The sequence below is a fragment of the Loxodonta africana genome, chromosome 21, assembly GCF_030014295.1.
Source record: "Loxodonta africana isolate mLoxAfr1 chromosome 21, mLoxAfr1.hap2, whole genome shotgun sequence".
Classification (NCBI taxonomy): Eukaryota; Metazoa; Chordata; class Mammalia; order Proboscidea; family Elephantidae; genus Loxodonta; species Loxodonta africana.
The window spans coordinates 23,389,338-23,461,426 of NC_087362.1; the positions used below are offsets into that span (position 1 = coordinate 23,389,338).

Consider the following 72,089-nt stretch of genomic DNA (forward strand, 5'->3'; position numbering starts at 1 on the left):
TGCTTCTTCCTTGGTGGTATCAGGACCGAACTCTCTGTTTGCTTCCCCTTCCTTTTATATCTTGAGAGATAAAAAGTGGTACAGGCCACACCCCAGGGAAACTCCCTTTACATTGGATCAGGGATGCCACCTGGTAAAGGTGTTATAATCCCACCCTAATCCTTTTAACATAAAATTACAATCACAAAATGGAGGACCACCACAGAATACTAACCAAGTTGATACACACGTTTTTGGGGGGGATGCAATTCAATTCATAACATAGGCTTTACTGGTTTTGCTTGTTTTACTCCAGTGTTTGCTATTTCAAGGACTCTGAGTCAGAATCGACTCGACGGCACTGGGTTTTGTACTAAGGAGAAACTTACTGGAGAGCCTACAACAGGCACCAATGCCTTGTTGCAGCCACCAAGCATTCTCCCCGAATTTATTGTTACTCAGTCAGGGAGAAATACTGGAAAACAGAGAAATACCAAATAGGGGGCATATCACACTTTATCCCATCACCTAGATGTAAACATGATTTACATTGCCAATATTATACTTTTAGGTATTTGGGTATCTCTAGGCATTCTTTTCTTTTCTGTCTTTTCAATGACCTCTTGCTTTCTTCATGTATGATGTCCTTGATGTCATTCCACAACTTGTCTGGTTTTCGGTCATTAGCATTCAACGTGCCAAATCTATTCTTGAGATGGTCTCTAAATTCAGGTGGCATACACTCAATGTCGTATTTTGGCTCTTGTGGACTTGCTCTGATTTTCTTCAGTTTCAACTTGAACTTGCATATGAGCAATTGATGGTCTGTTCCACAGTCAGCCCCAGGCCTTGTACTGACTGATGATATTGAGCTTTTCCATTGTCTCTTTCCACAGATGTAGTCGATTTCCTTCCTGCATATTCCATCTGGCCAGGTCCATGTGTATAGTCACTGTTTATGTTGGTGAAAGAAGGTATTTGCAATGAAGAAGTCATTGGTCTTGCAAAATTCTATCATTCAATCTCCTTGAACACTAAGGTGTGACTGATCCAAGCCACGGTATTTTCAATCACATCATATGCATGTGGAACCTGGACAGTGAATAGGGAAGACCGAAGAAGAATTGATGCCTTTGAATTGTGGTGCTGGTGAAGAATATTGGATAGACAATGGAATGCCAAAAGAATGAACAAATCTGTCTTGGACGATGTACAACCAGAATGCTCTTTAGAAGCAAGAATGGGGAGAATGTGTCTTACATAATTTGGACATGTCGTCAGGAGGAATCAGCCCCTGGAGAAGGACATCATGCTTGGTAAAGTGCAGCATCAGCAGAAAAGAGGAAGACCCTCAATGAGATGAATTGACACAGTGGCTGCAACAATGGGCTCGAGCATAACACCGATTGTAAGGATGGCGCTGGATGGGGCAGAGTTTCGTTCTGTGGTATATAGAGTCATAACCAACAAAACAGCACCTAACAATAGCAACAACAGGCATTCTTGTTTGAGGTTTTGAGAAATCATTTCACACAAATTGTCTCCTTTCTTTCCTTTAAACTGCTATTGCCCGCAATTAGTAACATATGATGTGTCATTTTTTCATCATAGAAAATATTTTCCAAAAGTGGCAATACCTACCTTTTTATAAACATAGTAATGCATAAGGCTGAACTAAAAACAATATAAATTAAACAAAGGAAGAAATGCACCGTGTGTCATCTCTGATCCATGGTATTTTATTTTTAAATTTTTCTACTGTTATATTGTACACTCACTATTAACATATTTATGTTAAAGACAAATATTTCTAGAGTACTTAGTGCAAGGCACTAAGTATTTATTAAAAGGTAATGAATGATGTAAACAAACAAAAAAGACTAAAGTTGTACTAGGGCATAGAGAGTGACAGAAAGTGCTGAGTTTTCTACAAACTGTTCATGGAAGTTCTCTCCAATGATGTTTGAGCCATTATATTATTTTTTTCCCATAGAATTTATTTTGGAATGAATATATTTATCAATCAACCAGTACATTTATTGCTACATTACCTCTTAAACAGCTGCATGACAGCCCATTGTACACATATATCATAATTTATCCAACCGTACACCTGAATGTAGGCTTTCACTTTGTTTCAAATTTTGGAAATCAAAATGGGATTCGGATGATTTCTAGTAGTATTCATAAGACACAGAATTTATTCTGAGTGGAAGTACTGGTATAATGACAAAATCCAATTTAAGTATGGAAAATTATTGCTTGATTGCTTCCAAAATATTATGCCAGGTCACCTTCAAACCAAGAAGAATGCAGATGGGCCACCACATCTCTAATCCCCCAGCAAGGGATATGCTTGATTTTTAAAAATCTCTTCATGACAACCTCACACTTCCAACCTCCATATTTGTGGTGTTTTTCAATAGAGTTTCAAATATTTATCAGGCAGTACTTTCTGTCTTTGCGTCCATTAATGCTTTTGAGTCATTCATTATTGGTTCCCTTATCTCTGATGGCTAATCTGTATAGAAACACTATAAGTGATAAACCACAATCTGTTACAGAATCCTTTGCAGTATAATGTTTGAAATATTTTGGCACTTCCATTTCTATTCACATTTTCATTGTCAGTATGTGACTTTGAAGAGTAAGGCAATGTATGCAAATGGTCTTCCTCATTCAAAAATGAAATATATGTTTAAACTCTGCCCAAATACTTTCACTGTCTGTGTGTGTATGTGTGTGTGTGTGTGTGTGTTTTAATGCTCCAACTTTCAACCTGGAATTAAACCTTGTGTATGAGAATAATGGAATATTAAGAATCAGAAGTAGACTCATAGTGAGCTCACACAATGACTAAATACTTGAAGCGACAATACTTGGCAGATTAAAAACAATGAAAAAGCCAGGGTAAAAATCACAAATCCATTTTGAAATGTCTCATTTATTGGCCTAAGATATGCTAGTTGTTCAGGGACAAAATGTGCCAGACAGTGTAATTAGGTTTTTGATAAATGATCACAGTTAGATGACTGCAACTGATGGGATTATTTCCATCGTTTCCGGTTTCCCTGCCAGTCTGGGAGCTTTAGTAACCTTCCGTGGGTTCCTAGGATTCTACACGATGGAGTCTTAAATTTTGACTCTGCAGTGGTTCATTCTAAAACCTGTGCACTTTCCTCAATCTATTATGCCCTCAGTTTGGGTGAGTGGGAGGTGAGAAAAAAAGACTGAAGGAGTCTGCAAAGGCTGCAGCAGGAGGTACCGGGGTTCAGCGTGGTTGCCAAATGACATTTAGGGTGGAATCTGGAGTCTTTACTAACATTGAATAGGAAACTTAATAAGAGACATCTAACTTTGATTTCAAAGTTTTTCTTATCTGTGAAATCAAATATTAACCATAAAATACTGCCAGAAAATCTTCTGCAGCAATGTAAATCTGTTTTATCCTGTTAGAAAAAAACTAGTCCACACAATTTTTACCCCCTAATTTAAATCTCAAAGGGCCTCATGGCTGCAGATGTGTGGAGGGCCAGATTATTAGCAGCCAGGCCAGAAATAAATTCATACCTTCTCATCCTCAGTGAATGCAGAAGGCAGTGTTCAATCAACCATGTTAAGATTAACCAGTGGCTGATCTATGTTTCTCCCTCCTCTTCTTATTATAAGCCCCATTGTGCCTACTTTATATGAGTCATTTTCTTTTCCTAGAATCAAAATGTCCTGCTTCTATGCATATAAAGTACTTTCTCAGAATAAACCTTATGTTCAAATTTTGGTGAGTTTTGATTATTTTTTTACAGAGTAACGTCAGAAGTTGGACCCAGAAAAAAGTCACCAAGTGCTCCACCTTGTGATGAGGCATAATAATTGATTCCAGACATGGGCCACATATGCATCCAACTGTTTCCTCATCATGGCTTGGGAACTTGGTATAAATCTCCTGGGTTCAAGTTCTACCCCTTTTGTGTTGAACTCTCTAAGTTTATAACTGAACAGTTAGGAATATCTTTTCCTTGGTAAGTTACCCTTTCACGTTGTCTGTTTGGGAAACTGGATTTCCATCTGCCCTGTCCTTTTCTTTCCACTTTTGGGAATTTTTATGTGGTGCTCAGGGTTTGTAGGGAGTTTTACCATTTGCATTATCTGAATACTTGGACTGGTTTCAAGGGATATCAAAATGAGTTCAATAAAAGATGTTAGGTTTGATCCTGGGAGAGGGCTCAGAAAATACTTGCTGAAGTTTGGACGGAAGGGTTTATTTTTCCCTGGTTTGAGGGCAAGAGTTTACTCTTCCCAAGTTTTGGGGGCATGGGTTACTTGTCCAGGTTTCGGACAAGGGTTCTTGGACTGGATCTCAAGGACAACTCTGGATATCTTAAATGGGTTGGCCTGACTGAAACATCCTGGAATCCTTTAGCTACTAGTTTGTGTGTGTGTTGCCTTGCCTTGGGATGTACTCTTTCAAGAGCTTTATGTTGTTGCTCATCAGCATAAAATGGTGTTGCAGAGAAAAACTGGAATGCTGTTTCAATTTAAAACAGAGAGGTTTACTAAGAATTTTAAACAATTGCAATTGAGGAACCACATAGCACACAGAAAATGGAATGAGGTAGTCCCGGGGCAGTTTCATCCTACAAGTATTCTTATAGGGTAAAAAGAGGAACCAAATCATAGGGAGGGCAATTACAGGAATATCAATTAATATTGTAATAATCACACTCTGGTTACTCATCATTACAGGAGATAAAACAACTTTCTTCATGTGTTGAAGTCATACGAGCACTTAAAAAAGAAAAAATTTTCAGTACCATATTCACTGATAGTTGTATGACATGCTACCATAAATTGCAGGAATAAAATCAAGCAATGTGACAGCCTCCCAGAGAGTTTATCATTCATAATCTCTGACTGCACAGATTGTGAGAGGTTGAGAATCATGTCCAATACAAAAATAAGGCTTCAGGATTTCAGAAAATCTATCAGTGAAAGAATGGATATGAGATCTGTCATTCAAACTGTAAAATGAAATCTCACCCAGTTCATAGTCCAGATAAATGCCAATCCCTCTGGGTTGTTCTGTTATCACCAGAGTGACTGGAAAAGTGCCTTGTGCAACATAGTTACCATTGCACAGGTGAATTGCCCAGCATCTCTCCTGCCCTCCCGGGGGCCTCTTTGCCGTCCTGGAAAGGGAGTCTTTACAAAGCCCCACAGACCATTCAGGCTTCTCACCCACTTCCACCTCCCAGTAATGTCTACCAGAACTGAACTCTTCACAACCCAGGACAACTGGGTCAAACTTGAATCTCTTTGGATTAGGAGGAAGTCTTTGTGTTTTCTTCACAAATGTGACAGACTTTTTATCTGCAGAGACAATCAGATTTGAATGTGCTGTTTCAGGATCCAAGGTTACATCTTCCTTAAATTTCTGTATAATTTTCTGCAGAGCCGAATACTGTGGAGGAAGGCTGCATCCTTCCTTCGTTAGCTGGAAGGAATAGAGCACTGGGGGGTTCAGGCTTTCACATCGATTCTGGATGCTCTGAATATCTGTCAGCAGTTTCACTTCTGACATCACACTCTTCTCTGCCACCTCCTTTAGTAGATTGTTGAGTGTGGAAATGGACTCTGAAAATGCTGTTATATTCGCATTTAGTTTCTGTTGAACGTGCTTCTCTTCATAAGCTAACCTGGAGAGAGCTGCCTCATGTTCACGGTCCAAAAACTTGTTCAGGTGCTCAAATTCAGAGAATAATTCTTTCCTTTGCTTTTCCACCTTCTTTCTCAGCTCTGATGGTTCTCTGTCTTGGGTAGTTATTAGTTTTTGAATGTCTGCCACTTGTTTCTTCAGGGGCTCCATGTAACTTATGAGCCTTTTCCTGTGATGAGAGGCAGCCTCCTCTGTGGACCTCACGAGGTGATCCTGGTGGTTTGGGGGCTGAGTGCACAGGGAACACAGGACTTCCAGGTCTTCCTCACAGAAGTGGGTCAGTACCTGATTGTGCTTCTTGCACAAGCGTGTCTCTTCCTCCCTCTTCCTCTTGCTCCTGGTGATGTGGAGTAGCTTGGCAATTTCAGCTATATTTCCCAGCTGGGTGTTGCTCCTGAGGTGCAACTGTAGGCATGGGTGGCGGCACACAGGGCATCGGAACCAGTCCTGTTGATCCTCCCAGGATTGCTGGATGCAGGAGCGACAGAAATTGTGCCCACATTTGATGGTAACGGGGTCTCTAAAGTAATCCAGACAGATGGGGCAGTTAGCTTCTGCCTGAATTCCTGCCAGGACTTCCATGACCTTCATTAGGCTATGAATGAAGGTTTGGACTGAGAGAGCTTTTCCTCAGGATGTGTGAAAGCTATGAAATACTATGAGGTTGCTGGTTCTCTGTTGCAAAGGTTTGTGTCAGTAGGCGTTCTCGTCACAACCAGCTGTGGATCACAGGTTAGTTGGGCAACTAGGCTTCCAGCCTTTGGCAGCTCAGAGAAGATGAAGCCGACCTAATCACTTCTCTTGATCAGAATCCAGTCATGACCTCAAGGTGCCTATTTGTTCCTGGGGATGAGAAAATATTTCTTTATTAAAAAAAAAGTCTTCGTGGCTCTGCTCAATGCCACTGATTCTTGTCTCCACCCTTCCAGTGCACTTATTCCCAAATCAGGTACACTGAGGCTGGCTGATGGGTCTAACCTTTGGTACTAGATCTCCTGTCTGGGTTAGATACAAGCCTTTGTGTACCTACCATCTGAGGAACCTAGGGAAATTTATTTAACATCCTTGACTCTAAAAGAATCATGTAAATGAGGATAAAAATGCCAACATCAATCATTTCAATCTTGCGGAAGACATAAGAAAGGCATCAGACAGCTTTTGGCTTACATGCCAGATATTTCTGACAGCAATGAATTCATAATAGACCAAAGTTTACTTCTCTTTCATCTAAGCATCTCAATCGCTGGATATATTAAACTGTAAATATCAAACCCTGGATTAAACTAGATATACTTGAAGAACACTGCCAAATTTGAAAACTCACATGGTGCACAGACAGATGTGTGAGATCTGAATTTGAAAATAAAATAAAGATGAGAAACACAAATACAGACACGTACACACACAGAGACACAACTGCCCATTGAAGTTATCAGTAAGCTACGATCTTGTGAGGATTTGTAGGAAAAAGATCCATGGAAGTGATGGGAAGCTCAGACGGTGTAGCTCTCACTGAGAGGCAATAAAATGATTCTGAAATGGAGGTTATGTGGCTTTGGAGAGCTTCAGCCAACTATTAGGACTGAGGGAATAAAGCTTTTTGTTCAGGGTGTCCAATATAAGATGAACCCAGGTAAACACACCAAAATCTTATTTGAGATCACTAGAGGACAAAATTGGCCAGCCTTTAAAAGGTCTGATTGGTTCAATCATTTTAGGCAGAGATTGGATTAAGGCAATATGGGTTTGATTGTGTAAGGACTTCAAGTGAAAGTACAAGTGTTAAAATTTAAAGTGTTGATAACTGTGTTATTATCGAAATAGTCATGCACAACTGGTGAGAACGTATGTTGCTTAAATGACTTCAGAATACTATTTAGTAGAATGGTTCAGTTATGGCCTATTCATAAAATGGACTATATCAGCAAAGAAAAGACACTAACTACTCTACTCAAAAAAAAAGTGGATAAATCTCACAAATACAATGTTGTGTGAAATAAAGACACAGGCAATAATACAGACTGCATGATGCCAATTATGCAGTTGACAGCAAGCAAAACTACCTCATGGTGTATTAGAATAGTGCTTCCACATGGAGAAGAGAAAGGAATTAGTGACTGGGAGGTGCATGAGGCCTTCTGGGGGGTCCTGAAAACACTACATTTCTTAATTTGGGTGGTGCTTGTCACATTATACACTTGCTTTTTGTTTGTTTGTTTGTTTGCATGTCTATTAAAAGCACAAATAAACAAAATAATAAAACCATAGACTATGAGAATAAATTATGGAAGTATATTTTTAATCTGACTGAGGAAGCATTTTCTATGCTTGATGGAAATCTAGAAAATTGGTATTTTCTAAATCGTATAAGCAGATGGTATACCTTGAAGAATTCAAGTAAAACAAGCAAAGAAAAAAAAAATGAACAAAGCTATTTATATTTAAAAAGAGGTGAAGGAAGCAGGTCATAGAAACAAATGGCCAATTATGAAAACAGAGTGCTACTTTTTCATTTTCAGTAAACTTGAAAAGAGAGAGTGTGTGTGTGCTCTTTGTGCCTCATCTGAATGGCAAAGACTTAGAAGACTCCTAATACACAGGCAGAGGATACATGCATCCTGTTACCCTAGACAAAGGAAGCTTGGTGGACGGTAAGAAGAGACTATTAACCAGGCTGTCTGAGCTGAAACCCTCCTTTTGTGTGGATGTGATCTTAGACAAGTCAGAAAGGACTGACTGAGGGAGGAGAAATGTACCTAGCACAGTCCTGGTACATTGAAGGCAGCCACTCAATAGTAACTAATAGTACCCCAGACTTTCCACACTCAGGATCCTGTATTCAAAGGACACACATTGTATAGTCACCACTACACCCTCAGAGCCACCAACACTTTCCTCTGGACACCTGCACTCGCCTCCAACAGCACCCTCCCTCAACTCTACCTACCCTCTACTCACAGGGATGTAATCACAATACTATCCTATTTAAAAGGGTTCCAGGATTGCTGTCCTCATGAGGACCACAGTATTTTCCCTATACCTGCACCTCTCCATTCATGAGAAAGCTGGACAATGAATAAGGAAGACCAAAGAGGAACTGACTCTTTTGAATTGTAGTGTTGGTGATGAATATTGAATATACCATGGACTGAAAAAAAAAAAAAAACTAACAAATGTGTCTTAGAAGAGTTACAACCAGAATACTCCTTAGGAACAAGGATGCTGAGACTTCGTGTCACATACTTTGGACATGTTCTCAGTCACTAGACAACAACATCATTTTTGGTAGAGAGTTCCCTCTCAGGTCTGTTAGTTTGTCGTGCTGTGGGAGCTTTCACGATGCTGTGGTACTGAAAGCCATGCAACTGGTATTGAAATACCAACAGGGTCAGAATACAGCTGAGCTTCCAGACTAAGACAGACTAGGAAGAAGGACCTGGAGGTCTACTTCTGAAAAGAATTAGCCAGTGACAACTTTACGAATAGCAGCGGAACATTGTCTGATATAGTGCTGGAAGATAAGCCCCTCTGGTTGGAAGGCACTCAAAAGACAACTGGGGAAGAGCTGCCTCCTCAAATCTGAGTCAATCTTAATATGTGGATGGAGTTGAGCTTTCAGGAACTTCATTTGCTGATGTGGCAAGGCTCAAAACGTGAAGAAACAGCTGCAAATGTCCATCAATAATCAGAAAGTAGAATGTACAAAGTATGAATCTAGGAAACCTGGAAATTATGAAAAAGGAATGGAATGTATAAACGTCAATGTCCTAGGCAGCAGGAAATGGACTGGTATTGGCCATTTGGAATCAGACAATCATATGGCTGCTAAGCTGGGGATGACAACTTGAAAGGAATGGCATCTTGTTTATCATCAAAAAGAACATTTCAAAATCTATCCTGAATACAGTGTTGTCAGTGATAGGATAATATCCATAGTCCTACAAGAAAGACCAGATAATATGTCAATTATTCAAATTTGCACACCAACCACTAAGGTCAAAGATGCAGAAATTGAAGATCTTTACCAACTTCTGCAGTCTGTAATTGATCCAACATGTGATTAAGATGCATTGATAATTACTGGTGATTGGAATGTGAAACTTGGAAAAAAAAGGATTGCTAGCTGAAAAATATGATACGGGAGATCACATGATAGAATTTTCCAAGACCAATGATTTTTTCATGGAAAATACCTTTCTTCACCAATAGAAATGGTGACTATACATGTGGAGCTCACCAGATGGAATACACAGGAATCATATCAACTGTATCTGTGGAATGAGGTGATGGAAAAGTTCAATATCACCAGTCAGAACAAGGTCAGGGCTGACTGCAGAACAGACCATCAATTGCTCAAATGCAAGTTGAAGTTGAAAGTGAAGAAAATTACAACAAGTACATGAGAGCCAAAGTATAGCTCTGAGTATATCCCACCTGACTTTGGAGACCATATGAAGGATAGATTTGACACATTGAACACTAACAATGGAAGTCCAGACAAGTTGTGGAATGACATCAAAGACATCACAAATGAAGAAACCCAGGTCATTAAAAAGACAGGAAAGAAAGAAAAGACCAAAATGGATGTCAGGAGAGACTCTGAAAATTGCTCTTGAACACTGAGTAGCTAAAGCAAAAGGAAGAAATTGAAATAAAAGAACTGAACAGAGATTCCAAACGGCAGCTGGAGAAGACAAAGCAAAGCATTATAATGACATACATACAGACCTGGAGGTAGAAAACTAAAAGGGAAGATCACATTCCACATTTGTCATGTTGAAAGAACTGAAGAAAAAATTCAAGCCTCGAGGTGCAATACGGAAAGATTCTATGGGGAAAATATTAAACGACACAGGAAGCATCAAAAGAAGATGAAAGGAATATACAGTCACTATATCAGAAGAACTGGTGTATGTTCAACCAATTCAGGAAGTAGCATATGATCAGGAACCCACGGTACTGAAGGAAGAAGTGCAAGCTGCAATAAAGGCATGGGTGAAAAACAAGGCTCCAGGAATGGACAGAATATCAGTTCAGATGTTTCAACAAATGAATGCAGTGTTGGAAGTGCTCACTGGTCTATGCCAAGAAATCTGGAAGACAGCTACCTGGCCAACCCAATGGAAGAGATCCATATTTATGCCTATTCCCAAGAAAATTGATCTCACAAAATGTGGACATTATTGAACAATATCATTAATATCACGAGCAAGTAATATTTTGTTGAAGATCATTCAAAAGAGGTTGTAGCAGTATATCAACAAGAAACTGCCGTAAATTCACACTGTATTCAAAAGAGGACCTGAAACCAGGAATATCATTACTGATGTCAGATTTATCTTGACTGGAAGCAGAGAATACCAGAAAGATGTTTACCTGTGTTTTATCGACTATGCAAAGGCATTTGACTGTATGGAGCATCACAAATTACGATAACACTGTAAAGAATGGGAATTCCATAACACTTAATTTTGCTCACGAGGAACCTGTACAGGGATCAAGAGGCAATCCTTGGAACAGAACAAGGGGATGCTGTGTAGTTTAAAGTCAGGAAAGGTATGCCTCTGGTTACCATACTTTTTCAATCTATATACTGAGCAAATAATCCAAGAAGCTGGACTATATATGAAGAAGAGCGCAGCATCGGGATTGGAGGAAGACTCATTAACAACCTGCCATATGCAGATGACACAACCTTGCTTGGTGAAAGTCAGGGGGACTTGCAATATTTATTGATGGATATCCAAAACCATGGCCTTCAGTATGGATTTCACCTCAACATAAAGGAAATAAAAATCCTCACAAATGGACCTAAACAACATTATGATAAACAGCAAAAAGGTTGAAGTTGTTAAGGATTTCATTTTACTTGGATCCATAATACCCATGGAAACAGCAGTGAAGAAATTAAAAGGCACACTACTTTGGGAAAATCTGCTGCAAAAGAACTCTTTAAGGTGTTAAAAAGCAAAGATGTCACCTTGAGGTATAAGGTGCACATGATCCAAGCCATGATGTTTTTATTCACATGATACTCATTTGAAAGCTGGACGATGAATACAGAACACTGAAGAATAATTGATAGCTTTGGATTATGGTGTTGGAGAAGAATATGCCATGGACTCCCAAAAGACCAAACAAATCTGTCTTGGAAATACAACCAGAATGCTCCTCAGAAGGAGGATTACGTGTCACATACTTTGGACATATTTTCAGGAGGGATCAGCGCCTGAATAAGGACATCCGGCTTGGTAAGGCAGAGAGTCAGCAAAAAAAAAAAGAGGAAGACCCTCAAAGAGATAGATTGACACAGTGGCTGCAACAATGGACTCAAGTATAACAATGACTGTGAGCATGGCACAGACAGGGCAGTGTTTCCTTCTGTTGTACATATGGCCACTATGTGCCAGAACCTACTCCACGGCTAACTCTCTGCAGCTCTCTCCTTGCTTCACTGTCTCCAGTAGGTCGAGCTCCCCCAGATCCCAGCAACTTTGTACAAGATACCTTAGTTATCTCTTGTCCTGCCTTAAACTCTCAAAGCTTTGTCTCTTCCTCCAGATCTGAGCTTCCCCTGACCTCCTTGAATGTTGGTCTCCCCTAATACCATGGCCCGGTAGAGTAGGTACAGCATCATGTACTTCTTCCTTGAATTCTTATGACTCTTGTGATTTTATCCACATTTTGGACGTCTGAAGTCCCCACTAAAGTGGTAAACTCCGTGAAGTTAGGACTTGTCGCTTCCCTGACACCACCAGGATTGCATCTCCCAGCTTCTCCTCAGTTCCCGCCTAAACATCTGTTGAATGAATAAAAACTGGAACTCAGTGACTCTGCGCAAGCTACTAAACCTCTCTGGGCCTCTTCCCTATGTAAGCAGAAAGACCTGGTGTGAGGGCTAAGTAAGATCAAGGCTGTTCAGGGCATCAGGGATATCAGGCCTCATGGGTCTTATCCCTCCACTCACCCCAACTCTACACAAAACTGTCTCTCACTGAGACATTCTGGAAGGTGATTCTACACTCGGCTTCAGGCCAGCCACCTTTGGGCATTTGTCAGACGCTCATACTACTCACGCCTTTTCTAACTCCACAGGATTAGGGTAGGATGTGGGTACCTGTATTTTCAGCAAGGGGTTAGAACCCTAATATATGCAATTTGTTTTAAAATACTGCAAATCTGAGTTTGGATTCACTTTGGAGCGTAATCTCAGCCCTGCACCTAGTAGGTGCTCAGAAGCGAGAGCTTGTCCTATGTCTCAGCCTCCAGCACCCACAAGACTCATCGCCGGCTTACCTGCAGCAGGAGGCACTGCGGAGGGTCTCCGCCGAGGAGGGTCGCCGCTGAGGAGTATCGCCACCGAGGAGTGTCGGCGCCGCGGAGTGTTGCCGCCGAGGAGGGTCGCCGCCAAGGAGGGTCTCCGCCGAGGAGGGTCGCCGCCGAGGAGGGTCGCCGCTGAGGAGGGTCCCTGTAGTGGGTGTCCCAGACTGACTTCCCCAGTCAGCCTTGTATCTGAAGGCTGGTCAGACGTTGGACCAAGACATATATACACCACCTGAAGGGTGGAGCTCTTAGGACTCCTCCCCTGAGAAGAGAAGACTGGGGTGGGCAGTGTGGGAGACAACGTTTGCTTGGTGGTAAGGGATCTCCCCTAAGTCAATCAAGTCCAGTGGGCATGATGTCATTTACACCATTGTAATTCTATTTTATCCCCTCAACCTCCTTTAATCCCATCTTTGCTGACGAGGTAACTGAATATCCGAAAGGCTGAATGAGTCCTATTTCTATTCTCACCCTGGTTTGTTTACCTCTAGAGCTCACCAGTTTAACTGTCATGTTACAATGTGCACTTTTCAGCACCCTGCAGTACAAGGAAAGGCAGAATTTTACATTTCAGCTGCACACATCTGGGTTGAGCCTATCCCTTGCTCCTTGCGCCCTCGCCACAAGCTGCAACACACTCCAATGATTGAAGTATCTTCCACTCCCACTTTTCATAAATCAAAACCAATCAAACCCATTGCCATCGAGTCGATTCCGAGTCACAGCGCCCCTATTGGACTGAGTAGAACTACCCTATCCTGTTTCCAAGGTCTGGCTGGTGAATTCCAACTCCCGACATTTTGGTTGACGGCTTTGGGTATTCCGCCATGATGGCTCCAGCACTCTCCATAGAGTGGCCACTTGCGCAGACCTGGAAGGCAGGCCCAACATGGACATTTCTGACAGGTAGAAAGAGAAATTATAAAACGTGTCAACCCAAGGACACAGTTTTGCAACCGTTCGTTGTTTAGGTTCTCTGACCCACCGCCTCCAAGAAATTAATGAGCTGGGGAGAAGGAAACACTTCGAGGAAAAGAACACTGGAACATGCCAGCATGAAGCAACAAGAACCAGGAACAGGAAGCAGAACTGCCAGGACTGAGGTGGCCTCTGATTATCTTCTGACTTTAGTTCATTTTGTATCTTCATGGGGTTGGTCAGCAGCTATTATAATTGCTCCACTTTTCCAGTACTCCACCCTCACCTTTATCCTCTGGCACATCTCAGGGCCTATGGTAGAACCAATTACGACCATGGCCACCTCCACGGGACTAAACTGCACAGCCTCGTAGGTGATTTGTTGTTGTCGTTAGGTGCCGTGGAGTCGATTCCGACTCACAGCAACCCTATGCACAATAGAGCAAAACGTTCCCTGGTCCTGAGCGATCCTTACAATCATTATGCTTGAGCTCATTGTTGCAGCCACTGTGTTAATCCACCTCGTTGAAGGTCTTCCTCTTTTTCACTGACCCTGTACTATGCCAAGCATGATGTCCTTCTCCAGGGACGGATCCCTCCTGACAACCTGCCCAAAGTGTGTAAGACACAGTCTCACCATCCTTGCCTCTAAGAAGCATTCTGGCTGTACTTCTTCTAAGACAGACTTGTTCGTTCTTTTGGCAGTCCATGGTATATTCAATATTCTTCACCAACACCACTATTCGAAGGCGTCAGTTCTTCTTTAGTCTTCCTTACTAACTGTTCAGCGTTCATACGCATAAGATGCAATTGAAAATACCATGGCTTGGGTCAGTCACACCTTAGTCTTCAAGGTGACATCTTTGCTCTTCAACACTTTAAAGAGGTCCTTTGCAGCAGATATACCCGATGCAGTGTGTCTTTTGATGACTGTTGCTTCCATGGCTGTTAATTGTGGATCCAAGTAAAATGAAACCCTTGACAACTTCAATCCTTTCTCCGTTTATCATGATGTTGCTCATTGGCCCAGTTGTGAGGATTTTTGTTTTCTTTAGGTTGAGGTGCAGTCCATACTGAAGGCTGTGGTCTTTGATCTTCATCAGTAAGTACTTCAAGTCCTCCTCACTTTCAGCCAGCAAGGTTGTGTCATCTGCATAACGCAGGTTGTTAACGAGTCTTCCTCCAATCCTGATGCCCTGTTCTTCTTCATATAGTCCAGCTTCTCGGCTTAATTGCTCAGCATACAGATTGAATAGGTATGGTGAAAGAATACAACCCTGATGCACACCTTTCCTGACTTTAAAGCAATCAGTATCCCCTTGTTCTGTCCAAATAACTGCCTCTTGATCTATGTAAAGGTTCCTCATGTGCACAATTAAGTGTTCCGGATTTCCCATTCTTCTCAACATTATCCATAATTTGTTATGATCCACACAGCCAAATGGCTTTGCCTAGTCAATAAAACACAGGGAAACATCCTTCTGGTATTCTCTGCTTTCAGCCAGGATCCATCTGACATCAGCAATTATATCCCTGGTTCCATGTCCTCTTCTGAAACCGGCCTGAATTTCTGGCAGTTTACTGTCGATATACTGCCTTCGCTGTTTCTGAATGATATCCAGGAAAATTTTGCTTGCGTATGATATTAATGATATCGTTCTACAATTTCCACATTTGGCTAGATCACCCTTCTTGGGAATAGGCATAAATATATGGATCTCTTCCAGTGAGTTGCCCAGGAAGCTGTCTTCCATATTTCTTGGCATAGACGAGTGAGCACCTCCAGTGCTGCATCTGTTTGTTGAAACATCTCAATTGATGTTCCATCAATTCCTGGAGCCTTGCTTTTCGCCAATGCCTTTAGAGCAGCTTGGACTTCTTCCTTCAATACCATTGGTTCCTGATCATATGCCACCTCTTGAAATGAACATCGACTAATTCTTTTTGGTATAATGACTCTGTGTATTCATTCCTTCCATCTTGTTTCGATGCTTCTTGCATAGTTTAATATTTTCTCCATGGAATCCTTCACTATTGCAACTCGAGGCTTGAATTTTTTCCTCAGTTCTTTCAGCTTGAGAAACACCGAGCATGTTTTTCCCTTTTGGTTTTCCATCTCCTGCTCTTTGCACATGTCAATATAATGCATTACTTTGTCTTCTCGAGACGCCCTTCGAAATCTTCAGTTGTTTTACTTCAACAATTCTTCCTTTTGCTTGAGCTGCTCGACCCTCAAGAGCAAGTTTCAGAGTCTCCTCTGACATCCATCTTGGTCTTTTCTTTCTTTCCTGTCTTTTCAATGACCTCTTGCTCTCTTCGTGTATGATGTCCTTGATGTCATTCCACAACTCGTCTGGTCTTCAGTCACTAGTGTTCAGTGCATCAAATCTGTTCTTCAGATGGTCTCTAAATGCAGGTGGGATATACTTAAGGTCATATTTTGGCTCTTGTGGACTTGCTCTGATTTTCTTCAGTTTCAGCTTGAGCTTGCATATGAGCAATTGATGGTCTGTTCCACAGTTGGCCCCTGGCCTTGTTCTGACTGATGATATTGAGTTTTTCCATCGTCTCTTTCCACAGATGTAGCCAATTTGATTTCTGTGTGTTCCATCTGGTGAGGCCCATGTGTACAGTCACCATTTGTGTTGGTGAAAGAAGGTATTTGCAATAAAGAAGTCGGCCATCTGGATCAAAGGAGAATGAAGAACACCAAGTTCACAAGGTAATTATGAGCCCAAGAGACAGGAAGGGCCACGTGGACTAGAGACAACATCATCCTGAGACCAGAAGAACTAGATGGTGCCCTGCCACAACCAATGACTGCCCTGACTGGGTGCACAATAAAGAACCCCTGAGGGAGCAGGAGAACAGTGGGATGCAGACCCCAAATTCTCATAAAAAGACCAGACTTAGTGGTCTGACTAAGACTAGAAGAATCCCGGCGGTCATGGTCCCCAAACCTTCTGTTGCCCCGGGACAGGAACCATTCCCGAAGCCAACTCATCAGACATGGATTGGACTGAACAATGGATTGGAGAGGGATGCTGATGAGGAGTGAGCTCCTTGCATCAGGTGGACACTTGAGACTATATTGACATCTCTCTGGAGGGGAGATGTGAGGGTAGAGGGGGTTAGAAACTGGCAAAATGGTCACGAAAGGAGAGACTGGAAGGAGGGAGCAGGCTGACTCATTAGGGGGAGAGTAAGTGGGAGTATGTAGTAAGGTGTATATAAGTTTATATGTGAGAGACTGACTTGATTTGTAAAGTTCCACTTAAAGCACAATAAAAATTATTAAAAAAAAAAAAAAAAAACAGAAGTTGTTGTTCTTGCAAAGTTCTATCATTCGCTCGCCGGCATTGTTTCTATCACCAAGGCCATATTTTCCAACTACTGATCCTTCTTCTTTCTTTCCAACTTTTGCATTCTAATCACTACTAATTAGTAGGTGCTTTGCGCCCATTAAATTTAGCTCACCTTTACCATTCCCTTCACCTTATCTTTTTCTTTCATTGCAACATAACCAGGCTACTTAAAATAATCGAACAGTTTTCACAGCTCTTGGAAAGGAAAAAAACTTTTCCAGGTGTCAAAAGCCCCCACACTGTCTGATTGCTACCTATTCTGGCTCAATGTACACTGTCCTCTCCTCTGCCCCAACTCAGCCTACTGGAACCTCCTACCTCTGGAGTTCTGCACAGGGACCTTCATCCCATGACAGTTCTCATCCCCCCTACATATAGTTTAATCCCTTATTTATTCCCTATCTTCCTTTAAATCCCAGCCTAATTTCACGCAGTATATATACTAAGAAATTCTTGGAAACATTACAATTTATTTTAAGCAAATTGCTAATTAAGTGAAATCAAATTCTGAATTGATTTTTTAAAATGCACTCATATCATTTTTTAGGCTAATTTTTTGTTCTATTTTACCACCTGTGTTTAAAACACATCCTTATAAAATATAGATTTGTGGAAATTCAGATGGATAAATTACAGAAAGTGACTAAACTAGAACGCCTTGTAGTCTGATACATTAAATGACTGTTACGGATTGAATTGGATTCCTCCCAACTATGTGTTGGCGTAACACCTATACTGTGGATATAATCTAATCAAATCGAATTACTGTCATAATGTGATGTAATCACCTCCTGTAATTCAATCTGACATAATGTTATCAGTCAACAGTTACAATTGTACCAGTGTATGGGGATTCTAAACCTTATTACCACGAGTTACAGAAAGAGCAATGTAGACACAGAGGCCTCCATATGGGGCCCTGACACACACACACACAAACCCATACAGCACTAATGAACACCTGGGACTACCTACGAAGGAGTTGATGTAGCTTAGGCCCTCATTTGTGCTTTTAGAGTTCAGAGATGTGAGAAAAGAAATATCTGTTCTTGAAAGCCACCCAGTTGTGGTATTTCTGTTACAGCATCAAGGCACCTATGTGAGAAAGCCAGGCCTGAGAAGGGCCAGTGAGAAAGAGATGGTAGGGGCCTAAGGTCCTGGGTATTGGAACATCATTTCTACATGGCTTGCATAGTTAGCTTTTGCATACCCTGGTGATTTGTGGTTTGTTTCCTCCCTTCCCTCTCCCTTTCTTTGTGATTGGATGATGTTTAAAATTAACCTGTCTTCGTCTTGGAAGAGCAGAGCAGCAATCAACAAGACCTGGGACGAGACAACTAGTCAATGGGGACCCATCTTGTGACTGAAACCAGAATGACATCAGCGGACCTCTAAGAATACCCACAAAAAGTCAACATGTGCCCCCAAAAAGGGAACTGCCATTCTTCAGATTCTTCAAACCTAAGGTCTAACCGTATAAAACCTTCCAGTCAGTCAGTCTCTGAGAGACAGACAGACTTTGGAGGAGCCCATTCCACTCTGTCTCTTGTATACATGTATACAAGAAAGCCCTCTGGCTGCTTACCTCACCCGTGTCTCAGTATTGGCTTTATGGCAGGTGGCTTGAATCCGTGTTTTGCAGCAACAGGCCCACAGTTTGTTTGTAAATAAGAAGGTTGGCAGAGTCAAATGGCAGGTCGTCGTCAGTAAACCAGGTCCTTCCTTTGCCACATGCTGCCACTCTAAGGCCCAGCACCTTTATTCATCACTCCCCACACCTTAGTCAGTCAGTCCATCTTACAGATTCCTGTGGTGTACAAGGTCACAGATCTTTGATGAGTGGTGGGTGAATGGAGCTGCCATAAATTATGTGGAATCTAAGAAACTCCATGTGCGCAGTAATGATGCGTTCCCGTGGTGGACCTGGAGTGAGATGCAGGGAGCGAAGCTTCACAGGGAATTGAGGATGCTGGAAAGGGTCATCCTGTGACTATAAACAGAGAAATGTGTGCCACCTACAAGACTAAAGAAGCTACAGGCTTTATCTCATTCTTACCAGTTCCCACCCTGTATTTGAATGCTTTACACATTACCCATGACTTATATATTCATTTTCAGACATTACTTTTAATCAAAATAATAAATTTCTTTTTAAATCCAATAATACTACAAGGCTTGTAACAAAAAACGTGTCTTAGTCCATGCCCTCCTACCACGAATTCCTGTTCCTCACAGGCATGGTTTATACTTTTAGTCACTTTCCTATTGCTTCACAACTGTGTTATAACAATCAATGTAAGACATTTTGTGTTAAATTCCTAACAGCGACCTGAGAATTTTGGAGGTCTTATATCACCCACAAACACCGAAATATGATCATATATAATTGACTAGTTAATCAATTGGGTAGTTAATAAAAAAATCAGAATTTACTTTCATATGACTACATAATTTGTTCATGGCTGAACCATCAGATACCTATTACATTTGCTTATGCAAATTGTTTTACCATAATTAGGAAATGACTTTCCTTGTTTACTGTGTATTCTGTGCATCTTTTTATATTTATCTCTTTTTGGGCTCACATCTGCTGGATTCTAAAATTCTTCAGGAAGAACAACTCAACATATAATTTGTTCATTTGAAGTATTTTTTATTTTCTTGGTGCAGTCTCTCCCTAACCCCTTGATCCTCTTACCCCAGTGTGGACTGAAGTTTTCTGGTCATTCCAGATTGTGATACATAGCCATCATTTGGGCCTTTGGGCCTTCGCAATTAGTCTAGGAATTATCTTTACCTTCTATCCTTATGTTTTATTCCTTTCTTGCATGAGTGCTCTGTTTTTCCACTTTCACAGTTTTCTTCATTTGTTTTGGTGGAGCATACTGTCAGATAACTACCCAAAAAAGGGCACATGAAAGATGTGCCATCACTTGCTGTTTGCTGGGAGAATGACTTTCCATCCTTTCCCCGATCTTCAGTGCACTGGCCCCTTGCACATTACGTTTCCCTGGTTCTCATTGTAAGTTTTACTTAGGTTCTGCCAATGGGAAACCTTTCTGGGAGATTAGAGAACTGAGAAGAGAATGTTTGGAATGGTGGCTTGGCAGATGACTACATCTTCTTCATGGTTGTAGCTCTTGCTGGGAAGCTTATACCATGATGCCTGGTGCCCGTAGGTTCAGGTAACACTAATTTCTTCCTTTGTCATCCTGGCCTATATGTGATAACAGCCTCCTACAGGTTCTAATTTTATGTTACCTCAGAATCCCATTTGCCCTTCTCGCTCTTCTAACCGTTTGTAATTAATTTTCCAGGTTAAATTCCTTCTATTGAATGGTTTGTATGGGTTCTATTTTCCTAACAACATTCCCCAGTGCCGTCGAGTCGATTCCGACTCATAGCGACCCTACAGGAGAGAGTAGAACTGCCCCATAGAGTTATATTCTGACTAGGGAAGTAAATCTCTAGAATATGTATCCCAAATATTTCTAGTCTTACCTCAGCTCATCTTGAATATAATTTTGTATCAGGAATCAGATTGGAATTTGTTCCCTCACAATTTTGAAGACAGTGATTAATTATCTCACAGTTCTCATTACTGCTTTTGAGTTTCTGTTGTATATATTCCCTTTAACCCTGTTGTCTGACAGTTTCTGCTATGTTCCATGGATGAAGTTTTTTTACATTTATGTTCTGCATATGGAATAGACCCCTTCAATCTAGAAACCGAAGCTCTGTATTTCTGGAATATCGTATTTTTCCTTTGGTTATTTCCCACTCTTATTTTTTTCTTTTTCTGTAGCTTATTTTGCTTGAATATTGGACCTCAGAGATTTATCACCTATTAACCCTATCTTTTGTCTCAGTTATTTTAAAAACTTTCCTTCTTTTCTAAATATTTCATTTACAGGGTCCTTTATGGAACCCTCATTGCACAGCAGTTAGGCATTTGGTTGCTAACCAAAATGGCAGCAGTTTGAGTTCACCAGCAGCTCCTTGGAAATCCTATGGGAGCAGTTCTACTCTGTTCTATAGGGTCTCTATGAGTTGGAATCCACTTTAAGGCAATAGTTTTTGTTTTTGTTTTTGTCAGCGCGTGGGTCCTGTGGGAGGGCTGTGTACTCAACCCACGCAGTGACTGGCGGATCTTCTTGAGGTGGTTGGGAAAGGGGTCTGCACAAGTGCAAGATTCCTAGACAATGTGAAGAGATCCTAAGAATAACTGGGATACCTCATTCAGTGGTCAAGGTCTTGTGAGCCACATCTGATGATTTGTTCCAAAGGCAACCTGGTCAAATTCTTACTAGTATTATTCCTGTGCTAAACTTGAGGGTCAAATGTCAAGCCCTACTCCTTGCAGGTTGGTTTTAAAAGCTTCACCACATCATCTTTATCCAAGACTATCAAGGAAAGAGCTATACAGTACAGCTGCTTCACTTGGTCTGGGTTCTCTGGGTGCAGTGGGTAAGGTAGGTGTAACTTTCAGATCAAAGAATAACAATCACCTGTTTGGATGAAATTGCATCTCAGTGGGTGAGCCAGTGGGTCTGTCGCATCCTCTAATCTAGTGAACTCAAGATCATTGATGTCTGTCCTGAGGAAGTGACAGCCAAGGTGAAATTTGAGGAACAAATATGAATTAGTTAGACAAAATAGGCAAGGGCCTTCCTGGCTGAAGGAAGAGTCAACGAGGACCATCTTAACTGAAAGATATTAACATTTGCAAAAGGTAAGATAGAATTAGTATACCATAATTCTACTTAAAAGTTATGGATGGCTTCCCAGAATCGTATGCTACTGTGTTGAGGTCTGAGTTTTGATGGACTGTTAGAAGTAAATTAGGTGGGTATGGATATGCATTGGAGTCCCTGGGTTGTGCAGGGAGTTAATGGGCTTGGTTGCTAACCTAAAGGTGAGAGGCCCAAGTCTACCCAGAGGCACCTCAGAAATAAGGACTGGCAATGTAATTTCAAAAAAAAAAAAATCAGCCATTGAAAACCTGATACAGCACAACTCTACTCAGACACTTATGAGGTGATCTTGAGTCAGTCTCGACTAGCCAGCAATCGGTAGTATGAGCATTCACAGTTCAGGGCAGGGTGTTTTTGTTTGTTTCTTTTTTTAATTTTATTTACTTTGTTGTTTTTGAGAATATACACAGCAAAACAGACATCAATTCAATAGTTTTGACGTGAACAATTCAGTGACATTAATTACATTCTTTGAGTTGGGCAACCATTCTTATCCTCCTTTCTAGAGTGTTCCTCCCCCATTAACATACACACTACCCCCTAAGGTTCCTGTCTAGTATTTCTACTTCCTTTTGTCGACAGGATCACTTATACACAGTTCTTAATAGAGCATAATACTCAAGGAGGACATTTTTACTATTTAAGCTGAACTCTGGTTTTAAGAAGATTTCAGAGATATTTTTGGTTTAAGATTTAAAGATAATTTCAGAGCAATAGGTTTGGGGATTCATGCAGCCTCCATGGCTCCAGAAAGTTTGGAGTTCATGGGAATTGAAAGCCCTGTTCTTCATTTTCCCCATTTTGATGAGCATTCTTTTATAGAATCTTTGATCAATATGTTAGGTAATGGTAACCAGGCACCATCCAGTTCTTCTGGACTCATGGCAAAGAAGGCAGCTGTTCTTCCTATTCCTGACTCTCATTCTTCCTCTGTTGCTCCAGGAGAGTAGAGACCAACGGTTGTGTCTTGAATGTTTTTTATTTTTTTACAGGCAAAAGAACTGACTGTGCCAGGGCCCTGCTTTCAAGAAGACAAAGAAAATTGAAGAGAAAATTAAAGCAGCCTTATTGTTGAAATGGAGAGAAACTAAGGGAGGGCTGTGGAGTGGCCTTAGAAGAGACCAGAGGAGGAAGCTGGGCTTTGGGGCAGACCTTGCAAAACATTGTAGGCCATGTTAAGAATCTCAGTGTTTATTGAAGAGAGAGAGCAAGAAAACAATGTTGAAGCATAAAGCTTGCACAATTAGGATTACCCACTAAAAGAAGATGGGCTATGAAGAACCGAAATAGCTGGCCAGAGTGATTGTGAGATTACCACTTAAGAACCTATCGGGAGAACTTGAGTAGAAAGGATGCTAATGTGATCTTGAAAGGTACTTGGACATCCAAGTTTGGATTCAGTCAGCTACTCTCTCCGGACTTAGTGTAGTGTGGTAGAAGATAAAGTGATTATAATAGTAGTTACTGTAACTGCTTTAACAAGAAGTTTCACCTGGGAATACAGTACAGTAAATAAGTGTAATCATCATAAAATAATCATCATACTGCCCTGTATTTCAAGGCCTGTACCTTTTACCATAGCTTTTAACTTTCCCAGAAAGGTTTCATTGGCATCATATTTGCCTAGATATAGTGTGTCAGAATGGGAATTTTTTCAGGAAGGACTGGGTTTATATATTTGGTAGGAAAAGTGGAAGAATTAGAGCTATTGAGAGTTTATTGAAAAACTGGTACTAATACTCATTAAATACACTTCATTTAACCCATTCTACAAGGATAATATTTAAAGATGGTCATATTGAAGTTGAGAGAGCTTAAGGAGTTTATCACTGGAATTATAAATTAAATATCATCCCCCTGGTTTAAATTTTGAGAGAGGATAGCACATATACCTAAAGAAACACAGTCATCATTCCACAGTTGAATTCGTCAGTATTTACTCTGAACTCAAAGTAGTCACTTTCTCGTTTTGGAAATAGATATTTTAAAAATTCACATGGCTTGTGGAGTCTTTTATCAAACTTATACTTGCCAGGAAACTGGACTGAATAACGTTCCTCAGCTCGCAGTTCATATGGATTATAGATATATTTTGTTCTGTAATTGCAAAAGTCACAATGAATAAAATTAGCACCCATAATTAGGTTTTCTTCAAATGTCTTTATCTCTTACTGCTTTTAAAAAGAAGTCTTTGCTTTCTATTTAATTTGTAGAAAACCTAAAAGCAGAAAGTTCTAGGAATAGAAAAGTGCCGACTTTGGTAATATGTACTAAACTCCCTTTAAAAATATCCAAAAAATCACAGATCAATATGAAGTGATAGCTTCACTCCTCAGAGAAAATATATATAATGTGTTTAAATTTGGTCTATTTTTATATTAATATATATGTAACTTTAAACAATCTAATAATTTTATATGCGGTTTACATCAATTTATATACACTGGGCATGAGACTTACTATATATTTGCACATTATTTTTTCTCAGGAGTTGGAAAATATGGTCTAGGTGATAGAAATGATGTCAGAGGTTACATGACAGAATTTTGCAAGACCAACCACTGCTTCATTGCTAATACCTTTTTTCAACAACACAAATGGTGACTCTACAGGTGGAATACACAGGAATCAAATCGACTACATCTGTGGAAAGACACGATCGAAATGCTCGATATCATCAGGTAGAACAAAGCCAGGGACTGACTGTGAAACAGGCCATCCATTGCTCATATACAAGTTCAAATTGAAGCTGAAGAAAAGTAGAACAAGTCCATGAGAGACAAAGTACAACCTTGAGTATATCCGCCTGAATTGAGAGACCACCTGAAGAATAGATTTGACGCATTGAACACTAATTACCAAAGACCAGACAAGTTGTAGAATGACAGCATACATGAAGAAAGTAAGAGGTAATTAAAAAGACAGGAAAGAAAAGGCCAAAATGAAAGTCAGAAGAGACACCGAAACTTGCTTTTGAATGTGGAGCAGCTAAAGCGAAAGGAAAAAAATGTTGAAGTAAAAGAGCTGAACAGAAGATTGATTACAAAGGACAGCTCGTTTAATATTTTTCCCTAGAATCCTTCAGTATTGCAACTTGAGACTTGAATTGTTTCTTCAGTTCTTTCACCTTGAGAAATGCTGAACATGTTCTTCCCTTTTGGTTTTCTATCTCCAGGCCTTTTTATATGTCATCACAATACTTTAGTTTGTCTTCTCGAGCTGCTCTTTGACCTCTCCTGTTCAGCTCTTTTGTGCCATCATTTTTTCCTTTTACTTAAGCTACTTGATGTTCAAGAGAAAGTTTCAGAGTCTCTTCTGACATCCATTTAGGTCTTTTCTTTCTCTCCTGTCTTTTTAATTTTTTTCTGCCTCATGTGGGTTGCAGATTCAGGTGAGAGTATAAGAAATAGCCCTTACACTTTCCAGAAAATATAATTCTGACTTGTGTTCTGCCACACATTAACATAGCACACCTGAACAATACTGATGAGGGAAAATTCTGTGAATCTTTACAAGTTGTCAGAGCCTGAAGACAGGGGTAGGACTGCCTGTAACCTCCAGAAAAAAAAAAAAAAAAGAAACGAGGAAACAAATCCCCCAGGGAGCCCCACCAGAGCTTTGCATTATCTCCCTGTGTGGGAGGCAGGATAGGTGGTGGCTGTGATTTGCTTTTCAGTTCTAGAGTGGACTTGCCTGGGCTGTAATCTTACGCTCCCTCTCTTAACCTCTCTCATGCACAGTTTATTCATTTATGTATTGGGAACCACAATCACTGTGAGGGTTGAGTGAGATGAAGCCTGCAGCATGTTTAGTTTTGTAGGAGGCACACATTCCTCTCATTATATTCACATGACAACCTTCTCCAGCACCCTCAATTTCTGGTGAAGCTTCACTCCCTGCCTCTTGCTCAAAGTCCACCATGGGGTACACACTATTTCTGTGTGCATGGCGTCCCTAAGATTCTATGTCATTTAGGGTACCTCCATTACCCACCACTCTCAAAGATCTGTGACCTTGCATACCACAGGAATCTGTGAGATGGACAGGCTGAGTATGGTGTGGGGAGTGATGAATAAAGGCGCTGGACCTCAGAGTGCAGCATTCGGCAAAGTAAGGACCTGGTTTACCGAGGACCCACTATTTGACTCTGCCAGCCTTCCATTTACAAACAGACTGCAGGCCTTGCTTCTTCGCATAGGTGCCTTGACACTGTAACAGAAATACCACAACTGGGTGGCTTTCAAGGACAGATATTTATTTTCCCACTGTTCTGAAGGCTAAAAGTACAAATGAGGGTCTAAGCTATGTTGACTCCTTCTTTGTAGGTAGTCCTGGGTATTCATTGGTACCACATGTGTTTCTGTGTGTGTGTCAGGAGTCCAAGTGCAGGTTTCTGTGCGTACATTACTCTTCATATAACTCGGGGCAATTAGGTTTAGGATCCCCCTACAATCCTCCTACACTGGTATGATGAAACTGATTGACAGATTACATTATGTCAGATTGAATTATGACAGGTGATTACATTACAATATCAAAGTAATTAGATTAGATTATATCCGCAGTATAGGTGTTACCCCAGCACATAATTGGGAGGAACACAATTCAATCCGTAATAGGTATTTAATGTGTCAAATTATGAGTTCTACTTAGTCATTCTGTATAATTTAGCCATCTGAAATTCCACAAATTTATGTTTTATAAGGATAAACTCTTTTACAAACAAGTGGTAGAACAAAACAAAAAATTTAGTCTAAAAAAGGATATGGGTGCATTTTTCAAAATCAATTATGAACCTGATTGCACTTAATTAGCAATTCTCCTAAAATAAATTGTTATGTTTCAAAGAATTTCTGAGAATATATACTACTACTCAGAGAAAGTGAAATTAGGTTGGGATTTAAGGAAAGGTGGAGGAATAAATAAGGGACTACACAATGTGTATGGGGGATGAGAAGGGCCATGGGATGAAGGTGACCGTGAAAAGGTCCAGAGGTGGGAGGATGAGTGTGTGGAGTTCAAAGAAGAGGAGGGGACAGTGGGTGATGAGCTAAGAATAGATGGCAACCAGTGTAGGGGCTTTTGACACCTGGTAAAGTTTTTGTTTCTTTCCAAGAGCTATGAAAACTACTCCATTGTTTTAAGTAGCATGATTAAAGTTCCAATGTGAAAAAAAGATAACATGTATGGAAGAGGTGAGGTAAAGTTAATGGGAGTAAATCACTTAAGAGGCTGTGCAGTGTAGTCTGGTGGAGATGGTCATGATGGTAACTGGTTTTCAGATAGGGACTGAGATGTGCAAGAGGATAAAGATGAGGGTGGAACACTGGAAAAGAGGGGGCAATTATAGTAGCTGCTGACCAACCCCATGAAGATGCAAGGTGAAGTAGAGTCAGCAGATAATCAGAGGCGTCCTCAGTCCTGGTAGTTCTGCTTCCTGGCCCTGCTGCTTGTTGCTTCATGCTGGCATATCCTGGTGTTCTTTTCCTCATAAGATTTCCTTCTCCCCAGTTCCTTCATAACTTGGAGGCATGGGGTCATAGAACGTAAACAACCAACAGCTGGTTGTCCTTGGCTTGACACATTTTACAAGTTCTCTTTCTATGTCAGGCATGTGCATGATTGGCTTGCCTTCTAGGTCTGTTCAAGTGGCCACTCTATGGAAAGTGGTGGAGCCATGATGATGAAGTAGTTCAGAGCTAAAGCTGCTAGCCAAAATGCCCGCAGTTTCAATTCACCAGCCACTCCTTGAAAACACTATGGGGCAGTTCTACTCAGTCTTATAGGGTCACCATGAGTCGGAATCTTCTTGACCACAACTGATTTGGTTTGGTTTTGGTTTGTGAAAAGTGTGAGTGGAAGATATTTCAGTCACTGGAATGTGTTGCAGCTTATGGTGAGGATGCAAGGAGGAAGGCATAGACTCAACCCAGATCTCTGCAACTGAAATGTGAAATTCTGCCATTCCTTGTACTGCATGGTGCTGAAAATTGCATATTGAAATTTAAAGGTTAAACTGGTGGGTTCCAGAGGTAAACAAACCAGGGTGAAAATATGAATAGGTCTCCCTCAGACTTAAAGATTATCAGCAAAGATGGGATTACAGGACGCTGACAGGCTAAAACGGTTACGAAGGTGTAAATGAAATCATGCCTATTAACCGCGAGCCTGGCCCACCTGACTTGATTGACTCACAGGAGATTCCTTTCTCCACCAACCAACCATTCTCTCCCACACTGCCCAGCCCTTCCCTCCTTCCTCAAGGGAGGAACCACCAATTGATTGGGGACCGTCCTAGGAAGAGCTCCACCCTCCAGCTGTGTATATATGCTGTGGTCCAACCACTGACCAGCCTTCAGGTACAAGGCTGACTGTGGAGACCAGCCTGGGAGACAAGCCACAGCGATCCTCCACAGCAACGACCTTTTGCAGGAGTGACCCTCGGCTGCGGAGACCGTCTAGAGTGGCAACCTTCAGCAGCAGCGACCCTCCTCAATCGCTACTCTCGCAGAGGGGAACCTCCGCGGCAGCAAACCTCCTCAGAGACGACCCCCAGGGAGCGGCGACCCTCCACAGTGCTGGTTGCTCCAGGTAAGCCAAAAGCGAGCCATGTGGGTGCAGGAGGCTGGAACATAGGAGAAATACAGGGCTGAGATAGACCCTTAAAGTGAATCCAAACTCGGGTTTGCAGTTTTTTCTTAACGTCCTTTAAGTGAAAGTTTACAAATCAAGTCAGCCTCTCACACAAAAAACTTACATACACCTTGCTACATACTCCCAATTGCTCGCAGCCGGCTCCCTCCCTCCACTCTCTCTTTTCCTGTCAATTCTGCCAGCTTCTAACGCCCTCTACCCTCTCATCTCCCCTCCAGACAGGAGATGTAACCATAGTCTCAAGTGTCCACCTGACCCAAGAAGCTCACTCCTCACCAGCATCCCTCTCCATCCCATTGTCCAGTGCAATCCCTGTCTGAAGAGTTGACTTTGGGAATGTTTCCTGTCTTGGGCCAACAGAAGGTCTGGGGGCCACGGCCAGCGGGGTCCTTCTAGTTTCAGTCAGGCCATCAAGTCTGGTATTTTTATGAGAATTTGGGGTCTGCATCCCCTGCTTTCCTGCTGCCTCAGGAGTTCTCTGTTGCGTTCCCTGTTAGGGCAGTCATCAGTTGTAGCCGGGCACCATCTAGTTCTTCTGCTCTCAGGTTGATGTAGTCTCTGGCTTATGTGGCCCTTTCTGCCTCCTGGGCTCATAATTACCTTGTGTCCTTGGTGTTCTTCATTCTCCTTTGATCCAGGTGGGTTGAGACCAATTGATGCATCTTAGATGGCTGCTTGCTAGCGTTTAAGACCCCAGACACCACTCTCAAAGTGGGCTGCAGAATGTTTTCTCAATAGGTTTTATTATGCCAATTGACTTAGATGCCCCCTGAAACCATGGTCTCCAAACCCCCACCCCTGCTATGCTGGCCTTTGAAGCATTCAGTTTATTCAGGAAACTTCTTTGCTTTTTGGTTTAGTCCAGTTGTGCTGACCTCGCCTGTATTGTGTGTGGTCTTTCCCTTCACCTAAAGTAGTTCTTACCTACTATCTAATTAGTGAATACCCCTCTCCCACCCTCCCTCCCTCCCGCCCGCCTTTCATAACCATCAAAGAATATTTTCTTCTCTGTTTAAACTATTTCTCGAGTCCTTATAATAGTGGTGTTATACAATATTTGTCCTTTTGCAACTGACTGATTTCACTCAGAATAATGCCTTCCAGATTCCTCCATGTTATGAAATGTTTCACACATCCATCACTGTTCTTTATCAATGCATAGTATTCCATTGTGTGAATATGCCAAAATTTATTTATCCATTCATTCGTTGATGAGCAGCTTGTTGGCTTCCAACTTTTTGCTATTGTAAATAGTGCTGCAGTGAACATGGATGTGCATATATCTGTTCGTGTAAAGGCTCTTATTTCTCTAAGATATATTCTAAGGAGTGGGATTGCTGGATCGTATGGTAGTTCTATTTCTAGCTTTTTTTAAGGAAGCGCCAATTCGATTTCCAAAGTGGTTGTACCATTTTACATTCCCACCAGCAGTGTAGAAGTGTTCCAATCTCTCCACAACCTCTCCAACATATAACATTTTGTGTTTTTTGGATTAATGCCAGCCTTGTTGTAGTGAGATGGAATCTCATTGTAGTTTTGATTTCCTTTTCTCTAATGGCTAATGACTGTGAGCATTTCCTCATGTATCTGTTAGCTACCTGAATGTCTTCTTTAGTGAAGTGTCTGTTCATATCTTCTGCCCATTTTTTAATTGGGTTATTTGTCTTTTTGTAGTTGAGTTTTTGCAATAATGTAGATTTTAGAAATCAGGCGCTGATTGGAAATGTCATAACCAAAAACTATTTCCCATTCTGTAGGTAATCTTACTTTTTTTTGCAAAGTCTTTCGATGAGCACAGGTGTTGATTTTTAGGAGCTCCCAGTTATCTACTTTTTCTTCTGCATTATTAATAATGTTTTGTATACTGTTTACGCCATGTATTAGGGCTCCTAATATTGTCCCTATTTTTCCTTCCATGATCTTTATTGTTTTAGATTTTATATTTAGGTCTTTGATCCATTTTGAGTTCGTTTTTGTGCATGGTGCGTTTGCTGTATTTTTAAAGAGATCATACATTACGGTTCTAACTGCTTGTTAAAAATACAGATACCCAGATCCCACCCTAATCCTATGGAATCAGAGAAAACAAACAAAAAAAACCCCAAACCCGTTGTGGTTGAGTGGATTCCGACTCAAAGTGACACTATAGAACACAGTAGGACTGCCTCCATAGGGTTTCCAAGGAGTGCCTGGTGGATTCCATTGGCCGACCTTTAGGTTAGCAGCTGTAGCTCTTAACCACTATGCCACCAGGGTTTCCGGAATCAGAGAAGGGGTGACAAATATCTATGCCTGACAACTGCCTGGAGGTGGCTGACCTGAAGCCACGTGTGGAATCACCTTCCAGGGTGTCTCAATGACAAACAGTTTTTTGTATAGTTGGGATGAGTGGAGGGATAAGAACCCTGAGGCCTGATATCCCAATGCCCTGAACAGCCTTTATCTTACTTAACCCTCACAAGAAACAAAAAACCCTAAGTCATCATTTTCTCACTTTCCTTAGCTCCCAGAAAACTAGGCTGTGTTGAAGAGTGCTCCCTAAGATTGAAACCCTCAGTGCACAATGGCCTTTGCAGTCTCACTGGGCAACCTCCTCACAGAGGCTAGCTGTCCCATTTGCCTGGATTATCTGAAAGACCCTGTGACCATCGACTGTGGCCACAACGTCTGTTGCTCCTGCATCCAACAGTACTGGATTGATCTACAGGACTACTTCCCCTGTCCAGTCTGCCTCCAACAGTGTCCCGATGGAAGCCTCAGAAGGAACACTCAATTATGTAACATGATTGATATTGTTAAGCAACTTCCCACCAGGAGGAGCAAGAGGAAACGCCAGGAAGAGAAGCCCCTGTGTGAGAAGCACAACCAGGAGCTTTCCCTATTCTGTGAGAAGGACCTGGAGCTACTATGTCCCCAGTGCAGGATCTCCTCCAACCACCAGGATCACCTCCTGATGCCCATTGAGCAAGCTGCATCAAGTCACAGGAGAAAGCTCAAAAGCTGCATTGAGTCCCTGAAGAAGCATGTTGGGGATGCCGAAAATGGGTTAGGTATGGCAGTCTCAAAAGTAGTGAAATTGAAGTGCAAAGTAGAAAATCAGAAGAGTGACTTACACTCAGAATTTCAGCAATTAATACGTTTCTTGGAAAAGGAGCAGGCAGAAATTCATGTTAGGCTCCTAAAAGAAGAGGAGGATATTAACAAAGAACTAATTGCAAACAGAATCCAAATTTCAGACCATACTTCCATACTAAAAAATCTGTTAAGTGAAATAACAGAGAAGTGTGTGCAGGAAGACCTGGACTTACTGACAGGTATTGGAAGCATCCACAGCAGGTATGAACTCCTAAAACCCCCAGCAGTGTTTTCATATGAGCTAAAGAGGGAGCATTGCAGTCTTCCTCCACAATATTTTGGTCTGCAAAATATGATCAGCATATTTCAGGTAAATTTGATACTAGATCCTGAAACTGCCCACTCCAATCTTATTGTCTCAGAAGATAGAAAAACTGTGATGTATAGAATGATGAACCCAAACTCTCCTCAGAGTCCCTGGGAATTTAATGTTTACCGTTCTATCTTGAGTTCTGAGGGATTTGATAGTGGCAGACATTTCTGGCAGGTAGAAGTAAGAGGGACAGGTGATTGGTCCTTAGGTGTGTGTAAAGAATCATTCCCTAGAAATGCAGTTACATCACCTTTCCCAAATAATGGATGCTGGCAAATTGAGCTCTGGAATAGTAAGCTTGCTGCATGGGAGTCAGTAGACCTCACACGGATTGGTGTTTTTCTGGACTATGAGTTAGGAGAGATTTCATTCTACAATTTGAATAATAAATCACATTTTTGTACTTCCACTGTAATGACTACAGAAAAACTTATACCCTATTTCTCTATTGGACCATCTTCAAGTTCTCTTGCAATACGTATTGTCAGAAATGAATGATGAACCTCCTAAGATATCATTTTGTATATTACTATATTTTTTCCTATGGTCATGGAGAGCATTTATAATAAAGAGTTTGACTCCGTTTTTGTTGTTTTACAGCTCATGTGTTTTTTTTAATAGACTATTTCTTTAGAGCACTATTAAGTTTACAGAAAAATTGTACAGGCATTAGAGAGAAATCCCACATGCTCCCCCCTTCCATCCACATACTGTCTCTATTATTATTAGCATGTTGCATTCATGTGACACATTGGTTACAGTTCATAAACATACTTGTTCATCATTATTAACTAAAGTCTATAGTTTACATTAGTGGTGACCTTTAGATTGTACAGTCTTACGGGTTTTGACAAATGCATAATGTCATGTGTCCAGCATGACAGCAAAATACAGAATAGTTTCACTACCTTAAAAATGCCTTGTGCTCCACGTGTTCTTCCCTCTCCCTCTCTCTCTCTGAATTCCTGGCTATCACTGATCTTTTAACTGTCTATTCCAGAATGTCATGTATTTCGAATGATGCAGTAAGTAGCTTTTTCAGATTGTTTTCTTTAACTCCTGATCTTTCAAGTAGCTTGATCGTTCATTCCTTTTATTGCTGATCAGTACTCCATTGTATGCAAATTTGAAATAAAAAACACAACACCGTTTACATTAGCACTAAAATTTTAAATGCTTAAGTATAAATCTCACAAAATCTGTGTAAGATTTATGAGGAAAAGGACAAAACTCTAACGTATGAAAACAAGGGAGATCCCAATAAATGGAAAATGGTGGGAAAATGGTCTGTGCCTCCTAATATGGGCTGCCTACTCAGAGCCCTTGTGTCCAGAACATTTGTTGATAGCGGATGTTGAGAAGTGAATGTGTCTCCCTTTCCCACTTCTTAGGATAGAAACCTGCCTCCCAGTTCTCAACAGAGAGTAGCTTTCTGTGTTCTGCTCATGTGTGGGCAGCATATGGCACCAGGTCTACCCCAATTCTGTATCTGTCCCCAGCAGGGAGGGAATGGAGTTTACTTGTATGACAAGAGGGTTGTGGACATCAGACCTGCTGTCTTAGTTATCTAATGTTGCAATAACAGAAATACCACAAGGTTTTAAAAAGAGAAATTTATTTTCTCAGTGTTTAAGAGGCTAGAAGTCTGAATTCAGAATGTCGGCTCTAGGGGAAGGCTTTCTCTCTCTGTAGCCTATGGGGGAAGATCCTTGTCTCTTCAGCTTCTATTGCCTTGTTCCTTGGAGGTCTCTATGTGGCTTGGCATCTATCTTCCCCCATTTCTGTCTGCTCAATTTGCTCCTTTTATATCGTGTTAGAGATTGATTCGAGACACATGCTACACCAATCCTATCTCAGTAACAATAAAGAAAACCCATTCCCAATTTGGTTTATAACCACAGGCATAGAGGCTAGGATTTATAATTCATATTTTCATGGGACACCGTTCAGTCCATAACACCTGTCCTGCATCAACCATGGGAAGTGACTGACCACAGTAACCAGTGCCTGTTAGTGAAGCTCACCTTGTTCTATTATCTCTTCTATTCTGCCTTCTATTCTGTGTTTTGTTGATGACCTCAAACCCTGGCCTGACATAGAAGTATTCCATGTTCATGGACAGGGAGACAATATGACAATGTCAATTCTTCCCCATTTCCTCTATAAATTCAGTGCAAACCTGATCAAAGTCCCAGAGAGTTGTTTCGTGGATATTGACAAACTGATACTACAGTTTACATGTAAAGGCAAAAGTAGAATAGCCAACACACTCCTGAAAAAGAACAAAATTGGAGAACGGACACAATGTGCCTTCAAGACTTATTATAAAGCTGTAGTGATCAAGACAGTGTGGTACTGCTGAAGGCATAGATCAGTGGACAGAATAGACATCACAGATACAGACTCACAGAAATGTAGTCAATCGTCTTTGACAAAGGAACAAAAACAATTCAATGCAGAAAGGACAGTCTTTTAAACACATAGTGCAAGAACAATGAGACACGCACGTACAAAAACATGAGTCTAGAAAAGAGCTTACCTTTTTCACATAAATTAACTCAAAGTGGATCATAGACCTAAATTTAAAACATAAAATTAGAAAGTTTCAATAGATTATGTCGTAACAAATCAAGGTGACCTGGGATTTGGTGATGACTTTTTATATACAAAACCGAAAGCACGATTCAAAGACAGTTTTGTCCCTCTTTTTATAATTATCCACACTATTGAAATTGTCATTCCCCATCTCTTATAAGGAAGATTTGGGAACCTGCTGCAAATTATTTGCAGTTCTAAAATTAAAATAATTAAATAAATTAACAAATTGCACTACTGATTCTTCAAAAACATATACCACAAATATTCCTCATTTACCTTTACATTGAATGGGCAAAGAATGCTTAAAATAGATAAAATAGACTTATAAAGAGGATTTTAAAAAGTCCCTAAATATACTGAACTGAAATGAAGTAAGTGCAAAACACTGCATGTAGTATGCTTATCTTGAAAATGAACACAGAAACAAAAATAAGTTTCTATATTTGTATGTACATAGGTTGTTTCTGGAAGAAAACAAAAGAAACTTAAGAATGGTTATGCTGGAGAGGAATGAGAGCTGATGGTCTGGGAAAAGAGCATCACTGCACTCTATTATAAACAGTGAGTTTTTGACAACTTCATCTATGTCATTTCAATTTCTTAAAATATCATGGTGAATGAGACTGTGTAATGATTACTGGAAAATTACAAGAATCTAGGTTTTACTTCTGCCCATTGAAGGAAGGCTGCATCCTATCTCCTGAATGGACAGCCATCCACTTGGAGGAAATCCACATATCACGTAGTTTACTTCTCTATTTTCTGGATTGTCACTTTTCTGACGGTGGGGACTTAAGATGGCATCTTTGCATTCCAGATTCTAATCTGGTGTCTCACATCTACTGAGACATCATACAATGTCAGCCTAAGGAATAACTGAATAGATTTGTGACTCAAATTTATGTGATTAGGGAGGAAACCTGAGTTAGAGCTGCAGATATAAGTTTTCAGCATCTGTAGCAATGGGTATAACACCTATCCTCACCCCTAGATTTTTCTATCAAGTCTAATTCCGCTGCCACTGTGGCTGTTTCCTTTGTTATCAATGCAGTTTAATGGAAAGTATAATTGCGTGGTAGAGCCTGTTCTACCTGGAAGCCTTAGGATGAAGAACCACTGGTGTCAATTGAGTGGACAGCTCAGTGTTTTCAACTAGCCACAGAAAGAGACCAGAAAATTGCCCACATGTGATGAGGTGGCAGGAAAGTAATCTGTTAAGAAGACTGAGATGGTACAGTTGAAGCCTGTAAAGAAGATTAATTTCCTGACATATCAAGAGAACTAAATGTTTGGACAGAAACCATTTCAATGAACTTGGACCCCAGATCACTGACATAATGTTGAAAACAGTTTCAGTATCATGGTTCCATTTTAGAGGTTCGAGAAATGACACTGGTTTTCTAAATCTCTCGGTCCAAAAATATATATTTAATGTGGAACCAATTGTTTAAAAGGGAGTGTGATGGGTGATATAATCAGGTTTCTGTATTTCAGGATAGAGATATTGCATCTAGTTTCTGCAGCACATTATAGACTAAGGAAATGACAGCCCCCAGAACAATAATACCTGACATGTACTTTGTTTTTATTAACAGGCACTGTTACATCAAATCAGTCTTCAGAGCATTAATATCTTAACAATGTGTTTTAGTCCCCTAGAGGGTCATAACAAAAATACCACAACATAGGTACCTTTAAAGGACAGAAATTTATTTTCTCACAGATATGGAAGTTTGAAGTCCAAATTCAGGGCATCCGTAGGCCTATGTGCTCTCTCTGCCGGCGCTAAGGGAGCATCCTTCCATGTCTCTTTCAGCTTCATCGACTACAATGTCATTGCTTTACTATGTTTGGACAAACTCCACTCTATACCTCTAGCTGAGACCTCTCTGTAAACTGTCATGAAAGACCGTATTTACGAATAAGGTCACATTCACAGGCTCAGGTGTGAGGACTTCATTCAACTCATCTTTTCAGGATACACAATTCAAGTCATCTCCATTTGTATGAATTCACCAGTTTATTAAGCAAATTACACATCCCATGGTTTCCAATATAAATAAAAGAGTTATTTATTTCTTTTAATTTTGGAGAAATAGAGATCTATTTAATGCCATGAAACGTTTACATTATTATTTAAGAAATCAACATTTAAAGAGGATGGCTATGCAAAGGTGGGAAGGATACAATGAATGGAATGTGACTAGAATATGGTGATAACCATGAACCTACGGCAAGGGCTGATAAACTTTTGTCCAAAAAGTAACCAGGAAAGAAGTGGTCAACTGAGCTGAAACTGTAAGACACTTGAAATGTTGGTGAAAGCTAACACTGCCAAAATACAGATCATATCCTATGAAGTAGTGGCCAGGAGTACAACCTAAGCAAGTAACAAAAGTCTACTGTACAAAAACTATTATATTCTGCTTTTCATTTTATCTCTATTTATACACATTTTTTTTCTAAATCTATATGTATTCTTTTTCTCTCATCATATTATATAAAACCATGTCCACACGCTACCACAAAATACTGCTAATCTCTGTGTCTTAGTTTCCCAGTGCTGCTGTAACAAAAATACCACAAGTGTGTGACTTTCAAGAACAGGAATTAATTTTCTCATAGTTCCAGAAACAAAAAGACCAAATGCAGGGCACCAGATTTAGGGCAATACTCTATCTGTGGGCACTGGGGAAAGATACTTGCATCTTTCAGCCTATGCAACCCCAGTGTTCCTTGAGAATCTTGATGTGGCATCTACCTTCAACCCATTTGTGGATTTGTGTTTTGTTTTGTTTTTTCTGTGTTTAATCTGCTCATTTTTATACCTCAGTGGTGATTACGGAAAATTCTATTCTGCAACACAGGGGTGGTCATGAAATGGAATTGACTCAAAGACAACTGGTTTGCTTTGATTTTTGTTTTATGGATTAGTTTTAGGCGATACCCCCCCACACACACACACACGCTGATATGGCTTCATTAAAATAACAAAGCCCTATTCCAAAACTAGATTATATCCACAGGTATGGGGGTTAGCATTACAGTGCATATTTTAGAGGGAAACGATTCAATCCATAATATTGTGTTGCATTACATTGTGTTAAACTGCCACTGCATTAACAAATGCCTGTGCATGGCAGCCTATATGTGTGTTGTTTACAATTCCTGCTAATGGAGAGTTTTACTTTTCACACCTCTGTATTTTTTGCGTATTGCTATAATTTGAGGAAGGTTACCAGGAATTTCTGAGAATCCATTTCATTAAGATAAGGGTAACTTCTTCATTATCAGGATGGCTGTGCTGTGGTAATCTCAGCTGTTAATCAAAAAAAAATGAAAAATTACCTATTTCTTATTCATATATAGCACAGCCTGGATCAGCAGGGCTGTCTTAGGTATCCAGTGCTGCTATAACAGAAATACCACAAATAGTACTACACAATACAGGGAATCATGGCCCAACCAAACTGACACACATTTTTGGGATACATATTTCCATCCATGACATTCCATCCTCTCATCCCAAAATACATCCCCTTGCCCCAGTAAAATACATTCCTCCCATCATATCATATCATCCCAAACGTTTTAAATCAGTTCCAAGGCCAAATTCCATCCTGGGGCAAAATTCCTCTTCCTGTGTGAAACCTAGTATGCAAGATATCTGCTTCCAAAGTACAATGGTGTATCAGGCACAAGGTAGACATTTCCATTACAAATGGGAAAACTTCAAGGGAAGGAGGGGATAAGAGGCACCAAGCAAGTCAGCAGAACACATTACATTAGATCTCAAGGACGGAATATAATCCTCTGTTCTCTGAGACCATTTAGACAATGGCCCTGCCCTCCAGACTCTGGATATTGTCCACACTCTTGGGATTCTGGATGAAGGTTGCTAGGCACTAGGCTTCAGCTCAGCCTTCCAGGCCCATGGGAGAGCAACTCTACACCCTCAGATTTAAGCAGCCCCATTTTCCTACCCTATCTCAGGTGCAACTCCATGCCAGGTCCTTCATCCTAGTCTCTTTTAGTCTGGAAGCTCTTCTGAAATCTGTCCACCATGGGTGACACTGCTGGTATTTGGAGTCACAATTATATCCACAGCAACGTATCATAAATAACATGTGTGTGTGTATGTGTGTGTGTATACACAAAATGTATTTACGGGAGTTATACGGTTACATTTTCCTACACTCCAATCTTAGAATTTCAGAAATACTTTACAGTTAATTCCCACAAAATCTCTTTTAGTCCCCACAACATCCCTGTCACCATAGAAACCAAATGAGATAAAACAACCTTCTTCATGTGTTAAAGTTTAGGAGTATTTAAAAAAAGAAAAAATCATCAGTGCTATATTAAGTGATAGTTGTATGATATACATTCATGATATACCATGAATTGCAGGAATAAAATCAAACAATGCGACAGCCTCCCAGAGAGTTTATCATTCATAATCTCTGACAGCACAGATTGTGAGAGGTTGAGAATCACGTCCAATACAGAAATAAGGCTTCAGGATTTCAGAAATCTATCAGTGAAAGAATGGATATGAGATCTGTCATTCAAACTGTAAAACGAAATCTCACCCAGTTCATAGTCCAGATAAATGCCAATCCCTCTGGGTTTTTCTGCTATCATCAGAGTGACTGGAAAAGTGCCTTGTGCAACACAGTTACCATTGCACAGCTGAATTGCCCAGCATCTCTCCTGCCCTGCCGGGGGCCTCTTTGCCTTCCTGGAAAGGGAGTCTTTACAAAGCCCCACAGACCATTCAGGTTTCTCACCCACTTCCACCTCCCAGAAATGTCTACCAGAACTGAACTCTTCACAACCCAGGACAACTGGGTCAAACTTGAATCTCTTTGGATTAGGAGGAGGTCTTTGTGTTTTCTTCACAAATGTGACAGATTTTTTATCTGCAGAGACAAACAGATTTCAATGTGCTGTTTCAGGGTCCAGAGTCACATCTTCTTTAAATTTCTGTATAATTTTCTGCAGAGCCGAATACTGTGGAGGAAGGCTGCATCCTTCCTTCGTTAGCTGGAAGGAATAGACGACTGGGGGGTTGAGGCTTTCACAACGATCCTGGACGCTCTTAATATCTGTCAGCAGTTTCCCTTCTGACATCACACTCTTCTCTGCCACCTCCTTTAGTAGATTGTTGAGTGTGGAAATGGACTCTGAAAATGCTGTTATGTTTGCATTTAGTTTCTGTTGAATGTGCTTCTCTTCACGAGCTAACCTGAAGAGAGCTTCTTCACGCTCACGGTCTAAAAACTTGTTCAGGTGCTCAAATTCAGAGAATAATTTTTTCCTCTGATTTTCCACCTTTTTTCTCAGTTCAAATGGTTCTCTGTCTTGGGTAGTTACTAGTTTTGGAAATGTGCCATTTGTTTCTTCAGGGGCTCCATGTAACTCATGAGCCTTTTCCTGTGATGAGAGGCAGCCTCCTCTATGGACCTCACGTAGTGATCCTGGTGGTCTGGGAGCTGAGTGCACAGGGGACAACACCTCCAGGTCTTCCTCACAGAAGTGGGTCAGTACCTGATTGTGATTCTCGCACAAGCATGTCTCTTCCTCCCTCTTCCTCTTGCTCCTGGTGATATGGAGTAGCTTGGCAATTTCAGCTATATGTCCCAGCTGAGTGTTGCTCCCGAGGTGCCACTGTAGGCATGGGTGGCGGCACACAGGGCAAGGGAACCTGTCCTGTCGACCCTCCCAGGACTGCTGGATGCAGGAGCGATAAAAGTTGTGCCCACATTTGATGGTAACAGGGTCTCTGAAGTAATCCAGACAGATGGGACAGTTGGCTTCTGCCTGAATTCTTGCCAGGGCTGCTGTGACCTCCATTAGGCTGTGAATGAAGGGTAGGACTGAGAGCGCTTTTCTTCAGAAGGTATCCAAGCTATGAAATCCTATGAGGTTGCTGTTCCTCTGTTGTAGACATTTGTTTCAGTAGGAGTACTCTTCACAATCAGCTGCTGATCACAGATTAGTTGGGCAACTAGTCATCCAGCCCTTTGGCAGCCCAGAGAATACGAAGCCACGCTAAGCACTTCTCTTGGTCAGAATCCAGTCACAACCTGAAGGTGCCTATTTGTTCCTGAGGATGAGAAAATATTTCTTCCTTTAAAATTAAAAAAAAGTCTTTGTGGCCCTGCTGAATGCCACCAATTCTTGCCTCTACCCTTTCAATCCACTTATTCCCAAATCAGGTACACTGAAACTGGCTGCTGGGTCTAGTCCTTGGGACTAGATCCCCTATCCTAGGTTAGATACCACTCTTTGTGTACCTATTATCTGGGGAATCTAGGTAAAGTTATTTAAGACCCTTGACTCTAACAGAATCATGTAAACAAGGATGAAAATCCCAAGATCAATCATTTTAATCTTGTGAAATCTATAAGAAAGGCATTAGGTAGTTTTTGGTTTAAACAACAGCTATTTCTGATACCATCAAATTCATAATAGACCAAAGTTTGCTTCTCTTTTATGTGAGCATCTCAGTTGCTGGATATATTAAGCTGTAAATATCAAACCCTGGATTAAATTAGATTTACTTAAAGAATGATACCAACCAGGAAAACTCACATGGTGCACAAAAAGATATGTGAGATCTGGGTTTCAAAATAAAATAAAGCTGAGAAACACAAATACATACATACACACTCACAACTGCTCATTGAATTATTGGTAACCTGCTAACTAGTGAGGATTTGTAGGGACAAGGTGCAGGGAAGTGATGGGAAGCCCAGGCGGTGTAGCTCTCCCCAAGAGGCAATTACTGATTCTGAGTTGAGGCTACAAGACTTTGTAGAGCTTCAGCCAACTATCAGGACTCAAGGAATAAAGCTTGGAGTTCAGCACATCCAACAAAAGATGAACCCAGACAAATAAACTAGGAGGAAAAAATTGGCCACCTTTAAAAGGCCTGGTTGATTCAATCATTTTAAACATAGACTGGATTAAGGCAATCTGGGTTTCACTGTATGAGGACTTTAAGTGAAAGCAAAAGTGTTAAATTTTAAAGTGTTGGCTGTTGTTGTTAGGTGCCGTTGAATCGGTTCTGACTCATGGTGACCCTATGCACAACTAGATGGTGGATATCACATTACACACTTGTGCTTTGTTTGTTTGTTTGTTTACTTGTCAGTTAATAGCATAAATAAATAAATAAATAAATAAATAATCCATAGAGTATGAGAATAAATTACAGAAGAATATTTTTAATCTCATTGGGGAGGGCTTTTCTATGCTTGATTGAAATCTAGAAACTTTTATTTTGTCAAACATATAAATAAATGGTATACCTTAAAGAATTCATGTAAAACAAGCAAAGAAAAAATATATAATGAACAATGGTATCTATATTTTAAAAAAGGTGAAGGAGGCAAGTCATAGAAACAAATGGCCAGTTATGAAAATAATGTGCTCCTTTTTAATAATCCATAAACTTCAGTGTGAAGAGAGTGTGTGTGTTCTTTGTGCCTTATCTGAATGGCAAATGCTGAAAAGATTCCTAACACACAGGCAGAGGACACAAGTGTCTTGTTTCCCTAGAGAAAGGAAGCTTGGTGGATGGTGAGAAGAGACAACTAACCAGGCTGTCTGAGCTGAAATCCTCCTCTTGTGTGGATGTGATCTTAGACAAGTCAGAAAGGACTGACTGAGGAAGGAGAGATGTTCCTAGCATCAGTCCTGGTACATTGAAGGCACTCACTCAATAGTAACGAATAATACCCTAGATATTACACACTTATGATCCTGTATTCAAAGAACACACATTGTGTAGTCACCACTACACCCTCAAAGCTACCAACTCTTTCCTCTGGACACCTGCGCTCACCTCCAACAGCACCCACCCTCGCCTCTACCTGCCCTTCAACAACAGGGATGTAATCACAACACTCTCCTATTTAAAAGCGTTCCAGGATTGCTGTCCTCTTGAGGACCAAGGTATTTTCCCTACAGCTACACCTCTTTTATAGGAAAGCCTGACAGTGAATAAGGAAGATTAAAGAAGAATTGATGCCTTTGAATTGTGGCATTGGCCCAGAATATTGAATATACCATGGACTGTCAAAAGAACAAAGAAATCTGTCTTGGAAGAGGTACAACCAGAATGCTCCTTAGAAGCAAGGATGGTGAGAGTTCATCTCACATACTTTTGACATATTATCAAGAAGGATCAATCACTAGAGAAGGACATCATGCTTGGGAAAGTATAGGTTGCCGCAACATGTCTGTCAGTTTTTTGTACTCTGAGGGCTTTCATGTTGTTGTGATGCCGGAAGCTCTGCCACCAGTATTCAAATACCAGCAGGGTCGCCCATGTTGGACAGGTTTTAGCTGAGCTTCTAGACTAAGACAGACTAAGAAGAAGGTCCTAGCACTCTACTTCTAAAAAGAATTAGCCACTGAAAACCTTATGAATAGCAGTGGAACACTGTCTGATATTGTGCTGGAAGATAAGCGCTTTGAGTTAGAAGGCACTCAAAAGACGACTGATGAAGAACTGCCTCCTCAAACCAGAGTCCACCTTAATGATGTGGATGGAGTCAAGCCTTTGAGACCTTCATTTGCTGATGTGGGATGACTCAAATTGAGAAGGAATAGGTGCAAACATCCATTATTAATTGGAACCTGGAATGTATGAAGTATGAATCTAGGAAGATTGGAAACTGTCAAAAATGAAATTGAACATATAAACATCGATATCCTAGGCATTAGTGAGCTGAAATGGAGTAGTACTGGCCATTTGGAATGACAATCATACAGCTGCTATACTGGGAATGACAACTTGAAGAGGAATGGCATCACATTCATCATCAAAAAGAACATTTCAAGATCTATCCTGGAGTACAACGCTGTCACTGATACAATAATATTCATACACCTACAAGGAAGACCAGTTAATATGGCTATTATTCAAAAATCCACACCAACTATTAAGGCCAAAGATGAAGAAATTGAAGGTTTTTACCAACCTCTGAAGTCTGAAATTGATGGAGCATGCAATCAGGATGCATTGATAATTACTGGTGACTGGAATGGGAAAGTTGGAGACCAAAAGGGTTGGTAGTTGGAAAATATGACGCTTGTGATAGAAATTTTGCCAGAGATCGCATGATACAATTTTGCAAGACCCATGACATCTTCATTGCAAATACGTTGTTTCACCAACATAAACCATGGGCCTCGCCAGATGGAATGCACAGATCGAATCAACTATACCTGTGGAAAGAGACAACAGGATAGCTCAATATTATCAGTCAGAACAAGGCCACAGGCTGACTGCAGAACAGACCATCAATTGCTCATGTGTAAGTTCAAGTTGAAACTGAAGAAAATTAGAACAAGTTCACTAGAGTCAAATTATGGCCTTGAATATACCATACCTCAATTTAGAGACCATCTCAAGAGTAGATTTGATGCGTCCAACAATAATGACCAAAGACCAGACAAGTTGTGGAACGACATCAAGGACATTATACATGAAGAAAACAAAAGGTCCTTAAAAAGACAGGAAAGAAAGAAAAGACCAAAATGAACATCAGACTCTGAAACTTGCTCTTGAACATCGAGTAGCTAAAGCTAAAGGAAGAAAGGATGAAGTAAAATAACTGAACAGAGGATTTCAAAGGGCAGCTCGAGAAGACAAAGTATTACAATGACATGTGCAAAGACCTGGTGATAGAAAACCAAAAGGTAAGGACACTCTGCATTTCTCAAGCTGAAAGAACTGAAGAAAAAATTCAAGCCTCAAAATGCAATATTGAAAAATTCTACAGGAAAGATATTCAACAATGCAGGAAGCATCAAAAGAAGATGGAAGGAATACAGAGTCACTACACCAAACAGAATTGGTGGATGTTCAACCATTTCTGAAAGTAACATATGATCAAGAACCCACGGTACTGAAGGAAGAAGTCCAAGCTGTAACGAAGGCATTGATGAAAATCAAGGCTTCAGGAATGGATGGAATATCAATTGAGACATTTCAACAAATAGATGCAGCGATGGAAGTGCTCTCTCTCATCTATCCCAAGAAATCTGCAAGACAGCTACCTGGCCAAGTGACTGGTAGAGATCCATATTTATGCCAATCCCAAAGAAAGGTGATCCCACTGAACACAGAAAATATCAAACAATATCATTAATATCACACACCAGTAAAATTTTTTGAAGATCATTCAAAAGAAGTTGCAGCAGTGTATCAGCAGGACACGGTCAGAAATTCAAGTCAGATTTAAAAGAGGACATGTAAGCAGGGATATCATTGCTGATGTCAGATAGATCTTGACTGAAAACAGAGAACACCAGAAAGATCTTTATCTGTGTTTTATTGACTATGCAAAGGCACTGAATTGTGAGGATCATAACAAATTATGAATAACTTTTCAAAGGTTGGGAATCCCAGGACACTTAATTGTGCTCATGAGGAACCTGTACGTAGATAAAGAGGCAGTAGTTCGAACAGAAGGAGGGGACAGTGAGTGGTTTAAAGTCAGGAAAGATGTGCGTCAGCGTTGTATCCTGTCACCATACTTATTCAATCTATATGCTGAACAAATAATCTGAAAAACTGGACTATATCAAGAAGGCAGCAGCGGGATTGGAGGAAAGCTCATTAACAACCTGAGATATACAGACGACACAATCTTGCTTGCCAAAAGTAAAGAGGAGTTAAAGCACTAACTGATAAAGATCCAAGCCCACAGCCTTCAGTATGGATTACACTTCAACATAAAGAAAACAAAAATCCTCACAGCTGGACCAATAAACAACATTATGATAAAAGGAGAAAAAAATTGAAGTTGTTAAGGGTTTCCTTTTACTTGGATCCATAATTAATACCCATAGAAGTGGCAGTCAAGAAATCAAAAGACACATTGCACTGGGCAAATCTGCTGCAAAAGAGCTCTTTAAAGTATTAAAAATCAAAGAGGTCACCTTGAAGACTAAGGTGTGCCTAACCTAAGCCGTGGTGTTTTCAATCACCTCATATGCATGGGAAACCTGGAGGATGAATAAGGAAGGCCAAAGAAGAATTGATGCCTTTGAATTACGGTTTTGGCAAAGAATATTGAATATACCATGGTCTGCAGAAAGAACGAACAAATCTGTCTTGGAAGAAGTACAACTGGAATGCTCCTTAAACACAAGGACTTTGTCTCACATACTTAGGACATGTTATCAGGAGGGATGAGTCCTGGAGAAGAATGTCAAGCTTGGTAAAGTAGAGGGTCACTAAAAAAGAGGAAGCCCCTCAATGAGATGGATTGACACAGTGGCTGCAACAATAGGCTCAAGTAGAACAATGACTCTGAGGATGATGCAGGACAGGGCAGTGTTTCCTTCTGTTGTACACAGGGCCACTAGGAGTCAGAACCGACTGGGTAGCACCTAACTACAACATCACCTCCCCTAGCACCACATTCTCTGCCCTCCCTCCTTCACTGTCTCCAGTAGGTTGAACTTCCCCAGGCCCCAGACCCTTTGTACAAGATGATGCCTTAGTTATCTCCTGTGCTGCCTCAAAATTTTTGTCACTACCTCCAGAATCTAAGTGTGCCCAGATCTCCGTGAATGTTGATCTCCCCTAATACCATATCCAGGTATAGTAAGTACAACAACATGTACTTCTGCTTTGAACCCTTGTGACTCATGATTTTATCCACATTCTGGATGCCTCAGGTCCCCACTAAAATGGCAAACTCCATAATGTCAGGATATGTCCCTTCCCTGACCCTACCAGGATTGCATCTCCCAATATTTGCTCAGTCCCAGCCTAAACAGCTGCTGAATGAAGAGAAAAACTGGACCAGATTCCTGGTTCTCCCTTAGCAACTGAGTGATTCTGGGCAAACTACTTAACCTCTCTGAGCCTCTTCTCTGTGTAAGCAGAAACGCTTGTGAGGGTTAAGTAAGATCAAGGCTGTACAGGGCATCAGGGTTATCAGACCTCATGGTTCTTATCCCTCCACTCACCCCAACTATCCACAAAACTGTCTCTCACTAAAATAAAAAAAAAATAATAATTTTTTTTTTAAGACATCCTGAAAAATGATTCCATACTCGGCTTCAGGCCAGCTACCTCCGGGCGTTTCTTAGACATAGATATTAGTCACCCCTTTTCTGACTCCACAGGATTAGGGTGGGATCTGGGTATCTGTATTTTCAGCTAGCGGTTAGAACCGTAATAACAGGTGATTTGTTTTAAAATAACTGCAAATCTGAGTTTGGATTCACTTTCGAGGGTCGACTTCAGCCCTGCACTGAGTAGGTGCTCAGAAGCGAGGGCTTGTCCTGTATTCCAGCCTCCAGCAACCACATTGCTTATCGCCGACTTACCTGGAGCAACAGGCACTGCAAAGTGTCGCCACTGAGGAGGGTCGCCGCTAAGGAGGGTCGCCGCTGAGGAGAGTCGCTGTAGTGGGTCTTCCAGACTGATCTCCACAGTCAGCCTTGTACCTGAAGGCTGGTCAGTGGTTGGACCAAGGCTTGTACCCACCACCTGGAGGGTGGAGCTCTTAGCACTCCACCGTCCATGGATTGGTCGCTCCTTCCCTGAGAAAAGAGGGCTGCGCTGGGCAGTGTGGGAGAGAATGCTTGGTGGAAAGGGATCTCCCATGAGTCAGTCAAGTCTGGTGGACCCTCACAATGTTAATAAGCATGATCTCATTTACATCATTGTAATTCTATTTTATCCCATCAACCTCCTTTAATCCCATCTTTGCTGACGAGGTAACTGAAGATCTGAAAGGCTGAGTGAGTCCTATTCCTATTCTCACCCTGGTTTGTTTACCTCCGAAACCCATCAGTTTAACTGTCATATGGCAAAAAGTAATTTTCAGCACCATGCAGTACTAACAATGGCAGAACTTTACATTTCAGTTGCAGAGATCTGGGTTGAGTTTATCCCTTACTCCTTTCACCCTGGCCAAAAGCTGCAACACACCCCAGTGACTGAAATATCTTCCACTCCTAGTTTTCATAAACCCAGAACAAACCCGTTGCGGTCGTCTCTATTCCGACTCATAGCAATCCTATAAGACAGAGTAGAACTGCCCCATCGTGTTTATGAGGAGTGGCTGGTGAATTCAAACTGCCGACATTTTGGTTAGCAGTATTAGCTCTGAACCACCGTGCCACCATGGCTTCACCACTTCCCATAGAGTGCCCACTTGTACAGACCTAGAAGGCAGGTCAACCGTAGACATGCCTGACATGTGGAAAGAGAATTTTAAAGCTTGTCAGGCCAAGGACACAGTTCTACAACTGTTAGTTGTTTTTGTTCTCTGACCCAATGCCTCTAAGAAATGAAGGAGTTGGGGACAAGGAACCCTTATGAGTAAGAGAACACCCAGGCATCCCTGCTAGATGCAACAAGCACCAGGGCCAGGAAGCAGAACTGCCAGGACTGAGGTGGCCACTGATTGCCTGCTGACTCTACTTCACGTTGTATCTTCCTGGGTTGGTCAGCAGCCATTATAATTGCCCTCACTTTTCCAATACTCCTCCCTTACCTTTATCCTCTTGCATATCTCAAGCCCTATCTGAGAACTGCTTACCACCATGACCACCTCCACGGGACTATACTGCTACAGCCTCTTAAGTGATTTACTCTCATTAACTTTACCTTACCTTTATCATTCCCTACACCTTATCTTTGTTTTTTGTTTCTTTTCTTAATCGCAACTGTAATCATGCTTTTTAAAACAACGGAAGCCGTTTTCATAGCTCTTGGAAAGACACAAAAACTTCACGAAGTGTCAAAAGCCCCTAAACTGTCTGGTTGCCTCCTATTCTTGGCTCATTGTACACTGTCCTCTCCTCTGCCTCTAACTCAGCACACTGGATCCTCCTGCCTCTGGACCTTTGCAGAGGTACCTTCATTCCTCGACAGTTTGCATTCCCCATACACGTTGTTTAGGCCCTTATTTATTCCCTTTCTTTAAATCCCAGCCTAATTTCACTTCCTCTGAGTAGCAGTATATATACTCAGAAATCCTTTGAGACATTACAATTTATTTTAGGCAAATTGCTAATTAAGTGAAATCGAATTTATAATTGATTTTTAAGAATGCATCCCTATCCTTTTTTAGACTAAGTTTTTTGTTGTATTCTACCACCTGTTTGTGAAACAGATCATCCTTATAAAATATAAATTTGTGGAAATTCAGATGGAAAATTACAAGGACTGGCTAAAGTAGCACTGCTTATAGTTTGACACGTTAAATGACTGTTACGGATTGAATTGTGTTCCTCCCAATGATGAGCTGGCCTAACACCTATACTGTGATGATAATCTAATCTAATTACTTTTATAATGAAAATCAATCACCTCCCCTAATTCAATCTGACATAACGTAATCCGTCAGTCAGTTATGCTCATACCAGTGTAGAGGGAATCCTAAACCTAATTACCTTGAGTATATGAAGAGCAATGTAGACACAGAGGCCTGTGCATAGACTCCTGACACACACACACAAACACACACAGCACAAATGAATACCCGGGACTTCCTACAAAGAAGGAGGGAATGTAGCTTAGACCCTCATTTGTACTTTTAGTCTTCAGAACTCTGAGAAAATAAATATCTGTTCTTCAAAGCCACCCACTTGTAGTAATCTTGTTACAGCATCAGGGCACCTATGTGAGGAAGCCAGGCCCACATTCTCTCTGTCAAATTGTGGGCCCCTAGTAAACAAGGTCCTTGCTTTGCCACATGCTCCCACTCTGAAGTACAACACCTTTATTCATCAAACTGACAATCAAAAGATTGGCTTTAGGTGAAAAAATAATGAAAATACACAATGAACTGACAAGGGCCCTAAAACAACCAAGTAAATTTTAAATCCATCAAGACAAATTCCGTTAGATTTCAAGACCTGGAAGTAATCTTCTGTGGCTGGAGACACCATATGAGGGCCTGTGAAGTGTGTACTTTATGCAATTACCTACCATTAATATGCCATGGTAACAAAATTTGAACCATGTTGATTGAGGACTTTTGTCATTTAACTAACTGTTATACATTGTGTTCCGTCCCTCCAAAAATGTGTGTCAACTTGGGCAGACCAGGATTCCCAGTAATGTGTAATTGTCCAACATTTTTCATCTGATGTGATTTTCCTATGTTTTGTAAATCCTACTTCTATGATATTAATGAGGCAAGATTATAGGCAAAAGCGTTAATGAGGCAGGACTCCATCTACAAGATTAGGTTGTATCTTGAATCAATCACTTCTAAGATATAAATGAGAGAAACCAGCAGAGAGACAGGGGGACCTCCTACAACCAAGAATGAAGAAGTAGGAGGGGAGTGCATCCTTTGGACCCAGGATCCCTGCACTGAGAAGCTCCTAGACCAGGGGAAGATTGATGACAAGGACCATCTCCCAGAGCCGAAAGAAAAAGCATTCCCCTGGAGCCAGAACCCTGAAATTGGACTTTTCCCTCTTAGACAGGGAGAGAATAAATTTCTCTTTGTTAAAGCTATCCACTTGTGCTATTTCTGTTATAGCAGCACTAGATAACTAAGACACTCACCACGGTAAATGAAATTTGTGCATATGGAAACCATGCAAAGTGAGAATTTAGTGTGTCCATCTGTGTGGTGTATCTGGGTCTCCCCATGCCTTAACTCCACCACTGATCTTCACCATATTACTCTACTCTTAAAGTAGCTTCTAGGCTCCTTTTCCACAGAATCCTCTCCCAATTAATAAGGGATTGTTTTTACTCCATTCCATAGGGTTTAGACTTGCCACATTCAGTGATTCTTTTCCTAATGAATCTCCAAACATTCCCTTAAAATAACATCTAGTATTTCTCTCAAATGAAGACTGTTTTACAGTATATAGAAGTATCTGCTATGTTAGTGAAGTTATTGAACAACTGCTATCAGAATTGAGTTAAAATTATTACCAATTTTCATGATAATTTATTTACAAGGTTTAATTTGAGAGTTGTCATTCTAGCAGTCACTATAATATAAATTTCACTAATGCCTGATTGTATTCAAGAGTTGGGGTAAACAGTAGTTTATAACCTAGTCTTACTCCTACCCTTTGTAGTCCACGTTTAGGTAAGTGAGGCCTTACAATGAGCTTTAGATAATGGAATATGAGAGCCAACGTGTGTCCCATCCTGTGTTGGCCTTTCAGCACCAGTGCGCTATCTCCATGCTCTCCTTTTGCTACTTGTAGCAACCCTGTGATGAGCGAGGGCTTTAGATTCCTCTGTCACTTAATGGAGGAAGGCCTGAATGATTCACATTGTACTATATATGAATAAGAAATAGGTTATTCTCTTGCTAAACAATGGAGATTACCACAGCTCAGCACAGCTATCCCGATCAATGGAGGAGTTAACCTTACCTCAATGAAATGGGTTCTCCAAAACGCTCCTGGTCACTTTCCTCAAATTATAGCAATATGTAAATCAGTAAAGAGATATGAAAAGTAAAACACTATATTACAAGAAATTGTAAACAATACACGTATACGCTGTCACATATGTTGTTGTTATTGTTAGGTGCTGTCCAGTCAGTTCCAAAACATAGTGTCCCTATGTAAAACAAAACGAAACATTGCCTTGTCTTGTGACCATCCTCAAAATCGTTCTTATGCTTGAGCCCATTGTTGTAACCACTATGTCATCCCATCTCGTTGAGGGGCTTCCTCTTTTTCACTGACCCTCTACTTTACTGAGAATGATGTCCTTCTCCAGGTACTGGTACGTCCTGATAACATGTCCAAAGTATGTGGGATGAAGTCTAGCCATCCTAGCTTCTAAGGGGCTTTCTGGCTGCACTCCTTAGGAGACATATTTGTTCATTCTTCTGGCAGTCCATGTTCTATTCAATATTCTTTGCCAACGCCATATTTCAAAGGCATCAATTCTTCTTTGGTCTTCCTTATTCCTTGTCCAACTTTCATTTGCATATGAGGCAACCGAAAACACCATGGCTTGGATCAGGCGCAATTTAGTCCTTAAAGTGACATCTTTGCTTTTTAACACTTTAAAGAGGCCTTTTGCAGCAGATTTGACCAGTGGACTGCATACTTTGATTTCTTCACTGCTGCTTCCAGGGGCGTTAATTACAAAAAAAAAAAATTTTTTTATTTTTTAATTATAGAGCAGTTAAAATGATTCCTTGACAAATTATTTATCTGTTTATCATGATGTTTCTCATCAGTCCAGTTGTGATGATTTTTGTTTTCTTCAGGTTGAGGTGTAATCCATACTGAAGGCTGTAGTCTTTGATCTTCATCATTAACTGCTTCACGTCTACTTCAGTTTCAGCAAGCAAAGCTGTGTCATCTGCATATCACAGGTTGTAAATGAGTCTTCCTACAATCCTACTGCTGTGTTCTGCTTTATATGATCCGGCTTCTTGGGTTATTTGCCCAGCATACAAACGGAATAACCCTGGAGACAGTAAAACAACCCTTAAGCACACCTTTCCTAACTTTAAGCCACTCAGTATCCCATTGTTCTGTTTGAATGGCTGCCTCTTCGTCTGTTTACAGATTCTGCATGAGCATAATTAAGAGGTCCGGAATTCCCATTCTTCACAATGTTATCCATAATTTGTTACGATCCACACAGTCAAATGCCTTTGCATAGTCAATAAAAACAAGTAAACATCTCTCTGGTATTCTCTGCTTTCACCCAAGATCCATCTGACATCAGCAATAATATTCCTCATTCAATGTCCTCTTCTTAATCCAGCTTGAACTTCTGGCAGTTCTTTGTTGATGTACTGCTGCAACCGTTTTTTGAATTATCACAGCCAATTTTACTTGTGTTTGATCTTAATCATATTGTTTGATAATTTCTGCTTTCTGTTGGATCACCTTTCTTTGGAATGGGCACAAACATGGATCTCTTCCAGTCGGGTGGCCAGATAACTGTCTTCCAAATTTCTTGGTATACAAGAGTGAGAGATCTCCAGCGCTGCATCTGTTTGTTGAAACATTCTCAGTAGGTATTCTGTCAAATCCTGGAGCCTTGTTTTTTGCCAGTTACCTCAGTGCTGCTTGGACTTCTTCCTCCACTATCGTCAGGTCTTGATCATATGCTACCTCTTGAAATGGCTGAACGTCCACCAATTCTTTTTGGCTCAATAACTCTGTGTATTCCTTCCATCTTCTTTTGATGCTTCCTGGGTGGTTTAATATTTTCCCCATTCAATTCTGCTGATTGGGTGAGACACTTTTAATACCCATTAAGGGTGATACTCGGGGGGTAGATTAGAGTGGAAGGCATCTGCATCTTGGTAGATTAAATGACAAGCATCATCCTGATCTGATAAAGGAGTGCCTTGATTTACCAGAGTAAAGATTTCTCCAGCTTTGAGACCGTTTGTAGTCCCTTTCACCAAGATTTTACAAAACAAGGAACACAAATGCATTTTAAAATAATTACAATCTCTATAGTGGCTAAGGGACCAACCAAAACCCCAGGAAGAGAAACAGGCTAGAAAACCAGCTTCACACGTCCTCTGGCCTTGATGTAGGGTCCGTCTATTTGGTAGCTTTATGAATCGCTTCTAAATCTATCCAAAACTCCCCTGAAGTATTTATCCATGCACAGCAGGTTTTGTTTATGACAGCACAGACCCCTCCTGATTTTGCTAAGAAAAGGTCTAGAGAAATTGTATCATCTAAGCCACCTCCTCCAGTGAGTTTAAGGAGGTTTGCTGGGCCTTCCGTGCCTGTTCAGTGCCCAAAGCCAATAAATGAATAACGTCAGATAAATTTGTAATGGCCATTTCCATATGGTACATCTCCAGACCTGGTAGAAAACACTACACAAGCCCGTTTTCTTCCAGAACAAGGTTATACCCTTCAACCCTCATTTCTAGAGTCATGCTGTCTACTGTGAATATTTCTCTCTTATTTCAGGTATGTTTGGAAACTAATGGAGTGGTGGTTGGATGAAGTTCTGTTGGGAAAACCAAAAACTCTAAGGTACATTGTCCCACAAAATGGATTCCAGTGAGACACTGAATGGCCCAGGTCCAAGGTGAGTTCTCAGGGGCAGGGATTTCACTGGTGGAGTATGGCTTTCCACCACATAGAAAAGTATACCCTGATGGATAGATCTTCATTAGGGGTATCAAGGATACTAGCATTAAGATAGATCAAGTGCAGTGTAGTTGAAGGTCCATTACAAGAAGAGAGGAGCTGGAAATCTCGAAAAACCTATTGGTCTATTTCTACTTTAGGGCGGTATGATATAATCTCCCATTTAGTCCCTGAAGTCTGATTATAAAGTCCTGATAGTAGAAAGCAGGTACAGTAAAAGGGTATTGTACGAGGCGAGTTCTAATCGGGGCCTTTGGGGCATGATGTGTTTAAAGACAGTCAGAGATATCTCTACTTTATTGAAAAGTGGGGGCCACCATAGGGCTTAAAGGGGCCCCCTGATTGGGGTATGTGGTGACATACCCAACAGTTACTAAGAATTCTTCCCGTGGCTACAGCTTGAGACATGGTAACCAAGCCATTGGACTACCAATCCCACCCATCTAGAAGATGGGCTGGCTTCTTGCATCCTGTGACAACTACTTGAATATCTCTTCCCCTGCTAACTTCAACATCTTTTGGGAACCTCTGTTTAAACTTAACACAATAATAAGTACCTTTATCAGACAGAGTCACATTTAAGACAATTATAGAGAAACCTCAGTTTCTTTGTGTCAGCCATTGGGAGAATGTTGGGAGACTTACTTTTGACCTTCCAAACCACTGACTGCCCTCTTTCTGGAAATTCTTGGATCCGTTTAATGGGGCTTACCAGGGTCACAGAGGAGATTACACATGGAAGGGTCAGAGTATTTCCTACTTATAAAGTTAAGATTCTTCTGGATTGGAGAACCGGAGGAGCTTGATCCAGTTTCTTGGAGGCAGCATGATCCTCACCTGAAATAAAAGAAGAATGAAAGATAAAATCATCATTTTGGAGTTTTTGTGAACTTATATTTTAAGCCTTGAATAGGAGTGCAAGTATATGATGACTCTTCAGCTTCTTCACTTCTTTCTTCTTTTTCCAGAGGGCTGCCTTCATTCTTGCGTGATATACCCAAGCCACCACTCCCACTAACTTTAAGGACTAGTGGTCAGAAGAACTTCGAATGGTCCTTCCCACTTGGGGGCCAGCTGGTCTTTTGGATGTTGGTTTTTCCAATCCTTCAACATGACTTGATCTCCTGGCTGAACCCGTGGAGGGTCACCTCAGAGGGGAAGGATAGATGAGAAGAAGCATATTGATTAACGGTATTTATGACAACTCCCAGAGAGCAGACCCAGTCTCTCTTCCCTACCTCAGACATCACAGAAGTAGGGAAGTCGACCTTTTAGGAATGGTCTCTCATATATTAATTCATAAGAGCTTAACTTAAGCCGGCTTTGAGGGGCCACCCGGATTCTAAGCAGGGCAATGGGTAAAACTTGTATCCAAGTGGAGCTTGTCTCCTGGCAAAGCTTTGCCAAGGTCTTCTTCAGGGTGTGGTTCATCTTCTAAGTCTTTTCTGTTGACTGTGGCCTCCAGGAAGAATATAACTTCCAACTTATATCTAGGGCTTTACTGATCTCTTAAGTTGTGTCACAAAGGCTTCCCCATTGTCGCTTTGAATTGAAAGTAGCAAGTTGAACTGAGGGATGATTTCCTTAAGCAACGTCTTGGTCACCTCTCGAGTTTGCTCAGTCTGACTAAGGGAAAACCTCTACCATCCTGAGTAAGTATCTACAAAAACTAATAAGTACCTGAAGTTTCTAGATGGCCGGAGCATCACTGTAAAATCCATTTGCCAATATTCTGCCATGTTTGTTCCCCGGTGTCGGACTCCTGGTTCTGTCAGGTGTGGCAGTTTTCGCATTATTCTTTGCACGTAAGTGAATTCTTCTGGTGACTTCTCGTACAGCCTTGAGGAGATTTGGCCTCACCACCACCCGCTGAATCCATTCGAGACAAGCATCTCTCCCATAATGGGCGCCATGATGTAAGGCTGATACCACACCATATACTTGGGCTTCCGGCAACAGCACCTGCCCTTCAGGGCTTATTAACCAGTTGGAATGGGAAGCTGGGTGAAAACTTCACTCTCTAGCCCTCTCCATGTCTTGGGTGGTGTAGGAGGGTCAGCAGGATCTAGATGAGGTATTAGGGTCAATTCTTTTCCTACCTCACCTCCTTGCATTGCAGCCCTTTTTGCCTCTTTGTCTGCTTTCTCATTTTCCACCGCTTCAGGTGATTGCCCTTTCTGCTGTCTGGGACAGTACACCACTGCCACCTGGAGGGGATCACTGACTGTTTCCAGGAGTTTAAGAATCTCCAGCATGTGTTTTATCTTTTTGTCGGCAGCAATCAGAAGCCCCCTTTCCTTTCACAAGGCCCCATGTGAGTGGAGGGCCAGATGAGCATATTTACTGTCAGCATACACAGTTATTCGCCTCCCTGCTTCCAGCTGCAGAGCTAGCCCAAGAGCTATAAGCTCAGCCTTCTGAGCAGAAGACCCAGCAGGAAGTGGAGCTGCCTCTAAAACCTCAGTTTGGGTCACCACTGCATATCCTGCCCTGTGATGCCCCTAGTGTAGAAAGCTACTGCCATCTGTATACATTTCAATCTCCAAGTCCCTCAGGGGGACATCTTAGAGCTGTCGTCTTCTAGAAGAAACTTTAATTATTTCTAGGCAGTCATGTATGGGAGCATCTTTGGAAAGGGGCAAAAAAGTGTCAGGGTTCAAGGAGGAAACAGCCTTGAGAACCATATTTGGGTTGTCCAACAACATTGTCTGATATCAGCCCATTCAGCCTGCTGTGAGCCAGAAACCCCCCTTTTGTTCTAAGAGGGGCAAAACTGTGTGTGATGTCCTCACTATTACCTTTTGTCCAAGAGTCAACTTCTTGGCTTCTTGTAGCAGGCCACAGGTCGCGGCCACAGATTGAAGGCAAGGGGCCACCCTCAGGCCACACTGTCCAGCTATTTGGGAAAATAAGCTACTAGGCGCTTGGTCGGTCCCAGAGTTTGAGTTAATACTCCCATAGCAATTCCCTGCCTTTCATGTACGAATAGGTCAAAAGACTTTTGGAGGACAGGCAACTCCAGGGCTGGAGCTGTCATCAGTTTGTACTTAATCTTTTCAAAGTTCTGTTGACACTCTTTTGTCCATAATGAGGGCTTTTTTCCTTCTCCTTTAAAAGCGTCATATAGGGGTTTTGCCATAAGTCCACATCCTGGTATCCAGATTCAGCAAAACCCAGCCATCCCAAGAAACCTCTCAGCTGTCTCTTAGAGGTTGGAGATGTCACTTGCAGGATGGCCTCTGTCCGATCTTGAATAAGGTCCCCCTGTCCCTCGGAGATTTGAAATCCCAGATATTTTACCTGTTGTGAAACCTGAGCCTTTTTCTTGGACACCCGGTAACCACGGTTAGCCAAGTGATTTAGAACCAGAATAATATTTTGGTCAGAGTCCTCCTCAGTCTCACTTGCCGCTATGATATCATCCACATATTGCAAGACAAGAACCCTTTTTAGTTTCAATGTTCTTAGTTCCGTGGCTAGTACTTCTCCAAAAATGATGGGGGAATTTTTTAAATCCCTGAAACAAAACCTGCCATGGAAGGTGTCTCTTAGTCCCCATTTTAATGTCAGTCCATTGAAAAGCAAACGGAGGCTGAGACTCAGGGTGCAGAGCAATGCAAAAGAAAGCATCCTTTAAATCCAGTACTGAAAACCAGGCACATTGACCAGACATGGTAACCAGGAGGGTATACAGGTTTGGTACTAACAGGTGAATGTCTTCTACTATTTGGTTGATTTTTCGCAAGTCCTGAACAAACCGGTATTCTTTTATCCCTGGTTATTATACCAGCAGGATAGGAGTGTTACATGGGGACACTTTAAAAGTCCAATTTCTATATACCGGTACACCAAGGGTGCAATTCCCTCTAAGGCTTCCTTATGGAGGGGATATTCTCTCTGTTTTATGATGGGTGCCCCAGGCTTCAGGGCAATTTTAACTGGAGCAGCTGATGCAGCTTGCCCGGGTCTTTCTGATGCCCAGACCTCTGGATATACTTTCTGTTGAATGTGGGGAGGGATGCCACTAGGTGTCACTGTTTCCTCACGAAGTAGTGCCCCTTGAAGTGCATATGAGGTCTCTGGCGGAATCTGGACCCCTATTGGAGAGGGCCCAAAAGTGACCTAGGCCCCGACCTTTGACAGTAGGTCCCTTCCTAAGAGGGAAACTGGGCATTCTGGCTTATAGATAAATTCATGATATAATAATTCTTTTCTAATTTCACAATTTACTGGTTGGAGGTAGGATAGGTGACAGCTTCCCAGAGTCTCCTACCACCAGTGCAGTGCATGGACTGAGGGGAAATTCAGCCTTGTTCAGAATGGAGAAAGTTGCTCCTGTGTCTAAAATGAAGTCAATAGGACACCCTCCCACCTTTATGGTTACCTGAGGCTAATGGTGGGAGATGATAGTAAGGGCTTTAGCCCCAGGCCCCATCACTCCAAATCGTCCCTGGGTGAGCGTCCCTCCTGGTATGCTTGTAGAGTGGCAGACTACACCCAATCCTTTCCAGCCTAGAGGCATTCTCATTTCCAGTGTCCACGCTTTCTGCAGTAAGCACTGATTTGATCCCAGGGGTGGCCTTGCCCTGGGTCCTGGGCCTGTCTCCCGTTTTGCCCCTCGCCTCTTTTCCGGGTCTGAAGGGGATAAGGCAGTTGTCGGCAGGGCTGCCTTTTGCTTCGATTTTTGTTTCTCTTTTTGTTCTGCTGCTTGGTCTCTTTTATTGTAGACCTCGAAGGCAATTTCAAGCAGCTGTCCTATTAGCATCCCCAACCCTCTCTCCATCTTTTGCAGCTTTTTCCCAATGTCAGGGGCACTCTGGGAGAGGGAGTTCATATTCAAAAGCCTGGAATTATTGGGGTCCTCAGGGTCCATGTCAGTGTACTGAGGAAATGCATCTGTCACTCTCTCAAGGAAATTGGAGGGATCTTTCTTCTCTCCCTGAATGACTTCTTTGACTTTTTGTAAGATTTTAGGCTGAGGGGCCCCATTCCTCAAGCCAACAATCACGCAATCTCAAAACAGCTGAAGCCTGTGTTTCCCTACCTGATTGTTATGGTCCCAGCCTGGGTCCCCAGCAGGACTCGCTTGTATTCCTGGGACCAGGTCTCATTGGTAGGATCTAGGTCATGTAAGCTATCGACTGCTTTCCGAGCTTGTGCTAACACCATACACTGTGTTACTGAGGTTAATAAGGTGGGAAGGAGTGTTTATATGTCTGCCCAGGTAGGGTGATGAGTAGAGAAAATAGAAAGGAAGAGTTCAGCCATTCGGTTTGGATCACTCCGGTAAGGAGGAGCATAACTCTTCAGTTATATAAATCAGAAGTTGAGAACAGGGTATATGCTAACATTGGTCTCCGTGGCTGCCCTGCCACGTCTATTCCAGCTAGAACTTCTCTTAGGGGGTATTTCCCTGCCTGGATTTCTGGGGTACCCTCACTGAAAACAGTACCCTGACAGGTAGAAGAAGGGTAGACTATACCTGAAGCCAAACCTACACCATCCACTCCTGCTTCTTTCCCCTTTTTGACTCCCAGGGTCTGGCCACACTAGAATCAGGCTCGGTCATTTTACGGAGAGGGGACCCTTGCCACTCTCCTTCAGCCTGATCCTCCAGCTGAAGCGGTGCCTCCTCTGTATAGAGGAGGGGGAGCCAAAACAGTGACCAGTACCCATCTTTTGAAAAGGGGGTCCTCGCTGAGGAATCCAGAAACACCTTGGGTTTTTGCTTCCCCTGGAAAAGAACCTGGTTAGATAGGTTTAGGGTTTGGTAAAGGTACACGAAAGCTTGGATATAGGGGACGTTGTCCCACTTTTCTCTATTACAAAAGAGATCAAGTTGCAGAATCGTGTTAAAAACCAGAGACCCAAATTGTGGTCACGATTCCTGATCTCCTAATGATATTGAGGCCAAACATTATTACATAAAAGGGCCATCTTCTTAGTCATAGGTTCATAGCTATACCTCTTCTAATTTGCTAGAATGCACCCTAAGGGGGACTGAGCAGGGATGGATGAGCCTCCCACTATGTCAGGGGTTCTTTGTAAATGTTTAGTGCTTATTGACAGCTGAATTCTTTTCCTCTTAGTCTGATGATGGTTAGTTACATGGTCAACCCAGAAATCTACCTCTTTTCTAATTAGGCTTAATTCAGCCAGAACCCCCCTAATCCCTATCCTGGGTCCCCAACCTCCCATGAGATGTTCTTCTAAGACACCTTGGGTATGGTACACTTCCTTTGGCCTGTGGGATCAATTGTCACAATTAAAGAACTGAGACCAAAAATATTCACGACTCTGATGACAGGTTTTGTACAAATAGGGGTTAGCATGATGACGAAGACAATGAGAGATCTCCTCAGCTTCACATGGAAAATCCCACTGGCATGCACACAGATCACACATATACACATTAAGTTACTTGGCTGGTCATACTCTCACTCTTGGCAATCTCAACCTCCCAGACAATCTCGAGAATGACAGAGGTGATCTTGACAGCCTTAATCTCATTCACACACCCGAAAACCAACAGTCTAGAGTCACCACGAGCCCCTTTCTTCGATCCTACTCATGGGGTCAGTAATCTGAAGCGCCACTCACTCCAGAAACCAAGGGTTCAGGCTTCCCCTAAGCCTGACCTGTCTACCCTGGGCCTGAGCGCAACAGGGAGAGAAACCACAGACTCACCCCTTGGGGGTTTTCCCTAAGCCAATCTTGCTTTTACTTACGTTTTTCAGGGCGGTCAGGAACCGGTGGTGCTTTATTGTATACTGGTGTACAAGAGACAGAGGGGAGCGGCCCCTCCAAAGTCTGTCTGCCTCCTGGAGCCCAACTGGAGGGTTTTATGGGGTTAGGGCTTAGGCTTGGAGAATCTGGAGACTGTCAGTTCTCCTTTGAGATGGCCATGTTGACCACATTCCAGCATCCTGGTTTCGGTCACAAGGTGGGCCCCCATTGTCAGGTTGTCTCGTCCTAGATTGTTGTTTTGCTTCTCCGAGAGGAACATAGGTTAATTTTAACCTTTATAGAATCGTGGAGAATGGGAGACAGAAGAGAGGAAACAAACAAAAAATCACAAAATCACCCGGGTATGCAAAAGCCAGCTATACAAGCCATGCAGAAACAATGCTACAATACCCAGGATGTTAGGCCCCAACAATCTCTCTCACACTGCCCCTTTCATAGCTTCCAGCATCACAGCAACATGCAAGCCACAGCAGTATGACAAACTGACAGACGAGTGGTGGGAATCTTTTTGTAGTGTGTTTGAATAGTGTTTCAGACATTTACTGGATAATTCTTCACTTCTTGCTTTTTTGTCCTTTATTTCTCTGGAGTCATAGAGTATTGTTTGCCTTGTCTCTCATTTTATAGAAACTCTATATATGGTGAATCCTAACCTGTGATGGAAATATTTGCATTATAATGTTGCAAATATTTTTGGTGCTTTCATTTGTATTCACATTCTTATTGTCAATACATGACTTTGGAGTTCAAGGAACTAAATATAAATGAACTTCCCCGCTCAAAAATTATATATATATTTGAAATCTTCCCTAAGTATTTTCCTGCTTTTTTATGCTTAAAATTTTAATCTTGAATATTAAGACTTCGAAGTAACCCCATAGTGATCTTGTACACAGACTAATAACATGATGTGCTCGAAACTGTCAATGATTGAAAACAAAAGAAAATGCAAAAATGAAACTTCCATGACAATTTTGAAATCGCTTACACCTATTGGCTTAAATATGATAGTTGTTCAAGGATATAACATGTCAAACAGCATAATCCGGGTGTTGTTAAATGTTCGCCAAGTAGAAGAATGCAACAGACTAGATTATCACTCCTATTTCCTGGCATCCTTGACAGTCTGGGAATTTCAGGGTTTTTTTTACCTGCATAGTCAGGTTTTACACGATGGTGCCTGCCGAGAATCTCAAGTGTGTAACGGCATTTTGTAAATCATCAGTGCTTTCTTCAGCCTAGTACTCCTTCGGCTTGGGAGAATTGTGAGGCGCGAAAAGAGACTGAAGGGAACCACTGGGCAGGGTCAGGAGGGGTGGGAACTCACTGTGGTGGCCAAATGAGGTTTAAGGGTGGTGGTGGGAATGTGTGGTAGGCTGGAAGGTGGCAAAGAGCGCCTAGGTCCTACAGGATGGGAGGCGGTGGAGGAAACAAAACAAAACGCTTGGGTTCTTCAGGATGAAAAGAATTCTTGACCACAGATCGAAATCGCTGTCTTAGACGTGACTGGCTCTCCGCCCCAAGCTTCTGCGCTCAGCAGACTCCCCCCAGATTCGGACGTTGGAGCCTGGCGGGCTGTGGTTGACATCAGCTGGAAGCGAACGCTGGGCGTCTGCTTCCGGGCGTGATCGGTGGAGGCCGAGGGTCGCCTCGGATCGTCCAAGCTGCGCAGGGCGCCGGAGGCAACAGTCGAGTGTTCGGTGCTGGCGAAGGAACCGTCCTCTTCTTCCCGGGCCCAGCGCCTAGAGAGCCTCCGTGGAGAAGGCAGGGTTAGCGGGTCGGCCCTTCATTTCCTGCGACGGTTGTTGAAAAGCAAACTCTTTGCCGCGGAGTGGCTGCCGACTCACAGCGACCCTATAACACAGAGTAAACCTACTCCATAGGGTTTCCAAGAAGTGGTTAGTGGACTCCAACTGGTTGTCTTTCGATTAGTAGCCAAGGCTTAACTACTGGACCACCGGGGCCCAGGGCAGGATGCTGAACTGCTCTGAAGCCTCCCCACTGAGACTGCAGCTGCCCGGGCTGTGCCTGCTGTTTCCCAAGAGACCCAAACCAAACCCCCTGAGGTCGAGTCCATTCCGACTCATAGCGACCCTATAGGACAGAGTAGAACTGCCCCCATAGAGTTTCCAAACAGCGCATGGTGGATTCGAACAACAGACCTTTTGGTCAGCAGCCATAGCACTTAACCACTACGCCACCAGGGTTTCCCCCAAGAGATCCAGTGACCTTTTATTGGGGACACAACTGCTGTGGCTTTTGCGTCCGCGGATCCTGAAGAAGCTAAATACCTCCTTCTGGTCTTTCTGCTGCTCACCGTGGCTATAGAGGAGTTTTAGGAACATTACTCAGAGGGATCACTTCACTGAATTGGCCAAGCAATTCCAGATCAGAATAGCAAGAGGAAAAGTCAGGAAGAGAAACTTGTGTGGGAGAGAGAAAATCAGGTTCTGACCCTTTTGTGTCACAAAGACCCAGAGGTTTTGTGTCTACACTGCAAATTCTCTCTCTTGCACATCTGTATCGTAGAACACAGGCTGCCTCAGGGCGCAGGGAGCAAGGAGAACTTTTTTTTAAGAAATAGTCATGCAAAGTAAAAATGCATGAATTAAAACCATAGAAGATGGCAGAATACTAGCGGGAGAAAGAAAACTCTAGTTTTAATCAATTATACTTTGACTCAGCAAGAAACTAGATCTAATTCCAAAACCTTCAAAGGATGAATAATTTCATATTACACACAAATTAAATGAATTCCAAACAAACTTTTCATGCCATGTTTCCACACTCAAAGCCTCAATAAGATAGCAGAGATGAATCTTGAGTCACAAAAAAACATGTTGCCACCCAGTAGATTCTGATGCATAGTGACCCTAGACTCACATAGACATTACTAAATGATATTAAATGCATCCACAACAAGCATTAAAACACAAAAACATCAGGAGATTTAACCTTTTAATTAATGATTTTTACAAGCTTTGTCCACAATATTATAAACTACAAGTATTAGCAATTCATTTAAGATAAATCTGATTGTACAAGGTGAACAGCAGAGCCTAAAGTGATTAACAACAAGCAGAGCGAAGACATAAGATTTGGAAAGACACACGAAAATCTCTTCCTAAGAATCCAAAAAGGATTCTTTTAGAGTTAGGGGACAAAACATGTGGGATTCGAGAGTTGTAAAAATTCTCTTCCTATGAAACGGAGGAAGACACCATCGCAATAGGATTTATGCTGCAGAATTAACTGGCCAATTGTGATAGCTTTGCTGTGGTAATTACTTTATTCTTTGAATATAGAAACCCCAGCAGGATTGAGGTGTTTCTGAACTATAAAATGGGTGAGGATTGATATATAATTTTTTTAATAACTTTTATTAAGCTTCAAGTGAACGTTTACGAATCCAATCAGTCTGTCACATATAAGTTTACATACATCTCACTCCCTACGCCCACTTGCTCTCCCCCTCTTGAGTCAGCCCTTTCAGTCTCTCCTTTCTTGACAATTTTGCCGGCTTCCCTCTCTCTCTATCCTCCCATCCCCCCTCCAGACAAGAGTTGCCAACACAATCTCAAGTGTCCACCTGATATAATTAGCTCACTCTTCATCAGCGTCTCTCTCCCACCCGCTGACCAGTCCCTTTCATGTCTGATGAGTTGTCTTCGGGGATGGTTCCTGTCCTGTGCCAACAGAAGGTCTGGGGAGCATGGCCGCCGGGATTCCTCTAGTCTCAGTCAGACCATTAAGTTTGGTCTTTTTATGAGAATTTGGGGTCTGTATCCCACTGATCTCCTGCTCCCTCAGGGGTCCTCTGCTGTGCTCCCTGTCAGGGCAATCATCGATTGTGGCCGGGCACCAACTAGTTCTTCTGGTCTCAGGATGATGTAGGTCTCTGGTTCATGTGGCCCTTTCTGTCTCTTGGGCTCTTAGTTGTCGTGTGACCTTGGTGTTCTTCATTTTCCTTTGCTCCAGGTGGGTTGAGACCAATTGATGCATCTTAGATGGCCGCTTGTTAGCATTTAAGACCCCAGACACCACGTTTCAAAGTGGGATGCAGAATGATTTCATAATAGAATTATTTTGCCAATTGACTTAGAAGTCCCCTCAAACCATGTTCCCCAGACCCCCGCGCTTGCTCCGCTGACCTTTGAAGCATTCATTTTATCCCGGAAACTTCTCTGCTTTTGGTCCAGTCCAATTGAGCTGACCTTCCATGTATTGAGTGTTGTCTTTCCCTTCACCTAAAGCAGTTCTTATCTACCGATTAATCAATAAAAAAACCCTCTCCCCCCCCTCGATCCCCCCCTCGTAACCACAAAAGTATGTATTCTTCTCAGGTTTACTATTTCTCAAGATCTTATAATAGTGGTCTTATACAATATTTGTCCTTTTGCCTCTGACTAATTTCGCTCAGCATAATGCCTTCCAGGTTCCTCCGTGTTATGAAATGTTTCAGAGATTCGTCACCGTTCTTTATCGATGCGTAGTATTCCATTGTGTGAATATACCACAATTTATTTACCCATTCATCCGTTGATGAACACCTTGATTGCTTCCAACTTTTTGCTATTGTAAACAGAGCTGCAATAAACATGGGTGTGCATATATCTGTTTGTATGAAGGCTCCTGTATCTCTAGGGTATATTCTGAGGAGTGGGATTTCTGGGTTGTATGGTAGTTCTATTTCTAACTGTTTAAGATAACGCCAGATAGATTTCCAAAGTGGTTGTACCATTTTACATTCCCACCAGCAGTGTATAAGAGTTCCAATCTCTCCGCAGCCTCTCCAACATTTATTATTTTGTGTTTTTTGGATGGTAGTTCTATTTCTAACTGTTTAAGATAACGCCAGATAGATTTCCAAAGTGGTTGTACCATTTTACATTCCCACCAGTAGTGCATAAGAGTTCCAATCTCTCCGCAGCCTCTCCAACATTTATTATTTTGTGTTTTTTGGATTAATGCCAGCCTTGCTGGTGTGAGATGGAATCTTATCGTAGTTTTAATTTGCATTTCTCTAATGGCTAATGATCGAGAGCATTTTCTCATGTATCTGTTGGCTGCCTGATTATCTTCTTTAGTGAAATGTGTGTTCATATCCTTTGCCCACTTCTTGATTGGGTTGTTTGTCTTTTTGTGGTTGAGTTTTGACAGAATCATGCAGATTTTAGAGATCAGGCGCTGGTCAGAGATGTCATAGCTGAAAATTCTTTCCCAATCTGTAGGTGGTCTTTTTACTCTTTTGGAGAAGTCTTTAGATGAGCATAGGTGTTTGATTTTTAGGAGCTCCCAGTTATCGGGTTTCTCTTCATCATTTTTGGTAATGTTTTGTATTCTGTTTATACCTTGTATTAGGGCTCCTAGGGTTGTCCCAATTTTTTCTTCCATGATCTTTATTGTTTTAGTCTTTATGTTTAGGTCTTTGATCCACTTGGAGTTAGTTTTTGTGCATGGTGTGAGGTATGGGTCCTGTTTCATTTTTTTGCAAATGGATATCCAGTTATGCCAGCACCATTTGTTAAAAAGACTATCTTTTCCCCAATTAATTGACACTGGTCCTTTGTCAAATATCAGCTGCTCATACGTGGATGGATCTATGTCTGGGTTCTCAATTCTGTTCCATTGGTCTATGTGCCTGTTGTTGTACCAGTACCAGGCTGTTTTGACTACTGTGGCTGTGTAATAGGTTCTGAAGTCAGGTAAAGTGAGGCCTCCCACTTTCTTCTTCTTTTTCAGTAGTGCTTTGCTTATCCAGGGCTTCTTTCCCTTCCATATGAAATTGGTGATTTGTTTCTCTATCCCCTTAAAATATGACATTGGAATTTGGATCGGAAGTGCGTTAAATGTATAGATGGCTTTTGGTAGAATAGACATTTTTACTATGTTAAGTCTTCCTATCCATGAGCAGGGTATGTTTTTCCACTTAAGTATGTCCTTTTGAATTTCTTGTAGTAGAGCTTTGTAGTTTTCTTTGTATAGGTCTTTTACATCCTTGATAAGATTTATTCCTAAGTATCTTATGTTCTTGGGGGCTACTGTGAATGGTATTGATTTGGTTATTTCCTCTTCGGTGTTCTTTTTGTTGATGTAGAGGAATCCAAGTGATTTTTGTATGTTTATTTTATAACCTGAGACTCTGCCAAACTCTTCTATTAGTTTCAGTAGTTTTCTGGAGGATTCCTTAGGGTTTTCTGTGTATATAATCATGTCATCTGCAAATAGTGATAACTTTACTTCTTCCTTGCCAATCCGGATAGCTTTTATTTCTTTGTCTAGCCTAATTGCTCTGGCTAGGACTTCTAACACGATGTTGAATAAGAGCGGTGATAAAGGGCATCCTTGTCTGGTTCCCGTTCTCAAGGGAAATGCTTTCAGGTTCTCTCCATTTAGAGTGATATTGGCTGTTGGCTTTGCATAGATGCCCTTTATTATGTTGAGGAATTTTCCTTCAATTCCTATTTTGGTGAGAGTTTTTATCATAAATGGGTGTTGGACTTTGTCAAATGCCTTTTCTGCATCAATTGATAAGATCATGTGGTTTTTGTCTTTTGTTTTATTTATGTGGTGGATTACATTAATGGTTTTTCTGATATTAAACCAGCCTTGCATACCTGGTATAAATCCCACTTGATCAGGGTGTATTATTTTTTTGATGTGTTGTTGGATTCTATTGGCTAGAATTTTGTTGAGGATTTTTGCATCAATGTTCATGAGGGATATAGGTCTATAATTTTCTTTTTTTGTAATGTCTTTACCTGGTTTTGGTATCAGGGAGATGGTGGCTTCATAGAATGAGTTGGGTAGTATTCCGTCATTTTCTATGCTTTGGAATACCTTCAGAAGTAGTGGTGTTAACTCTTCTCTGAATGTTTGGTAGAACTCTGCAGTGAAGCCGTCCGGGCCAGGGCTTTTTTTTGTTGGGAGTTTTTTTGATTACCGTTTCAATCTCTTTTTTTGTTATGGGTCTATTTAGTTGTTCTACTTCTGAATGTGTTAGTTTAGGTAGGTAGTGTTTTTCCAGGAATTCATCCATTTCTTCTAGGTTTTCAAATTTGTTAGAGTACAATTTTTCATAATAATCTGAAATGATTCTTTTAATTTCATTTGGCTCTGTTGTGATGTGGTCCTTCTCTTTTCTTATTCAGGTTATTTGTTTCCTTTCCTGTATTTCTTTAGTCAGTCTAGCCAATGGTTTATCAATTTTGTTAATTTTTTCAAAGAACCAGCTTTTGGCTTTCTTAATTCTTTCAATTGTTTTTCTGTTCTCTAATTCATTTAGTTCAGCTCTAAGTTTTATTATTTGTTTTCTTCTGGTGGCTGATGGATTCTTTTGTTGCTCAGTTTCTATTTGTTCAAGTTGTAGGGACAGTTCTCTGATTTTGGCTCTTTCTTCTTTTTGTATGTGTGCATTTATCGATATAAATTGGCCTCTGAGCACTGCTTTTGCTGTGTCCCAGAGGTTTTGATAGGAAGTATTTTCATTCTCGTTGCTTTCTATGAATTTCCTTATTCCCTCCTTGCTGTCTTGTATAACCCAGTCTTTTTCAGGAGGGTATTGTTCATTTTCCAAGTATTTGATTTCTTTTCCCTAGCTTTTCTGTTATCGATCTCTAGTTTTATTGCCTTGTGGTCTGAGAAGATGCTTTGTAATATTTCGATGTTTTGGACTCTGCAAAGGTTTGTTTTATGACCTAATATGTGGTCTATTCTAGAGAATGTTCCATGTGCGCTAGGGAAAAAAGTATACTTTGCAGCAGTTGGGTGGAGAGTTCTGTATAAGTCAATGAGGTCAAGTTGGTTGATTGTTGTAATTAGATCTTCCGTGTCTCTATTGAGCTTCTTACTAGATGTCCTGTCCTTCTCCGAAAGTGGTGTGTTGAAGTCTCCTACTATAATTGTGGAGGTGTCTATCTCACTTTTCAGTTCTGTTAAAATTTGATTTATGTATCTTGCAGCCCTGTCATTGGGTGCACAAATATTTAATATGGTTATGTCTTCCTGATCAATTGTCCCTTTTATCATTATATAGTGTCCTTCTTTATCCTTTGTGGTGGATTTAAGTCTAAAGTCTATTTTGTCAGAAATTAATATTGCTACTCCTCTTCTTTTTTGCTTATTGTTTGTTTGATATACTTTTTTCCATTCTTTGAGTTTTAGTTTGTTTGTGTCTCTAAGTCTAAGGTGTGTCTCTTGTAGGCAGCATATAGATGGATCGTGTTTCTTTATCCAGTCTGTGACTCTCTGTCTCTTTATTGGTGCATTTAGTCCATTTACATTCAGGATAATTATAGATTAATAAGTTTTTAGTGCTGTCATTTTGATGCCTTTTTATGTGTGTTGTTGACAATTTCATTTTTCTGCATACTTTTTTGTGCTGAGGCGTTTTTCTTAGTAAATTGTGAGATCCTCATTTTCATAGTGTTTGACTTTATGTTAGTTGAGTCGTTACGTTTTTCTTGGCTTTTATCTTGAGTTATAGAGATGTTATACCTTTTTGTGGTTACCTTATTATTTACCCCTATTTTTCTAAGTAAAAACCTAACTTGTATTGTTCTATATCGCCTTGTATCACTCTCCATATGGCAGTTCAATGCCTCCTGTATTTAGTCCCTCTTTTTGATTATTGTGATCTTTTACCTGTTGACTTCCATGATTCCCTGTTATGTGTATTTTTTTTTAATTAATCTTAATTTGTTTGTTTTTGTGATTTCCCTATTTGAGTTGATATCAGGACGTTCTGTTTTGTGACCTTGTGTTGTGCTGATATCTGATATTATTAGTTCTCTGACCAAACAATATCCTTTAGTATTTCTTGTAGCTTTGGTTTGGTTTTTGCAAATGCTCTAAACTTGTGTTTGTCTGTAAATATCTTAATTTCGCCTTCATATTTCAGAGAGAGTTTTGCTGGATATATTATCCTTGGCTGGCAGTTTTTCTCCTTCAGTGTTCTGTATATGTCATCCCATTCCCTTCTTGCCTGCATGGTTTCTGCTGAGTAATCTGAACTTATTCTTATTGATTCTCCCTTGAAGGAAATCTTTCTTTTCTCCCTGGCTGCTTTTAAAATTTTCTGTTTATCTTTGGTTTTGGTGAGTTTGATGATAATATGTCTTGGTGTTTTTCTTTTTGAATCAATCTTAAATGGGGTTCGATGAGCATCTTGGATAGATATCCTTTCGTCTTTCATGTTGTCAGGGAAGTTTTGTGTCAGGAGTTCTTCAACTATTTTCTCTGTGTTTTCTGTCCCCCCTCCGTGTTCTGGGGCTCCAATCATCCGCAGGTTATCTTTCTTGATAGAGTCCCACATAATTCTTAGGGTTTCTTCATTTTTTTTAATTCTTTTATCTGATTTTTTTTCAGCTATGTTGGTGTTGATTCCCTGGTCCTCCAGATGTCCCAGTCTGCATTCTAATTACTCGAGTCTGCTCCTCTGACTTCCTATTGCGTTGTCTAATTCTGTAATTTTATTGTTAATCTTTTGGATGTCTACATGTTGTCTCTCTATGGATTCTTGCAACTTATTAGTTTTTCCAGTATGTTCTTGAATAATCTTTTTGAGTTCTTCAACAGTTTTATCGGTGTGTTCCTTGGCTTTTTCTGCAGTTATCCTAATTTCATTTGTGATATCTTTAAGCATTCTGTAAATTAGTTTTTTTATATTCTGTATCTGATAATTCCAGGATTGTATCTTCATTTGGGAAAGATTTTGATTCTTTTGTTTGGGGGGTTGGAGAAGCTGTCATGGTCTGCTTCCTTAAGTGGTTTGATATGGATTGTTGTCTCCGAGCCATCACTGGGAAACTAGTTTTTCCAGAAAATCCGCTAAAAAAAAATGCAGTCAGATCCCTATCAGAGTTCTCCCTCTGGCTCAGGCTATTCGGATGTTAATGAAGCCGCCTGGGGAGGGTGGGGGAGGGAACAGAGAGATAGGAGAGTAGCACCTCAGAATATAGCCAGAGTTGCTTGTCTTGCTTGGAATGACTATTATATCTGAGATTCCCACGGGCGCGTCGCCTATGTGTGCTGGCTGTGTGGAGATTGCCCCCGGGGGGTCTGGCCCGCTGGAGTCACGGTCAGATCCTCCGTTTCCAGCCCCACGCCCAGCGTCAAGGCTCCCCTACTGGGACGGTGCACTCTCGACTCCAAAATCAGTCGCTGCCTCCCGGGGACTTCTCGTCCCTCCAGCCGCGTGGTCGTGCCGCTCCCACGAACCAGGTGGGCCCCCTCCCGGGGTTAGTTCAGGTGGGTGGAGCAGCTCCCCGTGCTTGTGCCGTGACCGAGTGTCCCGGCTGGGACGCTGTTCTCCCCGCTCCAATACCAGTCGCTGCCTCCCAGGGACTTCTCCTATAGGCTGTGTCCCACGCAGCCCGCGCGACCCGGCTGGGCCCCTTCCCGGGGTTAGTTCAGGGGGTGGAGGAGCTCTCCGTGTTTATGCCGTACCTGTGTCCAGTCCAAATCCCGGCAAGATGGTTCCCCGGCTGGGACACTGCTCTTCCTGCTCCAAGACCAGTCACTGCCTCCCGGGGACTTCTCCTACTGGCTGAGTCCGACGCGGCGCGCGGAACCGGCTGGTCTCCCTCCCGGGGTTAGTTCAGGGGGGTGGAGCAGCTCTCTGTGCTTGTGCCGTACCTGACTGGTACGCTGGCTCCAGGCTCTGGAAACAATCGCTGCTTCCTCGTATTAGTTCGTTCTCTGTCTCTAAATCTGTGTTTGTTGTTCAGAGTTCGTAGATTGTTATGTATGTGATCGATTCACTTGTTTTTCCGTGTCTTTGTTGTAAGAGGGATCCGAGGTAGCCTCTGCCTAGTCCGCCATCTTGGCTCCGCTCTCTTGATATATAATTTGAATGATGGATAACATATCTATTCTTGAACTGGTATTTTTACCAAAATACTCAGGCTTCATTATCATACAGGATGTGATTTATAGTCTCTTTAAATCTATATGGTAATGGATTATGAATGATGAACTATGTGAAAACCTATTGTGTGTTTTACTCTTACTTAGGCAAGAAGCTATATAATGCGTATATCAAGCTATATAATACATAAATCAACCAGTTTATATAGTCTATAGTCAGAATGTTGTTAGGAAAATAAAACCCATACAAATCATTCAATAGAAGGAATTCAACCTGGAAACAATTACAAAAGTGTGGAAGAGCGAGAAGGGCATGTGGGATTGTGAGGCAACATGAAATTAGAACCTGCAGGAAGCTGTTACCACTTATAGGCCTAATGACGAAGAACTTACTGTTTCCAGAGCCTAGAGGCATCTGGCATTATGGTATGAGCTTCCCAGCAAGAGCTACAACCATGAAGAAGATGTAGTCACCCGCCAAGACACCCTCCAAACATTCTCTTCTCAGTTCTCTAATCTCCCAGAAAGGTTTCCCATTGGCAGAACCTAAGTAAAACTTACAATGACAGCCAGGGAAATGTAATGTGCAAGGGGCCAGTGCACTGAAGATCGGGGAA

The 72,089-nt window shown here is 41.4% G+C and overlaps 2 protein-coding genes and 1 pseudogene across 2 annotated transcripts; 1 reads left to right on the forward strand and 2 right to left on the reverse strand.

The window, feature by feature from the left end:
- Positions 1–4,873: 4,873 nt before the first annotated feature.
- On the reverse strand, positions 4,874–13,528 carry LOC135228389 (tripartite motif-containing protein 75-like). The gene is made up of 3 exons (XM_064274165.1): positions 13,501–13,528; positions 12,989–13,211; positions 4,874–6,287 (listed from the first exon to the last, which is right to left on the reverse strand). Exons 1-3 carry the CDS (start codon positions 13,526–13,528, stop codon positions 4,874–4,876), a joined length of 1,665 nt encoding a protein of 554 aa, XP_064130235.1.
- Positions 13,529–31,269: 17,741 nt separating this feature from the next.
- On the forward strand, positions 31,270–34,516 carry LOC100662170 (putative tripartite motif-containing protein 61). Its single transcript, XM_064274166.1, has 2 exons — positions 31,270–32,042; positions 34,327–34,516. The coding sequence occupies exons 1-2, from the start codon at positions 31,270–31,272 to the stop codon at positions 34,514–34,516; spliced, it is 963 nt and encodes a 320-aa protein (XP_064130236.1).
- Positions 34,517–39,202: 4,686 nt separating this feature from the next.
- On the reverse strand, positions 39,203–40,934 carry LOC100662021 (tripartite motif-containing protein 75-like; annotated as a pseudogene).
- Positions 40,935–72,089: the final 31,155 nt, after the last annotated feature.

Bases quoted from the DNA above. Each gene is read 5' to 3' on its own strand.
- LOC135228389 (XM_064274165.1), bottom strand. From the start codon at position 13,528: ATGACAGTTAAACTGGTGAGCTCTAGAG. The intron at 13,212-13,500 runs GTAAACAAACCA...ACGTCTGACCAG, and splicing joins TAAACTGGTGAGCTCTAGAG to CCTTCAGATACAAGGCTGAC. The intron at 6,288-12,988 runs GTAAGCCGGCGA...CTTCATTCATAG, and splicing joins CGCAGTGCCTCCTGCTGCAG to CCTAATGAAGGTCATGGAAG.
- LOC100662170 (XM_064274166.1), top strand. From the start codon at position 31,270: ATGGCCTTTGCAGTCTCACTGGGCAACCTCCTCACAGAGGCTAGCTGT. The intron at 32,043-34,326 runs GTATGAACTCCT...CTATAAATTCAG, and splicing joins ATTGGAAGCATCCACAGCAG to TGCAAACCTGATCAAAGTCC.